Raw genomic sequence first — 72,089 nt, forward strand, 5'->3', positions numbered from 1 at the left:
CTTGAGAAAATAAGACTAAATCATTAAATAAAACAGAGTGAAAACAGCCAATGAAGTAGGAAAAAAAAAAAAACCCGAGGGAGTTTGGTGGAAGCCTAGTGAAGAAAGAATTCTAAGGAGGAGGGAGTGATGAACTGTGCCAAATGCTATTAATAAAGGCACTGAGGACTGAGATTGCTCATTGAGGACTGAATTTAAGAACAGAGAAATAATTGATGATCTTAACTAGGGCACTTTTGGTGGGGGATGATGGTGAGATTCTGATTGAATTAAATTTTAGAGAAAAAAGGAGAGAAGCTGGATATAGTGCTTGTAGACAGCTTTCCTGTAGAATTTAAATATTAAAAAGAGAACAAATAAATGGAACAATATTTATTGAAGGCAGTGGGATCTTGAGATTGTGGTTGTTGTTGGTTAATAGGAAGTCATAATTACTTCTTAATGTGCTTCTGGTAATGACCCAATAAAAAACGAAAAATTATGAGGCAGTAGAGCTACTAGTGGAGAGTTTGTATATGAGTCAAAGTCTTTTCAGCAAGCTGAAAAGGGTGGGTTGTAATGAAAAAATGAATGACTTCAGATGGCAGCATGAAAAGTGAATGTGTCATTTAGGTGGATACATACAACATATGAGTCAGATGCTGGTAGGTGGGTTGCTATAATAATGGGGGTCCGTCTCAAAGTTCTATTCTGATTGCTTCAATTTTTAGAGTAAAATAGGAAGCAAAATCATCAACCAAGAGTGAGAACAGGACAGAAGGTTTGGGGTGTATGGTGAGAAAAGGGAACTTATTTAATAGTCAATTAAGAATGGAAGAGTATATGAATTCTAGAAGGTATTAAGGGCTCACTTGAAGTTCATGATTCTAAAACATATATCACTGGACTACCCATTACAACTATGCTGAATACTAGAATACCTGGCTCAGAGTTTATCTGAAAGTATGTTCACTATTCTAAGCAAATTTAGTCTTCTGAGGGTACAATTTATCTCCATTTCCCCCAAGAGTTCTTGGAAGAACCTGTCTCTTCCAGTTTCAAACACTATAGATCTTTCTGGCACTCCACCTTTATTTCTGTCAGTATAACAACATTTAGTCCATCACATATTTGCAACACAGAAGTGACTGGCGCTGTGGATACTAAACAGCTGTTGAGCAAATACACGAATGGATGTTTCCGTCTACTGAATTATTAACCTTCTGAATGTGTAAAAATGAACTCATAGAATTCTTATTATATAATTTGGGAAATGAGAAATATAAAAAATCTATTTCTTTGTTACTATACTGGTTAACAAGTGGTGGAGCCAGCACTAGGACTGGAATATTTAACTCAGCCTACAACCCTGTATGATTTCTAGCTTCTTTACCAGCCATTTACCTTCTTTCTGCCCTTAAGCAACGCAGCAACTCCCCTATTTTAGCTATTCTTTACATCATGTTCTTGTTTGGCTCAATGCTTTTTCAAATATTGATTTCTTTAATTTCAATGCTCTTAAGTGTGCTTTGCACCCATTCATCTTCTGATCTCAAATTGCATGACACCTCTACAAGGTAGTCTCCCAGGATGAGTCACACAAGATCAGGTCATACTGTTACTATAATCTTATATATAATCCATGCTCTCCTATAATCCTACACTTGTCCTTTATAACATTCATGGTGGTTTTTAATTATTTGTTTATATGATTGCTTTACATCTGTTTTCTGCACTAGACTATGATCTCCAAGAACAGAGACTAGCTTCTATATTGTTTATACTGCTTCTATATCGCCAGAGCCTAGCATAGTTCCTAGTACATGGTAAGTGTTAAATATTTGTGAAAATAATGTATTATAGAACAATCTATTCTGCACCCAAGTATTTTAAAATTCTAATAGCTGAAAATGTTCAAGCATCTTCTAAAATGTTGGAAAGAGGATTTTCTCCCTGGATGTTAATTTATACAAGATGACTTCAAAAGCCCCTTGTAATCTCAGCATTTTAGTAGTATGATCTTGGCCTAATCAGTTATCCTTTCAGGATCGTGATTCCTGATCTAAAGGGAAGGATTTTATATTGATGTCTTTATCACTTCTAGCCCCATGAATCTTTGATACAATGTTTATAGTATAGGCCAAACCTAATGTAAAATATTGTTGAAAACCTACATCAGATTTTCTCCAGTAGTTTATGCTTTCTAATAGAACGGTGTCATGATCTGTGATGAAATTATTTTTATTGCTCTTTTTTAAAAAATTGACATTGATGTTTTCTACTTGCTTGCTTATCATGGAAATTAATTCTTAATTTTTAAAAGGAAACTCCTATTATTGATTAACCACATGCTGGCCCTAGAATGACTGATCACACAAAAATGAATCATTCAAGGGTCATTAAATATAATGGATTAGGATTATAAAAAATACTTCAGTCCTATAGAGAAATACAAGAAGCCAAATGAGATTTGTTTTTAGTAATTGTTGATTTACATGAGCTACATATATTGTATATATAAATTCAGATCGTATGTGTTAATATAAATTTGACAGATAATACCAAGTGGCTTTGGAAGGAAATTTTGTGTTCTTGATTCATAAACACTTTTTAAAAGTCAAGTGTTTTTCAGACAATAAAGTCATGCTTGAAATCTTTATGTTTTACCCTATTTTCTAACATGTGTCTTGAAAGCAGCCTACAGTGTCCTAAAATTTTGCCAAAGGCCTGTATTTTCCAAGTTCTAAGAAATAATCTGTAGGATCTAATGAGCCCCTGCTAGTCATGATCCAGATTATTATTTTTAAGAATTTCGATATATTTATTTCTTGGGAATTTTAATGTAATTATTTCAGTAAGTTAAACCACAAATTTTATTACCATTATGTGCATTTATTTTTGTATTGTATTTGGTACTTTTCTAATATAGGTTTATGCTACTGTAAAGTTACTAGTTTATTTATTATACTTCCAAGTGTGTTATCTTTCTTTCAATTTCAAAGTATTTTTCCACCATTGTATGAGTTAGAATACATAACAGGTTCCTATAACAAAGAGAATTAAAAATATTGTGAGCCAAACAAGGAGACACAGTTATTTAACACACACACAAAGATTGTATTTGCCTTGGTGTGATAGCTAGATGCTGTGAGGCACCCAGACTTATTCTGTAAGTTCTACAACCTTCAGCTTGTGACTTCCACAGGGTAATACACGGTGGCTTCTCCAGCTTCTACCATCACAGTATGCAGATGAGAGATATAAGACGCAGAAGGCACAGGCAATTCTGTTAAGGCCATAGCCTGGTGGTTGCACACAACAACTCTCTCACGTCTACTGTCCAGAACCTAAAAATATGAATACACCAGGCTGCACAAGAGGCTTGGATATTCAATCTTTATCTGAGCAGCCATGTGATAAACTGAAGCTTGTATTAGTGAAAAATAAGGAGAGAACAGATATTGAGAGATTGGGAGAAATATCCATCTCTGTCACAGCTACCCAACCCTCATCCATCATTAAAGACCTAACATATAGGTCTTTTATGACTCTCCCAAGCTACCACTTGCTCCTCTTTCTGTGCCCCTGCAGTACTCTTATGCTTTGTTTATAAAGATCTGTCTTCCTCTTTTAGAATGAATGTCTTGAAGTGTCCCCCCTGTGTCCTATACACCTTCTTATTCAGTGTCTCTGGTTTGTTGAGGGATAAAGAGATAAATGAATGGATATTTTAGAAGATCTATTAAGTCAATGAGATAAATAAAAGGGAACCACTGACCTGTTTGTAAATAATAGAAAATGATTTAATCAGTTGTATGGAAATGTTGAGGAAAATAAAATAAAATGTGTTTTTATCTAACGACTCAATCTAATTCAAATAGGTATTTCTCTGGGTTTTTAGAATGACTTATTTTGACACTTTCCTCACATTAGTAGAGCACATCTGAAAGGTGTACATTTGGATATAATCATGATTTTATTTTGTTTGTTTAAATGTGTTTGTTTGTGTAAATTTTATAATGTAGTAACACTTTAATTCATATGTAGCAGTGTGACTTACAAATATTCATAGTCTTTAAAATGTACATAGTTTATCTTGCTTCATCAACTAGTAATCATCTCTATAAATAAAATATATCAAGATGATAATAATACTGAGAAAGTTAAATTGAATATAGTTGGAAATATACTTCATGTTTCCAAAGCTTCTCTACAAAGGATTTTTATCATGTATGTCTGAACAACAATTTTCTCTTGACAGTGAAATATCTGATTAGAAAAAAACAGGACCGGGCATGGTGGTTCACGCTTATAATCCCAGCACTTTGGGAGGCCAAGGAGGGTGGATCATCAGGTCAGGAGTTCGACACCAGCCTGACCAACATAATGAAACCCCGTCTCCACTAAAAATACAATAATTAGCCGAGTGTGGTGGCGGGCACCTGTAATCCCAACTACATGGGAGGCTGAGGCAGAGAATGGCTTGAATCCAGAGGCAGAGTTTGCAGTGAGCCAAGATCACGCCACTGCACTCCAGGGTGGGCAACAGAGCAAGACTCCATCAAAAGAAAAAAAAGTATAAATTTTCCAAGTATTTATATACAAATTATAACATCAAAACCAAAAACCAAAGCTTATTCACTTAATCTAAGTAAGCAAGTTTGTATAGACCCCCACTAAGTATGAGCATAGTCTTTAATGCTACAATGTAAACAAATATACTTATGTCACATAAACTACTTTATTATTCTGGCAAGTTGGGAACCATTAATATAGGATTTGTGAGACTCAATAATAATAGACTTTTGAGGCACAACATTTCCTAAATTAAATTCTTTATTTTTTTGTTTACCTCCATAGAACTGCCAAACTAATTTGAATTCAATTTGCTTTTTCCTTAAAATGCTGAACTAATGACAACACCACTTACCTGGTTTCACAAGCTACAAGCCTAGAAAGAATTCTTAACTATCCCAGAACTTCACTGTCTATAACCAGTTAAGCACAAATAACTAATAAACCTACTTTCTCCACATCTTTCAAATCTATTTCTTAACATCTTCACTGGCAGTAAGTTTTTACAACTTTTGTTACCTCTCAGTTTCCTGTTTTGTCTCTTTTGCTCCAATCTACTTACCACATGTAAAACAAATAATTCTTCTAAAATATAAATGGCTTCACATTGTCTTTTTTAGCTTTGCCCATTAAACAGTTCTGGGGACAATGACAGCTCAGCACAACAAAAACTGCAAGGGCCCAAATCTACATTTTAAAATAATATTTTCAACCAATAGGCCAAGCCTCCTTGATTCCAACATAGCTGATTCTAGTGTTGTGATAGCTTTTGCAAGAAGCAGAAAGGTACTCAAAGTCTAATAGAGGCCTATCAAAAGGATAAAAGGATAAGTTTGAGGATATTTTTGCTGCCCCAAATTTGGGACAATATAACCAAAAATGTAATAATGACTAATTAATTGCTATGTATATGGAGAGAGCAATATAATTAATCAGTTTTCTGGAAATGTTGAGGAAAATAAAATAAAATGTGTTTTTATCTAGTGACTCAATCTAATTCAAGTAGATATTTCTCTGGGCTTTTGAACGACATATATATATAAGTATACATACACACATATACACACAAACACACACACACTTTATAAAGACAGGGTCTTGCTATGTTGCTCAAGCTGGTCTCAAACTCCTGGACTCAAGTGATCCTTCCACCTTGGCCTCCCAAAGTCCTGGGATTGCATGTGTTAGCCACTTTCCCCAGGCTGCAATATTGACTGAAAACTTTAAACAGTCAGTTTCACTTTACTGGAAGTGATTATTACACTAACCTCTTAATCTGAATATTGGCAAGTGAAGGAGTTAAGCTTTGGTTGTAACTTTGGATGGAAAAATGTAGTACATCCCAATTGAGAAAGAAAACTTTCTTATAAAAAAGAATTCCAGCCATTAAATACAGGAAGAAAAATAGACTCAAAATTCACCGTTTTGTAACCCTTAATAAAATATTTGACTCAGAAAAATGATCACTAATAGTTGCTAAAGCCATTCATTGAAAAATTCAGGGGGAAAGAATATACTCTCATGATGCTAGAGTATCATGTCACTGATTACTTGTAAAGAAGAAAATTATATATTTTTTAAAATAGCAGTTGCCCACCTGCTTACCCAAGTAATCACTAAAAATGGGACAATCTAATGATAAGCCTACTAATATGCTGCAATCAACCAGTACATCAACCAGGAAATATTCCCCCAAGTAACTATTTAAAATGTGTCCAAGAGAGACTTTAATTATATTTCAAAGATTACAAGAATTTTAGGAAATAAATCAACAAATTAAAAGTTACCAAAGGAAATAATTAGATAAAATCAACAAGGGAGACAACTGTTATGAAAAAGAGTTGAGATGAACATTCTAATTAAATTGAGATTAAAGACAGAACAACAAAGTGTGATATACGAAATGTGATTAGATTCTGATTTTTAAAATACCCATATAAAAGACATTTTGGGGTTATTTTGGGAAGTTTTAATATGGACTACATTTTAGAAGATGTTAGTAAAAAATTTTTGAATTGCTTGGAAGTAATCATGACATTGCGGATATATAAAAGGATGATCTTATTTTTTAGAAAATTTATATGTATGCATTTAAAGAGTTCCAAGTTGTCTATACCTTATTTTTAAAACATATAAACTAGAGAGATAAAACAAATACAGAAGAATGTTAATAATTGTTGAATGTTAGTTGTGTGTACAAAATGTTCTGAGTACATATCTTTAGTCCATATGTTAAAAATTTTCAAGATAAAATGTTTGAAGAGCAATGGTCATCAATGCCTTATTAAATTGCAAGTTCAGTATCTTTTGCTCTGCCTTAATTTTCCTTGAGCCTAGTATATTATGCACTTAAATTTTCTTTCTTTCTTTCAATCAGCAGACACTTCATAAGCAACATAATTTGGGAATGTTAATTCTCTGTGACTCAGTTTTCTTTCTCTTCCAATCTGAAATATCTGTGCATTCCCCAAACATCCATCCTTAGCTTTACCATCTCTTCATCATTGATTTTCAACGTCAAGAAACTTTTTAAACCTCACACTATCAACTACCATTCTATCATAACTATCAATCCCAAAACTTTATCTACAATATATCAGTCAATATTATTGTATGAGAAGACTATATTAGAACCAAATCAATTTCTCAAATGAACACATAGTTGTAATACATTTCTCATTTGAATAAAAATTGTTTTGAAAGTGACAATATGATTCTAAGAATCTTCTCAAATAATAAAGCAGCAAGTATAATGAGAATAATATGAAAAGGCTAATATTTAAAGATATTTGTCAAATGCACTATTGTAGTACCATAAAGGAAATATTGTGGTAATGGCACCAGAATAGATGAATTTATAAATTTAGCAGAGCAGAAAGCTCACATCAAACTCAACTAGCATATGATCATAGTGACATTCCAAATTAATGGGAAAATTCTGAATTATTTAATAAATAGTGCTGGAATCATTGGGAAATATTTGGGAAAAATATTAAAGTCACATTCATCCTCACAATGTATACAAAAGTAAATGCAGAGGTTATGCATGCTTTCATTCAACAAAGGACCTATGTGGCAAACACTATTAACTATTAAATAGATATGTAGATATGTAAATAAAAATATAAATAAAATTTCCAAAAAAGAATTATATGTATTAATATATTAAAATTTGCAAATAGCCTTCTATATAAAAATTTACAGATGACCATATATATATATATATATACATGCATGTATATATATATACACACATATATATAGCTATTCATAAATGTTTAGATGGAGAAGAGATAAGTATAGAAAAGGAAAAATGCAAAGAGGAAACATCAAATATATTGACTGTATGCATGCATGTATGTATTTACTTATTTTGTGTAGTGATGAAGTCTTGCTATGTTGCCTAGGCTGGTCTCAAACTCCTGGCTTCATACGGTCCTCCCACCTCATCCTCACAAAATGGTGACATTACAAGTGTAAGCCACTGTGTCTATCCTATATTGACTACAATCAAAGCAATCGTCCCCAAAATAAGCAAACAAATGGACAATGAACAAAAAAAATCATGAAATGGTGCAAGGCCTCGAAAATTAAAATGTGAAGGACAGATATTTCAAATATATAAGATAGTTAAAATGTTAATATAAAGAATTTTTACAGAACAATAACAAATATCTTTTTTTCCAGCTTTTATCCTTCTCCTAAAATTCAAGCCTATAGTGTTCAGTTCACCTATGCTAATCATTATTCTTAGAAATATTATTCTTAGAAAAAGAATAGCATTTTAAAATTTCATGAACTTTCTTTAGCCATTTATTGCTCATAATACATTTTATTATCCATCCAAGTATTTATTAAAATCTTCTCTTCTTCAAAAATTAGGATCTCTTTTATATATATTTTTTCTGACCAATCGAGAATAAAGTGGTTCTCTCTTTCTTTGAAAGCTTATCCTTCTAGAACAAGGCAGTTTACCATGACCATTGGTGGTGGGCAAAACTTGTCTTTCATACCTGATAACAAAATTTAAAAGTTTAATTTTTAGTTAATTTCTAATTCTCCATTAAAATGAATGAGTCGAAATAACCTTACCAAATCATGCTTCAGATGGGAATTAGTTTGTATGATGCATATCACATTGATTTAATGCTGCTATGTAGTGGAAATATTGTTGCACATGTTTTTCTCATTAATTCCAACCTTTCTAAATATACTAAAAATATTTGTAAAAAAAAATTATTCAACAGAAATTTCGAAGAATGAATAAATTGAATGAGTGAGTGAATGAAAAAGTGACTGACTGGTAGAATTTTGTTAAAAACTAATTGCCTAATTACGTTTCTATGGGAGAAAACTTAAATGATAGTGTACCTAGTCAATGTAATATTTGCAATCAGCAAAATGGATGAATTAAATCTGCATGTATTGAACATAAATATGGCCACATAACATGATATGTTATTTAATGAATATATGGGTATGTATGAAATGCAGACTATACAATATGTGCATATGTCCATGCATGCATGAGCATGTGGAACATGCACGTATGGTAATTAGTAGAAATTATCTTGGTGGCAAATGACAGAAATTGAAGTAAATGAGACAAGCAAATTCAAAATGATTTTCTCATATAACTTTGAAATCCACAATAGGATTTAATCAGGGCTCAGTAAATTTATCAGCGTCTTTATCTCTCTCAGCTTTACTTCTCTCTGTGTGTTGAACTCATTAACTCTTACAGCAAATAGCCTTCTTTAATACATTCAAAATAAAGAGTAGCATCAATTTCCAATATACATATTATCAGTTTATCAAAGCCAGAAAAAAGGGATAATTTTTCTCTTAGAATTTGTGGCCAGACAAGGTAGCTCATGCCTGTAATCCCAGAACTTTGGGAGGCTCAGGTGGTCAGATGACTTGAGGTCAGAAGTTAGAGACCAGCCTGGCCAACATGGTGAAACCCTGTCTCTATTAAAAATACAAAAATTAGCTGGGCGTGGTGGCACCCACCCGTAGTTCCAGCTCTACTTGTGAGGCTGAAGCACAAGAATAGCTTGAACCGGGGAGGCGGAGGTTGCAGCGAGTTGATATTGCACCACTGTACTTCCCGCCTTGGTGACAGAGCAAAACTCTGATTAAAAAAAAAAAAAAAAAAAAAAAAATTTACTCTAAAAATTAAGAATAGACAAACAGAAAATATACTACAAAACCCACATACACTGACAAACAAAATGTGAAACTAAGAAGAAATAGGTAAAGAAACATTGAAAATACTGACATTTTCCTATTTAAAAACAAAAAGAAATAGTTGCTTTTTTGTTCCTTTTAGTCAATTACTCCCATTATGGGTTCTAAATTAGCCTCTTTTTAAAAGTTACTGAAAAGAATCCATAACCGCCCCAGCTGTCATTATGAGAACTGAAATTTGCTTACATTAAAGGAAGTCTTTAGGGATGGTTTTGTTACTGTTAAAGCTTGTCTTTTACCTTGGATAGAAGAAAACCATCATCTATTTTATGACATTTCAAACAATTTTATTTACCATTGAATAATTTGGCAGCAGAATAATCTAGCTAGTCAATTTATCAAAACTTTACTCGATACATTATTCCAATAGTGCTTTTGAAATGTGCATTGACATTGACTCCGACACTGTCCATTATCAGTGAGTGAGTTATTTTAATTCAAAATGACATAATCAATTGGAGGAGAAACTCATACACACAGAGAATAAGTGACTCTTTTCCTAGTAGAAAGCACTTTTTGCATATCTTAAAAATTTAAGTGTGAACTGATAGTTTATATTCAGGTTTGATTAACCTTAATTGTTAAAATTCTATTGTACGTTGTGTTTTCTGAAAGCAGACAGACTCTGGTGGAGGTTATCATGTTAGACATTTATTAGGGGGTGATCTTGGTTGGAATTATCCCCCATAGAAGGGAAAGGAAGGATGCAGGAGTGGCTGAGGAACAAGTCCAGGTGTGATGGGGTCTGGCAACAGCTTTGACTGGACACACTTAACTGAGCTGGTGAAAGCTGGTGCTAAATTACCTGCAAGGGTCAACCAAAATAGCCAGGGCTTTATACTTCAACTCCATCAGACATTGGATATGGATGTCCTGGAAGGGCATGACTTTACAGGAGGCAGCTTACTGCAGTTGAAGTCATCTCAGAATGGACTGAGAGCTGATAGCTGTCATTCCTGGCAAATGGTCATCGAATACATTGAACCGCGAATTGAACAATATATTGCCATGTTCACCACAGATTTCAAATGTCATTCTTAGTTGGCAATGCATTTAAGTCATATTTAGAAAATTACATATTTTTCAAAATGTAAAAATTAGACATAATATAGAAAATTAATTACTATGTCATAATTTTTATGAAGAAAAATGTGTACATACATTATAGTTAATACATCCAGTTCCTCTCAGGATTCACATTCCCAGTTGGATGTGAAGCATTTGAAAAAGTCTTTTATAGTTGTTGTAATCTGATTTAACAAAATACGGGAGGAGTCAGGGTGTTTCATATAATCAAACTGAATAATAGAGAATTGTATCAAAATCATAGCATTAATTACCATTTCCTCAATCATTGCTGCTTATTGCTTTTTAGCCTAGGACAGTTTTAGCATACATTTGGAATGTAATCTTTTTTCTGTTCATCAATATACAGCATTTTATAGGTTTCAACACTCACTCTTATAGAAACAAAATATAGAAGGACACTTTAGGTTACTTCAGTATTATCTTTTCACTTTCTATAGGTGCCCAATACTCTTCTACCTTTACAAAAACAAAAACAGAAACAAAACTTCTGCTTGTGATGATTATAAAAGTGTATTTCTTTCCTCCAGTTATAATTTCTTGCATATGGTCAATTAATGTTTCTTTTTTTTTTTGAGATGGAGTCTCACTGTGTCGCCCAGGCTGCAGTGCAGTGGTACGATCTCAGTTTACTGCAAGCTCCTCCTCCTGGGTTCATGCCATTCTCCTGCCTCAGCTTCCCAAGCAGCTGGGACTACAGGTGCCTGCCACAATGCCTGGCTAATTTTTTTATTTTTAGTAGAGATGGGTTTTCACCGTGTTAGCCAGGATGGTCTCGATCTCCTGACTTTGTGATCCACCCACCTCGGCCTCCCAAGGTGCTGGGATTACAGGCGTGAGCCACTGTGCCCGGCCAATTAATGTTTCTTTTCAATGCATCTCACCCTTCCCACCCAAATTAATTACTGTTACTTTACTGCCCATTTTCCTTTTCCTTCTGTCCTTCCTCATTCACTGTTTGTAAAGAATGCACTTAACCCATGGGTCATATGCAACACTAAAAAGCAACTTATGTGATTTGAGACGTTTGAGCTTATTTTCCTGGGCCTTGAAAACAATGTTAATTCTCAAGGGAACAATATGAAAGTGAACATCCTTACCTTTGGAGACCTTAAAAGTCTCTGTTACCATTAAAACTTCTGAATTGTCTTATCTGAGAGATTTCATTGTCTATAAAACTCTTCATTGAACTACTAAAGTTTGAAAGGCTAAAGTCAAAAAACAAATTGTGAGCCTAAAGGACTCTCTGGAAGAGAAGAAACTGGCAAAATGCCAAGGGACTTTCTTCACAATTCTAGGGCATTTCACCCATGAGACCTAGTAATGAGAGTGAACTTCTTCCCATGATGTACTATTTGATTCAGTTTAGTTAGTAATAGAACCAGACGGTGATTTCAAAACTTTCCACTAACTTTAAATATATGTATATACCTTTAACTTCATTTTAATGAACATATATAGATATTTATTGGAAATCAATAGATGGACTCTGGGTCTAACGGAAAGCACAATTGTGCAGATACCACAGGATGTTACTTTTAAAACGTGACCACAAATTATTTGATGCTCTTTCTATTGGGAAGTGGGGCCCCCTTTCCTTGTGTCTGAGTGGGCTTATAACTACTTTGACCAAGAGAATAGGATAGATATGACCCTCAGATTTTCAAGGCTAAGTCAGAAAGTCATATGTCTTCTGCCTTTTTCCCTGGAATATTTGCGCTGGAGTCCTGGGACATGATGTAAGAAATTTGACTATCTTCAGGCCACCATAATTTGAGGAAGCCCAAGACACACAGAGAAGACTGAGGCAGGAGCGCGGGTCAAGAGTCCCATGCGAGAATAATTTTTGAGTCACTCCAGCCCAGGTACCAAAAAGGCAAGTGAAAAAGCCTCCAAATAGTTATAGTTCCCAGCCCTTTGAGTCACCACTAGGTAATTGAGATTTCCAAGCTGAGCCGGGGACCTGAGAAGCAGGGATAAGCCATTCCCGTTGTATAAGCCCAAACTCCCGACTCACAGGATATCTGAGCATAGTAAAATGGTTGTGGTTTTGTGGTATGTGAGGTGATTGTTACACAGCAGTAGGTACCTAGAATGCTCAGGTACTACAATGATGTGAACGAATCCTTATTGCAATAAGATGGAAAAACAAATGAATCTCACAATATGCTCTTAATTTCAAAAATAACATGGTTCTTCAATGACAAGAGATTCAGAGTCAGAACCATAGTAAATCCCAGTAATTTATGCATGCAATCAATGCCATTTGATATAAATTATGAACTATTTATTTACTTTAAAATCGATATCAAGCTTAACTAAAAACAAGAAACTTTATGTTCTTTTTAGTAATTTTTCTGTTAAATATGCACCAAACTATGTTCATATAATTACAATAAAAATTAGACAAGAAGAATAAATGCTTTTGTGAGCAGTAATTTAGCCAAGATGGCTTAATAACTATTCAAAACCACTGAGATGCATATTACCCAGAAGGATAGCAGACAGACTTCAGAATTTGACTTTGGCTGTGTTGCATTGTTGTTTCAATGGGCTTCCCATTTAATGAAAATAGATACTTTGTAAAACTTTTCAGAATAAGCTATTCAATAATTTTTACTATTCCTCTACATAAGAATATTTCACCCTGTGTTAAAAAAAAATTCCCCTTCAGGAAGCCGAGGCAGACGGATCACAAGGTCAAGAGACCGAGACCATCCTGGCTAACATGGTGAAACCCCGTCTCTACTAAAAATACAAAAAAAAAAAAAAAAAAAAATTAGCTGGGCATGGTGGCGCATGCCTGTAGTCCCAGCTACTCAGAAGGCTGAGGCAGGAGAATCACTTCAACCTGGGAGGCAGAGGTTGCAGTGAGCCGAGATCACACCACTGTGCTCCAGCCTGGTGACAGAGCAACAGTCCGTCTCAAAAAAAAAAAAAAAAAAAGGAAAAAAAATCCCTACTGACTTTGTTTTTTGTTTGTTTGTTTCTTAGGCATTTGCTCAGACTTAAAGTTTACTGGCTAATCAGCAAAATTCCCGTATGTACTTATCTAACAGGAGAAAGAGAATAAAAAGACTATAAGTTACTATGTACATCCAAGCCCTTACTAAGTTGGAACTTCTATTAAAAGTTTGCTGAGAGTTCCAAGTCTTTACAACCCTGAAGTAACATACTGATAGGATCCCTGTTCAATTCTCAAACAACATTAGTTTTGGCTCCTATCAATAGCACGTTTCATGAAATGCCACGGATTGTGTGAAACATTATGCACAGACCATGCACTATCAAAGCTGGAATAAATCTTGGAGGTTGAGTTTAAATCAGCAATTTAACACTGGAGTTGAACTGTATCACTGACTATGTTACTGCCTCAACTATCTTGCAAAAAAAGCTGCTTATATCCTTCCCACTGGATGACCTTCCAGCTAAGTCACAAGTAAACTTATCTGTGGAGTGCAGCTTGGAATCTTAATGTAGGATGTCTGTCTGGCAAATTTCCGAGAGTTAATTGCAGTACAACCAGAATATTGATACCTTATTTTCCCATGAGTTTTTAGATTGATAGCAGAACAGCTAACAAGATGCTAAAACATAAATAAATGTCTACACTATGTCAAATGACTCATTTAATAGAGTTATCATGCAGAGATTTACTATGAGTTTATGGTTATTTGTATTTCTTCATCAGTAGTTGACAATTTTTGCTCTATTCTGACATAATAAAATTTCCTTTTGTCAAATCTTATTACTGAGACATGAACATCGACCACAAGGCCAGCCTTTACTAGTCTATTTTATTTCCCATCTTAAATCTTTGGGTTAGTAAAACTTCTAAGGAGAAGTTTGGCATGAAAATTGCAAGTAGCACTGAATGTGAAGTGTTATATGGGATGATGAAGAGAGAATATAAAATGAATCTGGTGGGACATATCAGAAATCTGAGATATAAAGCAAGCATGCATTCTTCTTTTCAGATTTTATTGATATTCTGGACCTAAGAGCCTCATAAAGCTATATGGAAGTCCTTCATGGATTACAAGGTATTAGAGGTGAATTCTTTAGAGACAGGGGCATGAGTAGATTTCATTACAGCAGCTAAGAGTGCATTTTATCAGCCACAACTTAAATAGCTCAGTCAAAAAAAAAAACACTTCATAATATCACTTGTCATAAATAAACAAGTGAATAAATATTATTACACCAAATATAAGAAATGGAAATAACACAAAATGCAGATGTGTTGGATGACAGAAAATCATTAGGTACTAATTTATATTAGCCTGTTAGGCTGTGTTGCTTTCCTATTAAACACTCAAGGTTTTTAAGAAAATGTGTAGAGCTTGTTTCTTTTTTCTAATTATATGATGTATTTCAATGGCCAAATTTCCACTCTTCAAGTCTTGAGAATTAAAGCATTTATACCATATTTGAAGGAGTGCTTGGCTTAATGAGAATCAAACTCTGGCATTATTAACTTACAAGCAAAAGTTGAAAAATGCATCTAATGCTTTGGTATTAGCAAATTTAAGGACAAATCCCTGTTTTTTAAAGGCTATTGCAAATACTTTTTCAAATAAAAAGTGTATAACCCTCTCATCTGTAGCTTCTCAAAATATAGGTTTTTTCCTACAAGTAAAGGAATGTTCAATTGATACAACATTTTGAAGAGGAGAGACACACACACACACACACACACACACACACGCACATATGCATTATACATCACTGTACACATTTGCTTATATAGCATATATTATGATACACAAATCTATATTTAATGAATACAGGCTATTAATGGATTCTACAATTTTAAAGCTCAGGTCATATGTATGATAGAAACAATCTATACATGATGTTTAAATGAAACATCATTCTGTGTCTCGGAAATTCTGCAGAAAACAAGACAAGCAGGGTACTTCCCAACAGGGAGTTTACAATGTAGCAAACAGAGAAACACTTTCAATAATTAAAACTTTAAATAGATACATAGAAAATCAACAATTTCAAATTTTAAATTATATTAAAAATTGATATTTTGATCTTCTGTGAAGTGACAGGGTGAAGAGGAGCTAATTTGGCTAGGATATGTAGTGGGACCTCACAGAAGAGGTGGTATTTGAGATATGATCTAAAAGATGAGAGAGACCACTGATTCAAAAATCCTGCATGACTCAGGGTGGTGTGAGCAAATGCAAAGATACGGAGGTAGCTCAATGGGGCAAGTGTGAGTGAGAGAAGTAGTAGAAAAACAGGACCAACTGTGTTTGAAAACCTACTTAATCATCTTTTTGCGTGTCCTTTGAGAGGTAATATCTAGCAAAGAAGACAAAAGAATTTTGATGTTTCATAACTTAGTAATTACTGGGTAATATAATCTTTTTATCATCACAAATTATTTAGGTCTGTGACATCTCATTTTAGACATGTAGCAAAGAAGACAAAAGAAACTTGATGTTTCATAGCTCAGTAACTACAGGGTAATATAATCGTTTTATCATCACAGATTAGTTAGGTCTGTGACATCTGGTTTTAGAGTATGCAGGTAAATATTTATCTCAATTTGGGACAATGTGATGAGGAACACAGCACTGAGAGATGTGTGACAGTTTTCCTGAAAAGTTCTTGTCTTTGAAACAGCTCTGTGAACTACAGATTTAAACCAACAAGCAAGTCAATTTGACTCCATTCATTCATTCTGTTTATCTTCCCACAAATATTTATAACATATAGCATATAGCATATCTGCTTATATGCTTCAAATAGAGAGACAGGTAAAAAGCCCATTACTAGAAAAGCTGAGAGGTATCATACTTGAGAAGGAGGAGCTGATTCATATATTGCATATTTCTGTTTGCAGAGCCTTGCCCATAATATGATCACAGTCCACAGCTGATAAATGGCAGAAATGAGATATGACCCTTTGTCTACGTAATTTTTCTTTCCCTCTCCCATTCTTTCTTTAGTAGTGATTATATTCTTGCTTGCCTTTTTACTTTCTTTTTTCTTTTCCTTTTGTTTTTCCTTGATGAGTTTTCAGATTAGTTCACAAATTTTCTTATAACTCTGTCTTTCCTTATGTAAGTTGTCCTTTCATAATCTCTTTCTGTGAAACATAAAGGGTAAATAAAATTTCCTATTTACCTTAATTGATAAATTAGGGACTTAAATTGATAAATTAATCAAAGCACTGAAATGTTAAGATGGCAAAAGGAACATCCATATACAGGACAGAGGCATGGAGAAAAACAGCGGCAGATAAACTGAAATTTTCAACGAATCGTTATGGGACCAGCATGTAGGTTGATGAAGGAATTTTGCCAGGTGTCAAAGGATGTCAGGTTTTTGGAAAGAGAAATTAAGAAAAATTACTTGAAAATCACAATCTGCACAAAAAGACTATCTCTTCCGTTTCCTGGCCTTGCGTTATTTGAGAGGCATGCAAGCAGGAAGTTTTCTTAAGAAGCAGTCAGATTTAAGTTAGAGCTAGAAGTGATTAGAAACTCAACAGAAGAAAATGATCCGCTAGAAAACATATGCACTAGGATTCAGGCAAAGAAGTAGCAGAAAGGAATATTTGACCGCTCTTGACTTATTTAAAGGTTGGGAAATTCAAAAGCTGAGGCTGAGGGAAAACAAGTTGTGGAAGGATTACATAATGGCTGGAGCAGGCATTTTAGATTATTAACAACTGCAGCACTGTTGCAGATTTCTATGAATAATTCAAATGAAGTGACAGGGGAAAACTTTAGCAGCAGGCATTATTTAAGGGTTTAGGCAGCAATTGCCATCCAGATACAGGACTGAAAAAAAAAAAAAAGGACCTCGGTTTTAGAAATTCTGGAAGAAATCAGGATATATATATTCTGTGGCACACAGTATTTCCTTAAAGACCATAGAGAAAACTTCTGGCAGTCCATAAAACTCATTCTCCTCTTCTTCTATTGTAATGAACAGCCAGATTCAAGGCTATGATCTAGCCTGTGGTTTCTAGCTTCCTGACAGTTAGGCATGGTTAGTGATTAAATACAAAACTGTGTATGTTGGCACAATTAGTACATTTTTAATGTTTTAATATATTTCTAGTTTCTTTGTAGAAATACAAACAACTATGAATTAATATTTTTCTTTTTTTTCCAAATTTTGATACATATGTAACATACTATTACAACTCTCTGTTTTCCCCTTCATTTAACATATAACTTCTATATATTCCATTGAACATAAAAAGCAGAAAGCATGGTCATTTTTTACTTCTTTGGTAGTATATAGTATTATATTTTATGGATTTACCATATTTTACTTAAACACTCAACTTTATCAGATATCTAGGTTAATTCATTCACTCAACTTATCTGCATTAAATCCTACTATGACCAGGATTATTTCAGATTTTTATAAATGAACAAAACAGATAATGCTTGAAACCTTCTTGTAATTTATATTGTAGAGGGGAGAGGCAGACAATATGGGAACTATGTTCCAATAAAAGGAAAGGGTATTATTCCAGCACATACCTAATATATTTGAAGAACAGTGGGAAAGTCAACGTGCCTGGGGCACATGAGGTAAAGTGGGAAATGGCAGAAGATGAAGATGAGATCAAAGAGCAGCCACTGGAAGTGCTTGAATATTTTCTCTAAGAGAATTGCAGAATCATTGCAGGCTTTAGGCAGTGAGTTGATTTGACTTAGTTTTTTAATCACCAACAATACTGCAATGCATGAACTTTTACACTTGCCATTTATGTATTTCAAGTATTAGTGTAAGATAAGTCCTAGAGTTTAGGTTCATAGCAAAAGGATATATACTTAAAAAAATTTGATAGCTATTGCCAGAAATGCCTCCCAATAGAGGCTGCATTATTTTACACTCCCATTGGCAACGTATGACTATCTTTCTGTTGTGTTTTTATTTCTGTTCTCTTTTTCTGGTGTTCATGTACATGTATTGTCATTGTTGTTTTAATATGAAAGAAATTGCTTTAAAAAATAGAGACAGGGTCTCTGTATGTTGTCAAGGCTGGTCTTGAATTCCTGGGCTCAAGTTAATCTCCTGACTCAGCCTCCCAAAGTAATGGGATTACAAGAGTGAGTCACAGCACACAGCTGAGCTTACCCTTTCTTTTTTTTTTTTTTCTATTTGCTATGGGTGTTATTATATTAGATAGAAAGGATTTAAACAAGTTTATATGAAGATAGAAAGTTTTCTGTATAAAAGGTGCGATTTGGTATTCTAGAAGAATGTGAGATAATAAGTTGATGTGACATCTGAAGATTCAGGACAGCACACCACTTGTAAATACAGGAACAATTATGGACCTGACATTGGTGAAGAAATTTCCATTTTAAGGAAACAAGAGGTGTGCATAGATGTGGACAAGACTGTTGGTTTGTTGGAAGCTAGAATTTGGCTTTACAACTTTATGTACTCTATTTTCTTTATGAAGTGGTAGTCAGGGTTGGGGGGTGTCTATTGAGAAGAAAAGTGATTGTGAATAAGGGAAGCAAGTATAAAAGACGAACTATCTCTTATCTCTTGTAGAGAATGAGAAAGAAGATTGTCTAGTGAAATAATTCAACTGAAACCTGTTAGAACACTAATCACACTGGTGACTATGTCAGTTGGCTCAAGTGTGTGACTTTTTTTTCCAGTTTCTCAGAAGTGTATGTTCAAATAAACAGAACACAGGTAGTAGGATTTACCCAAGGCTAGATGCTTGCTGGGAAGATAGGATGAAAAGACATCAGCTCAAAGTTGTTTAGAAATTCTTCAGAGAGAGTTTGAAGCACTGGACTGTAAAATCCAAGCTAGGAAGAAAAAATGCATTCTAAAAACTGTTGAAAAATTTTTTATTCTCTCCTTCCCTTTAGGACTACATACCATAACCTGTATCATGGTATGTATAATCAGATCTTCATCTATCCTCTATCAGACACAATAAAATTTTTGAAATTAATTAACGCCTTTTAATTGACAAATTAAAAAATATATATGTATTTTGTGCAGCATGATGTTTTGAAGTATGTACATATATTATGGAATGGCTACATTGAGCTAACCAACATATGTGTTACTTCACACACTTATCTTTCTGTGGTGAGAACACTCAAAATCCACTCTGTTATCTTAAATAATACAATACATTGTTACTAAATATCGTCACCATAGTATACATCATTTCCCTTGAACATATTGTTCCTGTCTGTCTAAAATTGTGTATCCTTTGACTAGCATTTCCCAAACCCGACCCTCTCATTCTAATAACAATTCTAATCACCATTCTACTCTTTGCTTCTGTGAAGTCAACTTTTTAAAAATTCCACCTATAAGTGAGATCATGCTATATTTGTCTTTCTGGGCCTGGCTTATTTTACTTAACAGTGTTCTCTAGGTTCATCCATGTTGTCACAATATATAAAACAAATTTTGACTGCCATTGTTAATTAACAAAATTCATGGAATGTAATCAAACTGGACTTCATTTCTTTCCCCACACATCCTTTAAATATTCTCATGAAGAGTAGTCTGTCTCTTGCCAATCTTGCAGTCCCTTGACATTGGCGATCACTCTCATGAAAAAAAATAAATAAAACTTTTAAAAACTCTCATGTTGAGTTGCAAACAGTCTGAATTCAGCAAGGAATTAGCACTCTGAACATGACTTACACATTTGTCTCACAAGGATGAGGTTTGCCGTGTCTCACAAGGATGACTTACACTTTTGTCTCACAAGGATGAGGTTTGACGTGTGTGAAGCATTTTCTGACTTTCTGTTTCTGTGCATATTTCTACCTGCAGTACTAGATACCATTTTTTACACTCCTGGTAAAAGCAGGGGAAGAGTATGGTAGTTAAGAACAGTAGGAAGTTCTTTACTGACTTCTATTTTCACACATTATTTGTGATCTCTGGACCTGAACAAAACTGAAATCTTTCTGTCTCCACAAAGCATCTATTTGCATGGTCTTCAGAGACCCCAACAACGCTGTTGTTCATTCACTATTATTTCTGTTAAAGTGGGTGGGTGTGGTGTTTGACATTGTTTGTCTGTGGCTGCTCCCTGGAACCAGGTGGTGAACACCCAGACTCCAGCTTCTTCTTCTCTGTTAAGGCCTGAGCAACCTAAGTGATACCTATGCAGCTCTTTTCTTGCTCCTAGAAGTTGTCTTAGGGTCATGGGAAACTCTAATTCAAGCTTTACCCAACCTTCTAGTTCAGCTGCTTCCCAGCAAAGCCTTCTCTCTCTCTCTCTCCTCTCTTATTCTCCCTCTCTCTTTTTTGCTCTCTCACTGTCTCTTTCTCTCTCCTATCGCTCCCTCAGGCCAACAGAAACAGTTTCTGGATTTCAGATTCCTCAGCCATACATCAGACAAAAGTATGTCCATACAAATTTAGAGGGCATGTATTAGTTTCTTCTAATTGTTCTAGAGAAGCCCAACTTCTTTTCTGAATAGAAGGGGAATAATATTATAATATATTATATATTAATATAATATAATATTAATTTTAATTATACTAATTAAATATAAATTAAATGTAATTTTATTAATATAAATATAATATAATATAATATATATTATATAATATATATTATATTAACATACATAATATATTATATTAATATAATGTATAATATAACATATTATAATGTATAATATAACATATTATATATTATATATAACATAATATATATTATATGTAATATAATATGTAATATGTAATATAACATAATATAAGAAATATAATATATTATATTATATTACATATTATATAATATAAGAAATATAATATATTATATTATATTACATATTATATAATATATTATATATAATTATATATATAATTATGTATATTATATATTATACATATATTACATATATGTATAATATTACATATTATATAATATTACATATTATATATTATATAATATAATAAATATAATATTTTATATTATATTACATATTATATAATATAATAATATGTAATATATTACATATTATATAATATATTACATATTATATAATATAATAAATATATATAATATATATAATAAATATAACATATTATATTACATATTATATAATATAATAAATATAACATATTATATTATATTACATATTATATAATATAATAAATATAATATATTATGTTATATTACATATTGTATAATATTATAATAAATAGAATATATAACATATAATATAATATATTATATATAACATATAATATAATATATTATATATAACATATAATATAATATATTATAACATAATATATTATATATATAATATATATATAATATAACATAATATAATATAATATAACATATAATATAATATATTATATATAACATATAATATAATATAATATATTATATATAACATATAATATTACATAATATATTATATATAACATATAATATTATATAATATATTATATATAACATATATTATTATATAATATATTATATGTAACATATATTATATAATATATTATATATAACATATAATATTATATATATTATATTATATTATATATAACATATAATATTATATATATTATATTATATTATATATAACATATTATATAATATATATTATGTTATATTATATATAACAGAATATTATATATATTATAATATATAATACGTATTATATATTGCATATATTATAATATATGATGCACATTATATATTATATTATAATTTATAGCATAATTCATGAGGTTAGGTAATATATATGATTTATTGGTGAAGATTTAAAATAATAGACAGAGGAGTAATTATATTTTTATTGATTGTTCTTTCAAGACATCATGTAAAGATTAAATGTAATATCCAGACATGAGGTTTTTTTCTTCAGGTCCTCAAGTCCAAGCACCATCCTTCCATTTATTTATTTTCAAACACAACACTCCTGGCTTCTTTAACATCTCCCATTCAAAAAAAAAAAAGAAAAGAAAAGAAAGAGAGGGAGAAAAAGAGAGAGAGAAAGAGAGGACAGAAAGAAACATCTTTAACATCTCCCATTCAAGAAAACAAAAGAAAAAAGAAGAAAGAAAGAAAGAAAGAAAGAAAGAGTGAGGGAGGGAAGGGATGGAGGGAGGGAGGGAAGAGAGGGAGGGAGGGAAGTGAAAGAAGGAAGGAGAAATAAGGAAGGAAAAAAAAAAGAAGGAAAGAGAAAGAAAGAAAAAAAGAAAGAAAGAAAGGAGGGAAAGGAAAGGAAAGGAGGGAGGGAGGGAGGGAAGGATGGAGAAAGAAAGAAAGAAAAAAGAAAGAAAGAAGGAAAGGAAGAAAGAGAAAAAAAGAAAGAAAGAAAGAGAAAGAGAGAGAAGGGAGGGAGAGGGAGGGAGGGAGGAAGAAAGGGAGGAAGGAAGAAAGGAAGGAACAAAGAAAGGCAACAATGTTATTTGTATAATGCCCTGGCTCTGAAAAATGTTCATATTCAAACAATAGAGATCTTTGCATCATAACATTTCCTAATACCATGTATTTAACCATAGTTACATCATTATACAAGATGCTATGTCCTCTGTCTTGCTGCCCATTGAGGCTGGCTTCAAAGCATTACCAGATAGTTAGATACTATGTTTATTTGAGCACAACTGCAAGTCTTAGCCAGAGTAAGCTTTGAATATACTTTTCCAAGTATCTGTTCTCTTGAACTCTTTATACCATAGTCATTGCATTCCTAGTTTGTGATAGATATCATTGGATATGGAGTGCACTCCCATCTTCCAAAACCACAACCAGGTATAGAATAAGCAATGCGCCCATGGTAGGAGCAAAAAGAGTGGTTCCGTTAGCACAAGATAGTTCCTCTCGTATACAGTGCATTTTAAGACTGCTCTCAAAAACACAATGTCACCACATGAATTAACAATGAGAGAGGTCATAATTGGACACAGTTTTGGTGCTGCCAAGTGTGATCCTGAATGGCCTTGAAGGACATGTGTGTGGTCAGTCTCAAAGGACTGACTGGCCTGTGGAGCAGAGCGTGTGGAGGGTGCCAGGTAACTACCTTGGGTGACTGTTGTGGGAGGTACACAGAGTAAAAGAGTCCCATTATCCTTCCGTCAACATCAGTGCTATAGACTAGAGGCAGTACTATGGTTAGAAAATAGCTGAGTAAGAGCCAATACATGGGTCCATATATATGGCTAGAGCCAAGGGTCACCGAATGCTACAATTTGAATGTCTCCTTTGAAACTCATGTTGAAATTTAATTGCCATTGTTACAGTATTAAAATGTTGGGCTTTAAGAAGTTTTTAGGTCATGAGGGCTAAACTCTCATGAATGAATTGATGTATGGGAGTGGGCCCCTGAAAAAAAGTTGATGTTGGCCCTCATTTGCTCTCTCTGTCTCATGTAATGTGGCATTCAGTTACAGCAGCAAAAAGTGGACTAAGACACTGAGGAAGCTTTGATATCCCATAGCCTTGAATTTGTCCTCTGACAAAAAATTACCCCAAATCAGTCTATTAGCATCATTCTGGAAGCTCAGTCTTGGGGATCTCACACACACACAAATATTGTGCTTATCATGGGATAATATAGTTTGGATGTGTGTCCCCTGCAAATCTCATGTTAAAATGTGATCACCAGTGTTGGAGGTAGGGCCTGGTGGGAAGTGTTTGGATCATGAGGGTGACTCCCTCATGAATGGCTTGCTGCTGTCTTTTTGTTAACAGGTGAGTTCTCTGAGTTCATGCAGGAGCCTGGCACCTCCCCTTTCTCTACCTTGCTCCTTCTATTGCCATGTGACACCCAACACCCTGGCTCCCTTTCATCTTGATTTTGTGTTTCCTGAGGCCCTCATCAAAAGCAGACTTCAGTACTATGCTTCATGTACAGCCTGCAGAACCATGAGCCAAATAAACCCATTTTTTAAAAATTAGTCTCAGGCATTCCACTGTAGTAACACAAGTAGACTAACACAAGGGGACAATTCACTTGCGAGATCGTTCTCCTGGAACTGAATGATGAGTGTGAATCCTAGATCTTCTTAATTCATTTCCAACCTCGTGTGTAGAAGTAGAGGGCTTCAGAGAGCCTAAAAGGGGATAAAGAGCCAGGAGCTCACAGAAGTCTCTTTCCCAACAAGAAAACCATGCCTGGATTACACAGCTGGTCCCACATTGGCCTACGCACTAGAGAGGGAAACCTAGAAAATATTATGAAAATCATTTCAAGGACTCAAGTCTCTGTCTTAGCTTCCTGGGACTGCTTTAAAAAAAAAAAAAAAAAAAAAAAGATCCCACAAACTGTGGCTTAAAACAACAGAAATGTATTCTCTCACATACTTTACATACTTTGAAACTAGAAGTCTGGAATCAAGTTGTCAGTGGAGCTTTGCTTCTTCTGAAGGCTCTAGGGAAGAATCTTTTCTTGCCTCTTCTAGCTTCTAGTATTTGCCAGATATCCTTGATGTTCCTTGGCTTATAGATGTATTGCACCAATTTCTGCCTGTGCCTTTACACGGCCTTCTCTTCTCTGTGTCTCTGCTCCAAATTTCTCTTTTCTTATAAAGGCATCAATCATATTGGATTTAGAGCCCACCCTAATCTGATATGACTTCATCTTAACTTGGTTACATCTGCATAGACACTATTTACACATAAGATTTTGTTCTGAGGTTCTGGGTGGACACGAACTTTGAGGGGAAATTATTCAACCGTAGGCAATCCCTGAAGCACAGAGCCCTAGACCTAAAGACACTATATGTGTATAAAACAACAAGTTCCACTAAAGAATTTGGACTATTTCCTTCATAAAATCAGCTTAATATGATCTGATTCATATTCACTTTGAAATTTGACATCTATTTTATCTTACTGCTACATTCAAAACTTCAGATTATATATACTGTTATAGGCACATATGTCTAGCCACTAATAAACTTACCATCATGTCTAGAAAACAGTAAGTCTATATAAAATAAATAGGAAGCAAGCATATAAATTATGATCAGTAATATAGTTAAGTAATGCACAAAAATGTTGCAAGAACAACATACATATGAAAATATATGGGTCACAGCTAGGGATAGTGGATAATGGTTGTACAACCTGTGAATATAATAAAAGTCATTGAATTGTATGCTTTAAAAGTGTGAATTTTATAATATGTGATTTTTATCTCAATAAAGCTGTTTTAAAAATGGTGAAAGAATTGTCAGCCTGAGATGAGGTTAATTGAAGCCCATCCTTTGGAGTAAATCTACTTTAAGATGTTTTCAAGAAATTGAAAAGTGTGAATTTAAAATTGTGAATTATGTTTTAAAATATTTATATCCTAAGATTGTATGTGTGTATCTGATTGCTGTTCATATTGAAATTACGTTCATATTTAAAATGCTGACTAATTGAGAAACTTAACTATTATTTGATTTTATGCAAATACTGATGTACATCTACATCAATCAGTAAGTGAACAATTTTATTCTTAACTTATGTATATCACAGGCTGAAGGGAGAATTTCTGAATCTTCAAATTATCAAATAAAAGTAATCTAATTCTTCACAGGATGTAGACTGGAACTTCATTTTGCTTCCATCAAAAAAAACGTATTGCTACCTAGTGGGGGAGAGGTACAGACAGGGTAGGGAGGGCACTGTTAGTAGGTTGTAATCTTATTTAACGTCTCTATTAATCATCTAGTAGAGAAAGACACGCAAGCTAATGAAACTTAAATCACAATGAATTGTCAAGTGTTTTAACACCAATTAGGACAGAAGTGATAAAAAGAGACCTTCAGTGATTAAAGGGCAACCGCAAAATGAGATTCAACTTGGAAAATATAATATGGTTGGCAAGTAGTCCTTGGGATGAAAAACAAAAATGTGTAACTGTTTTTAAGGTAATCATTCTAAAGATAAGTGAAGGATATGTAATGAAACTCACCAACTTTCTACTTTTTTCAATGTTGATTTGCATATATATTTTCCTATTTTAGCTCAATTTCGTTTTAAATTACTAAATAGACATCTTTTCTCACTAGCTAGCTGATGGTATTCATAGACAAATGATTACTATTAGCAGCTTTTTACCTTTGAATTAATATTTCTCCTGTCATAGAATAAAAATTTGGGAATGGTGGGGAAGGGGAAATGAAGAGGTTAAGGGAAAAAAATAAAAAGAAATGTAAAAGGATAACCAGTATGAAAATTTCATTAACCATCATGTAGAAATTAAAATAAAATATTATAAATATTTGATGGAATCTTTAGAGTCGGTTTGTCCTAGGGATGGATTAAGGTAAGTTTTTAAACTAGAGTTACCATCTCAGAAAACCAGCTTTCATTAGTTCATTTAACAATTTCTAATGGCTTTGTAAACTATTCAGAGTTTATCTAGATTTTATACTTTTTAATAATAGCTCCAGCTACTAAAAATGGTGATAATTATTCTTTAACATAGGGAAAGAGAGAATAATAAATGTAAGTCCAAACAAAGAAAATTTGAGCAAACAGAATCTCACAAATTATGCCTATAATACAGAAAGAAAGAATATCTGTCTTTTCATGCAGTTATTTTAATGTGATCATAATCATTAACTTTAGGAACGACTCCAAATCTTAAACTTTACAGAAGTTTATCACATATTTTGTCATAATTGTATAAAGAAAAAGAACTAATTTTAAAACAGAAGTTGAATTTTCATGCCAAAATTTTATATCCACAATTAACAATTTCATTTCCAATATGTTTCAAATATACAAACTTCTATATTTCCTATACGTATCAAATATGACAAGCTTCAAAAATATCTTGTAAAACATACAATGATAAAAATCAAAACATATAGGAAACGTACCATGTAGATAGTTTATATTTGGTAGGTATGGAAAGGTAAGCACTTTTGTAAAAGTCACAAAGTAATTATTTCTGCTTCAGAATATAGATACATTTTAGAAACCTTAAAATAATAACATGCTTTTAAAGAAAAAGATTCCCAAAATAAAGAATAAATTTCCTTATAGCAATGAATGACAACAACAAAACATTACTTACTTTAAAAAAATGAGAATTATTTCATGAGAACGGAAGCTGTCTGTTCCAGCAAAATACTCAAACGGTTGAAAAAAGGCAAACTTATTTTGAACTATCTTATAAAAATCAGTTAAATTGCTGACTTTGACAATTTGTTTGGAAACATTTTAAATGTAGTGATTGTTCATTACAAAGATGAATATCAGCTGTATTTGGGAATCAAGCCACACTGGGCCTTATTTACATCTACTTCTGTATCTGTTGCACATCTTTACTGTGGATGGTCCTCACTTTGATGTCGATGCCAGCATGACAGCAAAGGAAAAATAAAATCAGGATAAACAGCAGCGAATTTTTCCAAGAAAACAGCAGATGGGTAATCTGTATTTATAGACATTTTACCCAAAATGTGCCTAGCTATACAATTAATTTTATAAATTGAAAGTATTTTTGAATAATAATTTAACTTTGGATAATTTCTGTTGTGCACTTCTGGAGGTTTAAAACTTAATCTTCACTTTTTCCCTAACAATGGACCTTAAGCAGAACTATATCTTGACACTAAATTCTCATTTTGTCCCATTATTCTATTTTGACATAGATACATTCTACTTTATCCATAATGAAATAAAAATATGATCTGGTTTAACCTTTTACTATTTTTTGAAACACAGATGTATTTCAACCATTAATAAAATATGCCTCCTTTTTGGTGCCGTGTGCAGTGAGACAATTATATATTAGTCACCATGCATAGAACAGTCTTTTCTACAAAGCCCACTGTGGCATGAATCCAGGGATTTCTCACCTTTATATCTAAAATCAGGGATCTATTTCAAGCTCCAAAAAATATAGAGGATAGTGCTCTCACAATGAAGGTGAAGTACTATTACCATGGAGAATAGAAATATTTTAGCCTAAAGACTATTGAATCTTTCTGGAAGAAACTGAAAGCTCTCTTATGGGTCCTGAAAATTTTAGAAAGGCTTGCCAGTAGAAAAAAACTCTCTACAGTAGCCCAAAACTGTACTTTTGTCAATTTGTGCCCATTCTAATTCAAACAACACTGGAACTCTCAAACAACCCCTAGTAGAGGGGTTACAATTGACAACATTCTTCTCCATGTCTGCAAACAGATCATCTTAGTGTACATATGAGAAGGGCATATGAGTGGTTACAAGCATCCTAATTCTTTCTGAGGGTTATGTTAGGGGATCATTTTCAGGCAATTTCAAAGAGTAAGTAACCTAAGTAAAAATTAAGTTGCAAATACATTGTGAGGAAAATTATTTTAATATTAGTACATAAATATAAGTCATAACAGAGTAAATATTTCAAGTTCAAGAATTAGTAATTCTCTTATAACAATAACAGTAATGAATTTTTTTATTTATATATGCAAGGCACTGTCCTTAATGCTTTGATTCAGTACTGTGAGTAATCCTTACTCCTAATCCTTACTACTACTCTATGAGGTACTACTACTAATCTTTACTACTACTCTATGAGGTATTACTACTAATCCTTAATACTACTCTATGAGGTATTCATTGTTATTTTCAATAAATAAGATAAGTGAGTTTACTAATCATATTAGACTAAATTATGCTACAGTATTACATAAGCAAAAAAAATGACCCAAGTCTTAGAGGACTAAGACAATGAATCCTAATTTCATGCACACAGAAACTGTGCTGTGGGTTTTAAGTGTCTCTTTATGTGTCCACTCACTGGTCCGTTCAACCAAACTGGCACTGAGAAACAGTCTTGCATGAGTTTATGAACAAATAGAAGATTGGAATACTCATGAACATCCTAAGCCTAACTTAGAAGGTTATAGTAGAGCCTGCTTCACTCGTCTCCTAATGAAATTCCTTCTCTTTCTGAGCACACAGCTTTTTGAACTATCCCAGCTTCTTTTGTGCCCCTGTAACTGAGTTCCAACAACGAAATACGAGTAGTAGTGATCGATTTCATTCCCAGACCAGTCTTATACAAAATTCCCATGCGTAACGCCCAGGCGCTTTTCCCAGCTGCCTTCTTGATGAAGATAGGCACAGGGCCCCTGGAAGCCGTATGCTAAAGATGGACCAGACCCCAAATGGAAAGAGTCTGGGTCACTGAATCACTTCTTAGAAAGAGGCTGCCACAATGAAGAACATCTACTACATAGGTTGGTGACTGAGGGATGAATTATTATCTTGTTCCAGTCACTATAAAGATAGCTTGCTAATTTCATTAATTCTAAAACACACATCTTTCTGTTTCAAAATATAACACTTCTGAAGTCAGGATGCATCATACAATCAACGTCGTCTTAATAGTATTTGCTAGTACTTATTTCTTCATTATAAAATAATGTGCTACCACAGTCAATAGTGGTGTATTAGATTTGATGAAATACAGCGATTCGCTGTGGGTCATCTACACTTATCTAATCACTGAATACGTTGGACTGCATTGTGTAAGATAGCTGCGTGGTTCACGGTATTATGCTTTCTTACCAAATTTCATTTCAAAGTGTTCTTTTTTTTTTTCCTTCCCATTCAAAATTCACCTGGAAAAACATGCATATTTTGGTAGTCATCTTTTTTTTTTGAAACGGAGTCTCGCTCTGTAGCCGAGACTGGAGCGCTGTGGCGCGATCTCCGCTCACTGCAAGCTCCGCCTCCCGGGTTCACGCGATTCTCCTGCCTCAGCCTCCCGAGTGGTAGTCACCTTTTCTAATTCCATTCCAGATCTATTGGTAAAAATTGATTTTAAGTGGGTTTTCTGCTATTTACAAAATCCAGAGTCTGTGATATAAAATGCTAATATTCCACACATTTTTTTTTTTTTTTTCAGAAAGGAAGCTGCTGTTGGCTACACAGGTAATAAGGCCGGTATTAATTAAAATTATATCTGTCACAAATTACAGTTCAAGTACACATAAGAGGTAAAGCTCCCAGAAAGGTAAAGTACAACATAGGGATAAGGATCAACTGGCTATTTGTTAAAGTTGGCTAAGTCTACATTGAGTGGCAGCAGCATGGTTAGAATGGTGAGAATATGGACTTCGACTCCTATCTCTGAATGTACTAGCTTTGTGAACCTGAGGGTGATATTTAAGCCCACTGAGTGTAGTTTGCTCATCTATAAAACTGCAATAATATTTATTTTATAAAATTATTGAAAGGATGAATATAATATATAAATAATTGGCATCTTGTAAATGTTAGATCTTTCTCCCCATCCTCTTTGACTTAGAGAATTTTCAGTTGAACTTTTACATTTGTCTGATTTATGACAAATAAATGAAAGTGTAAAAAAATTAACTGCGATCTCACATTCCCTATTTTAATGAAAAAGTAAAAGCAAAACTAAACCATTTCCTGTGTGCCTCATTAACACAGTAAAATCTAATTTTCTCTCATTTCTTTCACTTCCTATGGGAAAGACCAAGTGATTTTTGGAACTCATAGTCACATATCACAATCTCTTTATACCTCTACGATTTGTTCTTTGTAAGATAGAACCTAAATTTGAGTCCACTTTCAGACCGCATAGGTGACAGAAAGATGATGGTATATTTTTAGGGGAAATGGCAGAAACACTTACTTGTGAAATTCCCCCAGTTGTTCAAATCTCACAAAGGAACTGGACATATTCCCACCTCCTAACTCCCAAATGTGACGGTATTAGGAGGTGGGACCTTTGGGTATAATTAGGTCATGAAGGCAGGGTCCTCGTGAATGGGATTAGTCCTTTTATAAAAGAAACTCTGTAGAGTTCCTTCACTTCTTCCACCATGTGAGAACATACCCAGAAGATTACTGTCTGTGAACCAGAAAGTGGGCTCTCACCGTACACCAAATCTGCTGCCAACTTGATCTTGGCTTTCGCAGCTTTCAGAGCTTGGGTAAATGAATTTTTGTTGTTTAAAAGCCATGCAGTCTATGGTAGTCTGTTACAGCAACCAGAACTGACTAAGATACACACAAAACTAGAAAATCCACTTTTACAAATAGTTATAACGCTGTTTCCTTATAGCACTAGCAGTTTGCAACCATCTCAGATCCTATAATATATGGGTGCTGGGAAATTCTAAACAGTGAATATTCTTTTTCACAATATTAGTGGAGGAACAAACAGTCACAGCAAAGTTTTCTACTTCACATCTGAATCTGGAGAATGTGTAGCTGTGTATTGTGTATAATTTAAGAGCAGAAATGATTGTAATGAGTTTCTTCTTTTAGAAGGAGTACTGATTTAGAGAACTGTATAAGCAACCTTGTGAATTCTGAATGATATTTGAGGCAAGAAATATTAGAAAAAGACGGAAATAAATTTATTAGATAAAATCTTGGGAGCATTATAATTTGGTCATTAAAAGAAGTGAGATAAACAACAAAAAAAAAAAGTTGGTCATCTCATGTTTAAGTAGAGGTTTTATTAAAGCACAACATATGTGTACACAAAGATAGTAACTGTTCAGCTCAAAGAATTTAAACAACTCGACATACCCATGTAATCAACAGACAGATTCGGAAATAGAACATTATCATATATCCTCTATTATTCCCCTCTGAGTCACTGTGTCTCCCCAAAACATCATCCTAACTTCTATCATCACTTAGCTTTGCTAATTTCCAACTTTATATAATGGAATTACAGTGTGCACTCGTTTGTTATAGGCTTGTTTTTTTTAAATATTGTATGATGAGATAAACCCATGCTGTTATGCAGTAGTTTCTTCACTTTCATTGCCATGTAATATTTCATTAAATGGATACATAATATCATTATCCATTCTACTATTGATAAGCATTAGGGTTGTTTCTAATTTGGTGTCATTCCAAATAGTATTGCTATGCATATTTTTATGTATAACTTGTGGTGAATGAGTCTGAACAATTCTGGGGTGTATACACAGAAATAGATTGCTTAGTCATAATATATGTGCATGCTTAGAGGTGTAACCAACTTTCCAAACTTTCCAAAGTGATTATATCAATCTATATTACCACCAGAAGCATATGAGAGTTTTTAATAACAATAGGTGGTATCACTTTTAAAATGTTTACTGAATTTGGTAAAAATGTGGCAATATGTTTCATTAGATTTTACTTTGTATTTTTTTCACTATTAATGGTATTGAGTACCTTTACTTACGTTTATTGACTTTTTGAGTAAACTCTTTTGTAAAGCAACTGCTCAAATCTTTCACCATTTTTTAAATTTAATTGCCTTTTATACTTACTGGTTTGTAGTTCTTCTATGTCCTGAATATAAAATTAAATTTGGGACTATATTGAGTTTACTGATCAATGTAAAAAAATTGATATCTTCACAATAATAAATATTTCAAATTATAATTGTGGTAAAGATTCTCTTTATTTAGGGGTTTCACATTTTCTCTAATAAAGTTTAGTAGATTCTTATGTAGAGATTTTGTACATCTTTCATCAGATATATTACTGAATATTTCTTGTTTTAAAAATATTATTGCAAATAGTAATTTTGTATTTTCTTTTTGTTGTGTTGTTCTGTATTGCTATGGTATCCAAATACTCTGCTAAATCCACTGATAGATTCTTGTAGTTTGTTGCTCTAGTCCTTTATTTTCTATGAACAAAATCGTATTATATGTGAATGACAATTTTATTGTTTCCTTTCAATTCTTTTGCCTAACATTTTTCTCTGGTTTTACTGGCGTTAATAGAACCTCCTTCGAAACGCTGAGTAACTACGATGAGAGTAGGCCTCTTTGGGTTGTTTGTTGAGTCTTAAAAAAGAAACTTCACAAAATTTCACCAGAAATTTATTTTTATGGAATTAGTAGTCAGGTTAAGAAAGTTTCGTAAAATTCTAGTATCCTAAGTTTATTTTTAAAAACATAAATGGTATCACATTTATCAAATATTTTCTTATATCTACTGAGATGATCATACAATTTTCCCTGCAGTTAATTATGTTGGTTGATTTTTGACTACTAAGCCAAAATTTTTGATACAATAAATTTAAACAATTATGATAAATAATTGTATTTTATGTATTGCTATATTCTATTTACTTGTTTTTTATTTAGGGCTTTTGCATTTATGTTCAGGTGAGAGATGGGCCTCTAATTTTATTTCTTTCAATGTCCTCAGAATATTTTTGTTTCAAGGTTATGCTGGCCTCATCAAATAAGACAGAAAATATTCTGTTTTTTTAAATTCACTGATGAACTTTCTTAAAATGTTGGTGATATTGTGTCTTAAATGTTTACCTAGTGACCACTAAAATTGTATGTGGCTGGTGATGTTTTCTAAGAAGGTTTTAAAATACTAAATTTAATTTTTAAAATAGATACAAGATAAGTATGCTTTTCTATTTACTTCCATTTCCATTTTGGCAAATTTATCATTTTTTGCTGTTCATTCTATGTTGTATTTCTTCACTCTTGGTTGAGATCATATACTGTCTCTGTTTCTTTGCTGGTATTTTGTCTGCTTTTTTTTTTTAACTGAGAAAGACATGTGAAAAGTCCCCCAATATGTTTGTGATAGTATTAATTTCCTTTTTATATCTCTCAATTTATACTTTCCATGGGATAAACGTGTTATTATATACCTATGTATATATGTTTAGAATTGATAATCTCCCTGACATAAGGACCTATTATCATGTTAAAATAACTTTCTTTGGCTCTGGTACTTTTTCTTGCCTAAAGCCTTGCATAGTTACACTACCTTTCTTCTTGTTATTGTTTCTTTTTTATTGTATGTTTTCCCATTCTTTTATAATATTCATCTGTTTGTTGTTGGTGGTGGTCCTTTTAATTTAGGTGGTTTTTTTGGTTGTTGTTGTTGTTTGTTTTGTTTTGTTTTGTTTTGTTTTGAGATGGGGGTCTTCAACGTTGCCTAGGTTGGTCTTGAATTCCTGGGCTCAAGTGATTTTCCCACCTCAAGTGTGTCTTTAAAAAAAAAATTTAGATTCCTTTTTAAACTCCAGAATGACATTCTTTTGTTTGATTATGTATTATCTTTGGAATTATTGACATTGCTTAAGTATTTGGATTTATGTACATCTATTGCATCACATATTTTCTTCTCTCTTATCTGATGTTCTGCTGTTGGATTAATCAGCTACTTTTAATTATTTATTTCTTCATGAGATTCTTAGTTTTACACCCTTTTACTCTTCTATTACTCAAGAAATTACAACATGAATCTTTTTGACTCAATAAGATTTGATATGAATGAGTATTTTCACTACTAAATTCCAATACTAAAGTTTAAAAATAACGTGGCATCATATATGCCCTCCTACCTTTTGTGCAATTGTTGCCAAGAATTTTATTTATACATATAATTTAAATTACACACATTATTATTGTTTTATATATTAATCCTTTTTATTGTTCTCTGTTTTTCTCTGCCTTTTTATAATTCTGTTCAAAAGCTAGGAATTCAACATAAGCGATAAATCAAAAAAAATTGAAAAGGAAAGGAAGGAGTATTAAAATCCATTGATTTACTACTACATGTCAGGTAGCTTGCATTGTGTTAATAATAATGAAATTAATCATTCATTTCCCATATGCCATGAGCCACACACTATCCTAAATCCTTCATATGCAATATGCCTTTAAAGCTTCAGAAAAACCTTCTAAAATTTTGGTTAACTTCTTGTGTATATATGAAAATAAGTAAAGCTCACCTTCCAGTCAACAAATATATGGTCTATCCTTTTATAGGCTAGACACTGTTTGAAGTACTGGAGATATAGTAAAGAACCAGACAAACAAAATACTAGTAATTGTGGTGGCTACTTTCTAATGTAAATGAGCAGCAATAAAAAGTGAACAAGTTAATTAATATATGAATGTCTATAAGATATGAAAGATGATGATAAGTGCTACGGGAAAAATTAAGTATGCATTTGGTTTGCTATTTCATATAAGATGGAGAGAAATGTCTTCAGTGTAAACTTTATTTGAGGAAATACCTGAGGAAAATACTAGGCTCTAAAAATCAGGTATGACTCAGAAAAGTTTAAAAATCACATAAAATTTTGAAATTTATAAAATGTTAAGTCAGTGTCCCCATTAATAGGCTTGTCCCACATATCCACAGAGGTAATAAATACTAGATGTAGGGAATACATAGAAAAAAATTAGGCCATAAGGAAGCTTTAGGCTTTTTTGGAATAATATTTTGCCCACCCATCACTTTTTGTATTTTATTTTATCTGTTCCGCTTTCTTGCCTAATGGCAAGGGAAATTCTTATTTCTCTCTCTTTCTCTCTCTCTGTATCTATATATACACACAAGATATCCTTCAAATCTTATTGCAGTCCTAAGCTCTTGATAAATAGATGGATAGATGGATATGTAGATACACAGGTGGATAGACAGAGCTCCTCAGCTACTAATTTAAATATATGTTTGAGGAAACAAGTATACAAACCTTTTAAGTTTACTCAAAGTTACACTCAAGAATCTCTCTGTTTTCTTGTAATCAGGGTCAACTAATGTCAATTAAAAATGCCTACTTTGTGATAAAAAGCAATGAGCTCTACTTTATATAAGGAGAAAAGATAAATTCTGTTTTAAAACATTTCTATTATCCATATATTTCTCTTCTCTCTCTCCCAAAACGTTACAAAAAAAACTATTTTTACAATAAGTACACATTTGTTATTGCAGCAGGAAGGGTGGGGAGGGAGGAACTAATGGAAAGAGGAAAAATTTTATAAAAGACTAAGTATCCAATAAGTAGTGTTATTAGGTAAAATACAGAACATCTAGTTAAATGTGAGTGTCAAATAAACAACAAATGAGGGTTTTGCGGCATATATTTGTCTCAAATATTGCATGGAACAGACAAACTTTTATATGAAATTCAAATGTAATCATTTATTTTCTGTATTTCTATTTGCTAAATATGACAGCCCTAGCAGGAGAAATAGGTCCTAAGATAATCCAGAAACTAAACCAATGCAGTAGAAAGAGAACTTAAAATCATAAGAAAAATAAAAGACTCCCATGAAGTAGGCTGTCACGACTTTCTGTGACTTCAGGGGTTTTAGATGTTGAGAGAGAGTAGATAGGATTGGAGACGTGGGGTAGGGAGCAGATGATAGAGACAATCTAATTTAGCTATGGGAGTTGATTACAGGAAATCCCACATGAAAACTGAATTATTTTTACATAAGAAAAGTGTAATATTTCTTCTCCTGAAAGCAGTATGTTGATCAGTCTTCCTAGTTTGATTAAATGATTGAGAGTTATTATTTTCCTTTTCTTACTCTGTTTTCGTAAATATTTTGGAAGATACTTCTGGCTCTTTCTATTTTTCAAAGGTAAATCCACAGGTATCTGCTACTCTCAGATGCTGGGGCATCTTTGAATGTCACTTAACTACCCAATCTCCAAAAGATTCTAAGAACTGTTTTAATAATTATTTATTATTATGTTGATTCTTTTACAAATGTAATTTTCACTTGCAGAGTATATTTTGGAAAACATCTTGCATATGCTAATCACTGGTATATTCACATGTAAGTAAATATATATGCATAAAAACATGTTTAAGTTATACATATAAAGTAAAAACGACTTTACTGTATTTGTAGGCAGTCTGAAGTTCTTGAAACCACATTGTACAATGTGTTATGTAGATAGAGACGCCAAGTTAAAAAGTGCTTATTAACATTTGCAAAGATGTTAGAACAAAACAAGACAACAATAAAACACAAAAATAATTTTATAAAACAAGTTTATACTATTGCCATGCTGAAATGATTAAATCTTGGACACAAATTACTATGACATGCAGAATTATATTATTTGCCAGCTAAATATTACTTGAGTATATTCATTGATTGTGTTTCTTTAACATTGAGTCAGCTTTATATGGAATAAACTGAGTAGGTTTATCCAAATTAGTAATTAATGTTAGATTTTAATCTTAATTTTAGTTTTATTATTTTATTTTTATTTTGCAGTGTCTTAACACATTTCTTATTCATGTAAAATTTTATTAAGTGTTTAATTCTTTACGACTATAATAAAAATATAAAAAGTGATGAAAACCAAATCAATTGAAAATCATTGTAATTATTAGCAACTGTTAAATAGAAATTACTTAGCAAATTTGTTCTTTACATAGCAATCTCTAAGTGCACTATTCTTGTCAAAAACATTTGAAGACAGTCTGCTTTTACATTCCAGTATCCTGCTTCTAAAGGTCATTTTTCTAAAGCATGCACATAAAGATAAAAAGCAAAGAAGCTACATTTATTTTCATATTAACCTCTCATCAAAACTAGGACTGAATTGCCACAGGGAAATATGGTACTGTGGCATTTTGTTAGATAATGACATCTATTTTACTTGACACTTTTAATATTTTAAACTTAAGAGACAGAAGAAAAAATAATGTCTAACATTTAATATTCTTCCCAGTCTTTGCTTGTGTCATTCAATTTCTACACTTGAAACAGGTTGTACACTTAAATAGCATGTATTCGAAATATATCTGAGGAAATATTAATAGAAGGACTATTTATAACATGTGGACAATTAAGAAAAATCAGAAAGTTTCAGGAAGCACCTCAGGGTTGGTAAGAGTTAGGAGCTGTTAATACACCTAGGTCTAGAGACGTGAGAAGAGAGAACAGTTACTGGAACTGGGAAATATAAGTAGTAGCTGTAAGAGAGGGCTCCCAGTTAGGCACTGTGGCCTTTAGTAAACTGGAAGAAGTCAGAGATATATACACCAAACCTTAATCTCCTCCCTCCATCAGCTCCTTTGCAAGTACTTTCCATTGGTCAAATACAAAGCCAGGAAAAGGAGCTCACTGATGCAGCTGACATGGTCAACTTCCCAAGGAACAGAACAGGATGGGAAAGGAAGAAAGGGGGATTTGGAGAAGCGATAAAAAAAATATCCAGCACAGTTCACTCATTATCTCTTCTTGTGTCTATCATCTCATTATCTAGTCTTCTTTTTCTTGATAAGAAAATGTATGTCTTCATACAAAATATCACAAGCTTCCATTTTATCATGGGATGATAGCACTGTAAATATCCTCCATCCTAAAATCTAAAACTTTAGTCACCACTATTTCTTTTAATATAATGGGAGAGAAAGAAACAATTTTTAAAAACCTAGATTTAATAGTCCTATTTCTGTAACTTCTCTTTTGCAAGACCAATTTAATATTCCTCTTAGTATCTGCCGTCATCTAAGCTGAATAGAATTCTTTACCAAGTGGAGTGATCCCAACCTTTATTCCTGGGATCTGAATTCTCTGTGGCTCTATATCTTTATCACGTTGCTGCAGTGTTCCAATGACTATCCCCTTACCACTGTGTAAGGGTATACTAAAAGGCACACCAGTGAATCCTCTGGTTCTAGATATTGTCTTCCTTGCTCTTTTGTATAGCAGCTATCCACTTTCTCCTTGATGACCAAGAATAATCATCTTGCCATAAAAGTTCCCCTCTTCTATGCATGGCATGAGAATCACAGAGAGCAATATCAGTTTCTTATTTTTAAAAAATGCAACCATGATCTTTATTAATTATAACATTTCTACTTTGGACACTAGAACTTTGAAAGTCATTAAAACCCAGGCCAGAGAAATGGTAAGCAGAAATTTCTTCAGTGATTTATTTTGTGTAATCACTAGGAGAGAAGTTTTCCACCCCCAGCTTTTTAGTTCCTGAATGTATTCTAGCTATAGGAAAAATGGTAACATAATTGGCTTCTGGTTTAGGGTAGAATAAATCAATTATGGTTTATGAATGGAGAATGCCATGACCCTAAAGAGATTTGTTTCCTGGTAAGTACAGTACTATACTTTTAGCAGGCTATTCCACCACTGTATAAAGCTAGCTGCTGTTGAGTCATAAGCATGTTAAGTTAGTGAATTCTATGGATGCTAGCCCATTGCTTTACTTCTTTGCCATAAAGAGGGATAATATACACTTTGAGTGGTGATAATATTATATGGAATATCACAGAAATGAATGTCTAGAAGTCTCTGAATAGTGTTGCTCTCGGATGTTACTATGGTTTTAATGTCTGTCTCATCCAAAATTAATGTTGAAACTTAATCTCCAATGAAACAGTACAAAAATAGGGGCCTTTAAGAGGTGATTGCATCATGAGGGCCCACCCTTCATAAATGGATTAACCCTTTTGAGGATTAATGGATTAATGGGTTAATAGATTAATGGATTATTGTGTGAGTGGGTTGGTTATCACAAGAGTGGATCTGTTATAAAAGGACAGTTTGACTTTCTTTCATGAGCCCCCATCACCATGTGATGCTCTGGGCCATAACAGAACTCTGCAGAGAAACCCTACCAGCAAGAAAGCCCTCACAAGACACAGACCCTAGACCTTGGATTTCCCAGCCTCCAGAGCAATAAAATAAAAATGTATTTTCTTTATAAATTACCCAGTCTCAGGTATTTAGTTATATCACCAGAAAACAAACAAACAGAGATGTTACCGGGAAAAAGGTATATTTGCAACTCAGATATATATCTTTCTCTGCATGAATAAATTACTGGTCATCCATGATAAAAGGGGTGCAATGTAGTGAGCCTGCTACCAGATGGATGGCTCTTCTTTTGAAAAACAACGTTTATATTAGGTGGTCAGCATCGGCCTCTGGGGTTGACAACTAAGATGTTTAGTAATGTCAATAGCCAGATCAGCTATACTGACGGTAATTGTAAGCTGCAGAAATCATGCATGGACTTTAGGCTCACCTTTATGGACTGTTTGTAGGTGGACCCATTAAGCGAGCAGAAAAAAGTCTGGGAAAAAGTCAATGACATCCACCTGAATGATCAAAGTCTCCATCTTTTTATTTAAAGCTTCCTCTTAAATGAAACTTCTATGATGATCATTTACAGTGAACACAATTATCTTCATCATTGGCTTCTATGCCCAGAGTTCACTCAATTACCTCTTACTCAGAATGGTCAGCCACCTTGAAATTTTCTTTTCAAGGGCTTGACCCATCAACCAACCCATTAGATAGTATAGATATTTTCCTTGGACAGTCCCTCCTTACACATAAAATAACAAACAGATGGACGGCCCCAAGTTCTATTCACTAGGAGGATTTCCCTTTACTATAATTTTTTAATGTATTTTTATTTTTTTGAGATGGAGTCTCACTCTGTCACCCAGGCTGGAGTACAGTGACACGATCTTAACTCACTGCAACCTCCGCCTCCCGGGTTCAAACGGTTCTCCTGCCTCAGCCCTCTGAGTACCTGGGTCTATAGGCATGCGCCGCCATACTCAGCTAATTTTTCTATTTTTAGTAGAGACGGGGTTTCACCATGTTGGCCAGGATGGACTCGAACTCCTGACCTCAAGAGATCAGTCCACCTTGGCCTCCCAAAATGCTGGGATTACAGGCATGAGCCACTGCGCCTAGTCCCTTTACTGTAATCTTTAGGTCTTGCCTGAATGGGGCTATGAGACAGAAGTTCTCCACTTCCATGTACTGTTGACACATGGTGTAGTGGATGTTTTCTCCTTCACCATCAAGTGGTCATGGAAAACTCCCCATGTAGGCAGAGCATGGTGTGAAGGAGGGGAAGGAAAGCAGTGGGAACAATTCCTCTGGATGTCTAAGCTTTCTGTTTGTGTGCTAGTTTCTTTCAGTCTTTCTTTGTCTTCATACACTTTCTCTCCAGGTTTCAGTGAAATGCTGATGCACAAGCCCAATTTTATAATTTGCTAACTTAGGTAACACCCAAATTATCATAGACAGTTTAGGTTGCACTTTCACTTCATGCCCTACTTTAAGGAGTTTGGATCTTGGAAACAAGTTAGGAGCAACTTGAATGGTCTTTGAGGTTAGCAGTTGGGGCACTTAATAGTGCCAATATCCAGATCAGTCTGGGTGAGATAATTTCTTTGATATTGAACCCACAAACAGCTTTTATTCCCAGAAATAAAGAGCCTGACCTCACTATAAAACCCTGAGTCTGGGCCATAATTTCTCCTAAAGGCCTACCAGAGGCTCTACACTGCATCCCCTTCTCTCACCATTCTGATTTCTGTTTCGTTTACTTCAGGGAGTGGGAAACCTTTTCTATAAAGGGACAGATAGTAAACATTTTAGGCTGTGTAGGCAATACGATCTCCGTTATGATCTCGTCATTGTTGCACAAAAGCATCCACGGCCAGTAAGTAAAGGGATCAGTGTGTTTTTTCCTAATAAAAGTTGCTTTATGGACATAAACATTTGGATTTCATATAATTTCCGTATGTCATAAAATATTATTTTTTCAACCATTCAATGATGTAAAAACTATTATTAGCTCATCAGCCATACAAAAACAGGTGATGGGCCAGATTTTGCCACAGACTGTTAGTTGCCGCCCCTGAGTCATGTGGACTGTGTAGTAGGGCCGCTTGAAATACAAGCTGGACCTGTTGCATAAGTTGTTTTTGCTTCAGGTCCCTTCAAATTAAGTTTTGTAAATTATACAGTAAAAATATATGAATAGCAGCCAAACTGTAGTACAAATGTTCTTCAGAATCCAAAGACACCATCGAGCATAGTGACTCCCCTTGGTTGTGAATGATGGAACAATATATCCTTTACAAAGGATATTCTCATAGGATGAGGAACCATAAAACTTCTAGCAACTTGTGTCAGGCCCCTCAACATTACAGGGTGTTTTGTCCATACCCCATCATACATGAATCCTACACAGACTATATCCACCTGAAATTGTGTCTTCAGTCTAATTGAGTAACATAATGTTCTGTGATATACTTAGACCAAGATCCCTTCAGACTGTATTTTACTAGATGTCTAGACAACTGACATAGCCCTGTGACAACAAAGTAATACATATTGTTGTCCCTAACACATAAAGCCAAATGGATTCTTACTATATTTGCTTATAGAAGTGAATTAAAACAAAACAAAATATTTGCTATGACATTAGCTAAGCATCTAATGATTTACTTTTGAAAAGATATTCTATCTGAAAGGGTACCCATGATGGGCATTATCATCTATCTAAGTCTTTGATAATTTCCATTCATTCTTTTTCTTTTTAACTTATTTTCTTTATTATTATTATTATTATTATTATTATTATTATTATTATTATTATACTTTAGGTTTTATGGTACATGTGCACAATGTGCAGGTAAGTTACATATGTATACATGTGCCATGCTGGTGTGCTGCACCCACTAACTCGTCATCTAGCATTAGGTATATCTCCCAATGCTATCCCTCCCCCCTCCCCCCACCCCACAACAGTCCCCGAAGTGTGATGTTCCCCTTCCTGTGTCCATGTGTTCTCATTGTTCAATTCCCACCTATGAGTGAGAATATGCGGTGTTTGGTTTTTTGTTCTTGCGATAGTTTACTGAGAATGATGATCTCCAATTTCATCCATGTCCCTACAAAGGACATGAATTCATCATTTTTTATGGCTGCATAGTATTCCATGGTGTATATGTGCCACATTGTCTTAATCCACTCTGTCATTGTTGGACATTTGGGTTGGTTCCAAGTCTTTGCTATTGTGAATAATGCTGCAATAAACATACGTGTGCATGTGTCTTTATAGCAGCATGATTTATAGTCCTTTGGGTATATACCCAGTAATGGGATGGCTGGGTCAAATGGAATTTCTAGTTCTAGATCCCTGAGGAATCACCACCTGACTTCCACAATGGTTGAACTAGTTTGCAGTCCCACCAACAGTGTAAAAGTGTTCCTATTTCTCCACATCCTCTCCAGCACTTGTTGTTTCCTGACTTTTTAATGATTGCCATTCTAACTGGTGTGAGATGGTATCTCGTTGTGGTTTTGATTTGCATTTCTCTGATGGCCAGTGATGGTGAGCATTTTTTCATGTGTATTTTGGCTGCATAAATGTCTTCTTTTGAGAAGTGTCTGTTCATGTCCTTCACCCACTTTTTGATGGGGTTGTTTGTTTTCCATCAGAGAATATTACAAACACCTCTACGCAAATAAACTAGAAAATCTAGAAGAAATGGATAAATTCCTCAACACATACACCCTCCCAAGACTAAACCAGGAAGAAGTTGAATCTCTGAATAGACCAATAACAGGAGCTGAAATTGTGGCAATAATCAATAGCTTACCAACCAAAAAAAGTCCAGGACCAGATGGGTTCACAGCCGAATTCTACCAGAGGTACAAGGAGGAGCTGGTACCATTCCTTCTGAAACTATTCCAATCAATAGAAAAAGAGGGAATTCTCCCTACCTCATGTTATGAGGCCAGCATCATCCTGATACCAAAGCCTGGCAGAGACACAACAAAAAAAGAGAATTTTAGACCAATATCCTTGATGAACATTGATGCAAAAATCCCCAATAAAATACTGGCAAACCAAATCCAGCGGCACATCAAAAAGCTTATCCACCATGATCAAGTGGGCTTCATCCCTGGGATGCAAGGCTGGTTCAATATATGCAAATCAATAAATGTAATCCAGCATATAAACAGAACCAAAGACAAAAACCACATGATTATCTCAATAGATGCAGAAAAGGCCTTTGACAAAATTCAACAACCCTTCATGCTAAAAACTCTCAATAAATTAGGTATTGATGGGACATATCTCAAAATAATAAGAACTATCTATGACAAACCCACAGCCAATATCATACTGAATGGGCAAAAACTGAAAGCATTCCCTTTGAAAACTGGCACAAGACAGGGATGCCCTCTCTCACCACTTCTATTCAACATAGTGCTGGAAGTTCTGGCCAGGGCAATGAGGCAGGAGAAGGAAATAAAGGGTATTCAATTAGGAAAAGAGGAAGTCAAATTGTCCCTGTTTGCAGATGACATGATTGTATATCTAGAAAACCCCGTTGTCTCAGCCCAAAATCTCCTTAAGCTGATAAGCAACTTCAGCAAAGTCTCAGGATACAAAATCAATGTACAAAAATCACAAGCATTCTTATACATCAATAACAGACAAACAGAGAGCCAAATCATGAGTGAACTCCCATTCACAATTGCTTCAAAGAGAATAAAATACCTAGGAATCCAACTTACAAGGGATGTGAATGACCTCTTCAAGGAGAACTACAAACCACTGCTCAAGGAAATAAAAGAGGATACAAACAAATGGAAGAACATTCCATGCTCATAGGTAGGAAGAATCAATATCGTGAAAATGGCCATCCTTCCCAAGGTAATTTACAGATTCAATGCCATCCCCATCAAGCTACCAATGACTTTCTTCACAGAATTGGAAAAAACTACTTTAAAGTTCATATGGAACGAAAAAAGAGCCCACATCGCCAAGTCAATCCTAAGCCAAAAGAACAAAGCTGGAGGCATCACACTACCTGACTTCAAACTATACTACAAGGCTACAGTAACCAAAACAGCATGGTACTGGTGCCAAAACAGAGATATAGATCAATGGAACAGAACAGAGCCCTCAGAAATAATGCCACATATCTACAACTATCTGATCTTTGACAAACCTGAGAAAAACAAGAAATGGGGAAAGGATTCCCTATTTAATAAATGGTGCTGGGAAAACTGGCTAGCCATATGTAGAAAGCTGAAACTGGATCCCTTCCTTACACCTTATACAAAAATCAGTTCAAGATGGATTAAAGACTTGAATGTTAGACCTAAAACCATAAAAACCCTAGAAGAAAACCTAGGCATTACCATTCAGGACATAGGCATGGGCAAGGACTTCATGTCTAAAACACCAAAAGCAATGGCAACAAAAGCCAAAATTGACAAATGGGATCTAATTAAACTAAAGAGCTTCTGCACAGCAAAGAAAACTACCATCAGAGTGAACAGGCAACCTAAAAAATGGGAGAAAATTTTCGCAACCTACTCATCTGACAAAGGGCTAATATCCAGAATCTACAATGAACTCCATTCATTCTTTAAGAATTATCTACCTTTAAAAAAACCAAAGAGGTAATATGAATTAAAATGTGGTAAGGATCAATATGCTTGCATCTTTCATTTTGTTTGTTACGGTATTAAAGTCTGTTATTTCCCCAGATACAATGTGCAGTGTTATTTATGGCTTACTATCATAGCATGAGAGAAGGGCTGTTCCAGGGCTTTTTTGCAGCTCTTTCTGTCTTAATAGTATTGATATGGTTTGGCTGTAGCCCCACCCAAATCTCGCCTTGAATTGTAATAATTCCCACATGTCAAGACTGGAGCCAGGGGAAGATAATTGAATCATGGGGGTGGTTCCCCTATATTGTTCACGTGGTGGTGAAAAAGTTTCATGAGATCTGATGGTTTTGTAAATGGGAGGTCCCCTGCATAAGTTCTTTCTTGCCTGCCACCATGTAAGATGTGACTTGCTCCTTCTTGCCTTTCACCATGATTATGAGGCCTCCCCAGCCATGTGGAACTGTGAGTTGATTAAACCTCTTTTTTTTGTAAATTTCCCAGTCTCATGTATGTCTTTATTAGCAGCACAAGAACAGAATAATACAAGTATTTACTCTGTGGGCCAGGGAATAAATATGGGAATTCTTCTAGTTAAAAAGTACATTCATTCTTACTATTGATTAGGGGACTATAGAAATACCAAAAAATTGGTCTGAGATCCCACTGGATCCACTTGGGCCAAGACTTCATCTATCCCATGACCTCCAGAATTATCTGGCAAACCACAGTTGTTTTCAAGTTCCCAAATATCAGCATGAATTCAGACCATCATCAAATAACTACTGAAAAATCTGGGTATCTTTTCTTTCATATACCCAATCCTAGTGTTGCAGGATCCTTGGGGTGTTGCTTTTCTAGCCAGAAACCTCTGTGACTGGTAGTGTCTTTGCCTGAGTTTTGCTCATGCACGCTTGGCTTGTTCTGCCCTGCCCACTCGGCCTTGCCAGCTGTGCTTGGCTCACACTACCAGCCTGGATCCCATGCCTCCAAGGGCAAGCCAGGTGTGCAGCAGTAAGTGGTGTGTGAGCGAGTGAGCATGGGGTCCAGCCACTGTGCACAGTCAGGCATGCAGGCCACTACAGTGGGGTGGACAGCTCACAGGCGTCGACTCTCTGCAAGACTGTGGCTGGACCAGCTGCACTGCAAGCAGCTTCCCTGGCTGGCACTGGGAAATGCAGTGGCACCCAGAAGCTCAGAGACACTAGAATCTGCAGGGCCTCAAAGAGGGAGTCACAGCCCTGGCTTGGGGCCCCTAGGCCTGGGATCTCCCCAGGGGCACAGCTCTTCTCTCCCTCTCTTCGCCTGCAATGTGTGAGCAAAGGGCATGTTTCAGCCATTTGTGTTATAGCTCTTCTAGCCTTAGCTTCTGGTAGGCCCCAAGTTATTGTCCTGCAACCAGGAAGAATTAGCACAAAGACAAGTGGAGTGTGAGCAAGACAAAGAGGAGCTTTATTGAGCAATAGAACAGCTCAGAGAACTGCTGTGGGTAGCTCCTTTCTGCACCAGTGTGTCCCTATGAATGTTCAGCCCTCAACGGAGAGGAGGCAGCCCTGGGATGGGTGGCTCCTCTCTGTTGGCAGGTCATCCCGTTGTCTCTGAAGCTCTTAGCAGAGAGGAGGACCTGCAGTGGGTGCTCCTCTCTGTAGCAGGTCATCCCTGGAGTGGGAAGCTCCTCTCTACTACTGGTTGTCCTGATGTTTTCCAGCTATCGGCAGAGAAGCTATCTCCTCTCTGCAGCTGGTTATCCATCATTTGCTCAGCTCTGGCTGAGCCCAGGGCTTTTATAGGCCTCAGAGGGGAAGAAGTGCATGCTGATTCATCCATGGGCAGCCATGGACAGTCCTGGAAAAGGCACCACAAGTTCCAAATACAGTCCATGGGACAGGCAGCCCAGCTCCCAGCCTTCAGGTCCTCCCTGGCCTGAAGTTGAAGCCTCACTGGGGACCCATCCCCTTCTGTCCAGGAACCTGTCTGCCTCCTGCTGCAGTTCATGGAGTCTGGGCTCTCCCCAGCTTTGCTCCAAGATTGTAGTGGGCCTGGCAGCAGGGAGAAGCCAGGCAGTGGGAATAGACACTTCCAAGCCTACGAGGACAGGGAGGGCCTTCCTGAGCTGCAAGAGTGCAGGGATGCCTGAGTCCGCAATGACAGTTGGGCAGCTGCAGCTGCACATGGGATAACAGGGCTCCTGCCTGTTCCGTGGAGCAGCAGCCTGGGTCTATAGCCACGATTTGGGTGGGTGCAGCTGCACCCAGGAGGGTGGGGCTACCACCTGCTCCATGGAGTGTGAAGCCAGGTCAGCACCTCCATGCTGCAGCCAGCATGATGACAGTGGCAGGCCACCTAGAGCGGCTGCTGCCATCACTGATACAAATGGCACTGGTACCTCTGGAGAAGGATCTAAGGGGATTTTGAATGCACACCTGTGGCTGTGTATGCAGAGCATTTCCTCATAGGGAATGAGCCTCTTTCTCAATCAATAAACTAGTTCTGTGAGATTGCTTAGTGCTGTGAACTAAGAAAGACATTGAGAATCCATATGGTGGATATTTCTGTCTACCAGACCTAGGATATTTCAGCCTATTTAAGCCTTGTAGGTATTATGCATTATCTTAATACAAAGCCTATTTACTTCCTTCTTGGGCACCTGTGATCAATCAGCCATCACCACAGCTCCATGTATGTGAACACATTTTGATTAGCACTCCTTTCCTCTAGCTCATATTTGGCTGTATATTAGAAACACCTAGGGAGTTTGGAAAAGCACTGTTGCCTGGGCCTCACCCCAGACCAATTCAGTCAAAATCCCTGAAAGCAGGAGACAGGAATCTGTACTTTTAAAACATACAGAAGGTGAGTAAAATGTGCAACCAAGTTTGGGAAACGCTGCTCTGTTGTACTGTGATCATTTCACTCACCTTGTCTCTGAAGGTGAATTGTTACCACCTGATTGCTATAGCTCTATGATTTCTTTATTCACACTGAGACCTGATAATTCAATATTAAAGCAGGATCTCTGGTCCACGAAAACATAGTTACCATAGAGCATTTCAAAGATTAATATCCACCTTGCTAAGCCATCCCCTGTACTCAGTGAAGAACACGTCCTCTCATGAGTTGTGGTGAAAGAGTAGTTAGTCAGATCCCAGAGAGTATGATAACCTTGAACATCCTCATCTCCCTGTATCTTCAGTTCCTTTCTCTATAATATGTTAAAGCAGGTCTTGTTTCAAAATCATATTGACTAAAAACATAGCAGACTATAAATGCTATTACACAAATGCTCAAGTCCTCTAGCCAACTCACTGCATCCTGAATCCTAGAAGAATAAATCTATATCAGTGAGCTCAAATAAAATATCACTGTGCTATTATTGATCTAACAATCTTAGGGCAGCTTCTACACAGGCACTCCTAACTTCTGCTTATAAAAAAATACATGACCATGTTATTTATTTATGAATGTATGCATTGGTTTGTTTGTTTACTGATTTTATTCTAGCTCCTCTTAGACTTACTTTTCTAGCATATGCTGGAATCTAAGTCTTATTACAGACCTAGAAGTAATAAGGAGAAGAGGAGGAAAAGGAAGAGAATCAGAAATGGCAACAGATGCTGTTATTATTGAAAGTTCGTTCAGAGAAGACTGGTTTCTTCAGATAGGAGTAGGGATATAGGAGGTATGACAGTAGCTGATTCTGACAGCAAGGAAATTTCAAGGGAGCTTGTGGTTCAAAGTTGCAAGCTTCATTTATGTCTGTCTAAATGTTCTCAATCCCTATCTTAAGGTCCCACTCCCCATCAGTTTCTTATCTTAATATAAGAGAGCTGAAAGTATTTAGTATTTAATTGGAACTGAAAACTCTGCAACCCTTACAATCAGGATGTGAGCTTACCTGACTCTTACCTTTCATTTTACCGCAGAAGAGTGCTTCCTTCAAAGCTGCCATAGAGGCTTCCTCACTTTCCACACATGTTCTGAACTTTCTCAACAATCCGATTCCTCAAGGATCCAGAACTAGAAATACCATTTGACCCAGCCATCCCATTACTGGGTATATACCCAAAGGATTATAAATCATGCTGCTATAAAGACACATCCACACGTATGTTCATTGTGGCACTATTCACAATAGCAAAGACTTGGAACCAACCCAAATGTCCATCAATGATAGACTGGATTAAGAAAATGTGGCACATATACACCATGGAATACTATGCAGCCATAAAAAGGATGAGTTCAAGTCCTTTGTAGGGACATGGATGAAGCTGGAAACCATCATTCTCAGCAAACTATCACAAGGACAAAAAATCAAACACCGCATGTTCTCACTCACGGGTGGGACTTGAACAATGAGAACACTTGGACACAGGAAGGGGAACATCACACACCGACGCCTGTTGTGCAGTGGGGGGAGGGGGAGGGATAGCATTAGGAGATATACCTAATGTAAATGACGAGTTAATGGGTGCAGCACACCAACATGGCACATGTATACATATGTAACAAACCTGCACGCTGTGCACATGTACCCTAGAACTTAAAGTATAATAATAAAAAAAAAATCTGTCAATTTGTCATTTTCAATGTGTACTTTTTGGGGGACTAGATAAAGCAAACAGCTGACCCCATAATCACTATAATTACTGTAATTATTTCCCTTTAAACTACATACCTTTATTGTCCTTTATTCCTGCCTCTAGTAGGTTATTCGAATAAGTATGATGGCATGCATCCCATGGATTGCCAGGGACACCTTTTCATGGGCAAAGATGAGAACCACTCATTCATTGAACATTTGAGTAGCCTACCCAAGAATCCAATAAAAAGAGTTTGTTTTCCAGGTCCACTTTTCTACCACTTATTTAATTTGTCAAAGTCCTAGCAGAAGACATCGCACATGCATTTTACATGGCAAATTAAGGGGAGTTTAATAAAGAGAATATTTATGTTTTAGAGAGAATTGAGGGAAACCAAGGCTTGGCCAAACTTCCAAAGGATGGAGAAGCTGTAATTGCAGGAAGAGGCTTCCTGTAGAAGCTGTGCTCTTTGGCAGAGGGAAATAATCAACCTATGACAAACTGGCAGAGAAGCAGTCATGATAATAAATGTTTAACCTCAAACTCCTCTCTTCCTTTAATTTTTTACCAGTGCTTTCTATTTGATAAACCCACTCAGAATCTAGAGGGCAAGATGCCCCACTGATGTTAGTTCTTATGGGGAGTTTCCTGTACCCTAAGGTGGAGAAATGTGGAGGACGGATTTCGATTGGTAAATGCAAAATGTCCTGTTTGAGATGCTTTATTTATACTCCTTCTAATAACAGCTACCTTGAGATTGATTAAGCTCCAATTACCAGTTAGGATATTGATTTAACTGTTATAATAAAAAGGAAAGTAATAATTAGGTACAATAGAATTTATTTTTGTGTGTGTGATAGGTAATGTAAGCAATCCAGGGATGACACAGTGTTGTAAATAGGGTTGGGAACCCAGATCTTCCAATTTTGTTAATGAACTCTTCTTGGGTCTTGCTCTTGTCTGCATAATTCACCACTAAACCTGTATCCCAACCAGAAGGAAGGAGTAAAAAGAAAGTGAAGTTCATGTTTATTCTCTTTGAAAGAACAACCTGGGAAATGTTATTGTTTCTATTAATATTAACATCATATTGTCCAAAACATAGTTACAAGGGCAAAATTAGCAACAGTAAGGTAAGCTGACTAACTAAGCATCTTTGGCTGGTTCCCAGTATGCTCCAGACTCAAAAAGTCTGTTAATAAAAGATGGGTGAATAAGTGATGGGCTAATTTATCTTTATATAAAAATATTTTTAAGAATTCTAAGTTCCTGCCCAAATCAACAGAGTTCATTTATAGATATGACAAAAAGTAACATAAAAAATTAAATGTCTCACTATATAATAGAATATTAGAACCAAGGAAAATATAAAATGATTTAATCCCAAATGTGTATACACCTGAGAATAAGGTGTGTCCTAAAAAATAAAAAAAAAAAAGAAAGTTATCTAAGGTCATGAAGCTACTTACTGACAGAACCAGGATACAACGTTACTCTTACTTTATGGCTTGTCTCCTTTCTACTGGTCTGTGCTGCTCATCATGTTATATCGAGGTGTTGTGTAGGAATGAAAGGTAGGTGAGATGTCGTTTAGCAGTGAGACTCTAGCCCACAATCTTATAAGAAACCCACAATCTGATAAGAAAACATGCATGCAAATAGTTAAGACTAAAGCAAAGCATAATAAAATAAATGTTTTCATTGACTATAAAGACAAAGAAAATGTGATACACCCTGATGTATGAAAGATAGCATATTCAATGCATGCAGTATCTTTTGAATTAGGAATATTTTATAACAATATAATAACATCTTAAAAATAATAAACTAAAAATTATATCTGTTCTCTTAAATATCTTTAAATACTTTAGATTTGGCTACATTGGACAAGAAATGTAAGCACTAAACTTTGATAAGACAACATTTAATTTATAGCAATGTGTTGAATACTTTATTAGCATACATTTATATTTCTCCAAAAATGCAAGTAGAATTTATTTTTATAATCAGCATTTACTATGGACAAGTTTTTTTGGCCAAACCCTGGGTTTCAAATGGTGAACTCTACAGAACTTTGTCTCCAAGGAACTGAATAAAATGTATTTCATTGACTCCAAGTAAATCAATACACATGAAGTGCTTAAAATTGTGCAGAGTATATTGTAAATGATACATAGGTGTTTGATATTGTATTGTTTTTACTCATAATGAATAAGCACTTCTTTAATTTTGTTAACATTTTATAAACACTTACTAATCAAGACATCCACAAGTGTTCCACTGGAGTCATGGTTGCCATCTCTACATGTCAACTTTCTGATATGAATAAATGTACTCATTCATTGGCAATTTTTGAGTAACATTTTGCTGATGGTCACTGTGCTATATTATGCATTCTATTTTATGCAGATACAGAAAAGAATAAGATAGAGTTACTGTCCTCAAGGGGTGATGAGGGATGGAGAATAAATTATAAAATCTCATAAATACGGTGTGTGCCAGCTCTATAGACAGAGTTATGGCTAATTTTCCTTTGGGAGGAAGATAATTCAAGACATATCTTTCTGGATTGTGGTGCATGAACTGAAACTAAAAAGATAAAGATCTTCTTGCCAGACACAAGGGTCAGGAAGGGGAGGAGATTAGTAGGACTTGAGTGGAGCTCGTGCACTTCAAATATATACAGGAGCAGGAAACAATGCTGAAAAAGTATAATGACTTTGGAGAGCTTGAAATAGGTCTGTTACAGGATGCAGTTCTGAACAGGATGAGGAGTAAAGAGTGAAAGGAATGCAAAAGCCAGTTCTTGAAAGACCTTGTATGTTAAGGTGAAGGGTTTGACTTTCTCCTCTAGTCAAATGAAAGCCATTTAATTGGGAGTAAAATAACGAGATTTGACCTTTACAAAGACACTTCTGTAAAGGTATAAAGTAAAGATCTGAGAATAGCAAAATTGGGAGAAATTGTTACATGATATTACTGAAATCTAGAAGATGAAAAGTATATGAACCAAGATAGCAGGTAATGGAAATAGAGACTTTTTAAAAGAAACCTGTGGCTGCCGAGTCTCAAATTAAAATTAAGGTGCATTTCCATTCATTTAGGAAACAAGAGATCATATGTAGAATATCCTATATATAAACCTTGATTGGTGTTAATTAGGATAAAAATAAACAAATACATACTATATAAATACATATATGTGTGTATATATGAATTACCACACCTTAAGAAGTAGTAGTATTTTCTTTTCAGCTTTTGTGGAAAAGTTTATTTCAAAAAATGTAATATTTTCTTTCCAATTTTTGAGGGAATAAAATGTGTTTCCATTTTAGCAAAGAAATTTTTAGGCTAGTCAGCTGGCAGTATTTGATCTGAAGCACATCAGTTCAATTTTTTCCCTAGATTATTATAATCCAAAGTAAATAGATTTAGGGTGTACTGTTACCACCACTGATGTTTCACTGTAATGTAACTTGTTGTTAGTGAATTTACTCTGAACACCAGACTTGGGATTTGCCCATAGAATTGATAAAACATGACAGAGCAAGTCACCCTCACTATTGTTCTCACTGATCTTTAATGCTAATCTGAGGGGTCTCTCTCTCTCTTTGAATTTTATTCCTAAGTCTAGTAACAACTAGAAAAAAAAGTAGACTACTAAAAGTAGTCTCTCCCTCTGGAGAGAAGAGAGATGTTCAGTCTGGATGCTCACCTGACACTGGCCTCTGTGCAGACACCAATAACTACTTTGTCAATTATAGTCAACAGAAACTGCTGACCTTCATAAATAATAGAACATTTAATTTAAAAGAAATATAGTTTCTATTATCCTTTGCCTGCTCCTAGTTACTTTTTGATTCAACTATATAAATATATCAATTTCTTGATGAAGATTCATGTTTTCTGATATCTAACATGGAAGTTTGGGACCAAGGGGCCAAATTTGTGTGGAAAAATTTATTCAAATATTATTGAGAGTGGATAATAGAATAAAAGGATATCAGTTTTATCTGAAATATTCAGAGAAGACCATTGGCTAAGCTGAAATTTGAAATGGGTTTTGGAGGAAGGAAAGAAGTTTTCTCAGAGATAGAAAGTCATCTCATGTATAAATTCTGCTATAGCCCAAATCAATATGTAATAAATACAAGATGAACTTAACAGACAATATTTAATATATCACAATCTGGATTAGAGAGTTCAGAAGAGACATTTTAGATAAACTTGAGAGGGCAGCGGAGATTAGATTGCAGAAGCTTTTGAACTGCAGACATAAGAATTTGAGAATTATTGTTTAGTGTGAGTAATTTTATAAGCAAGAAGACAACATCTTTAAAGAGGCTTTTTAATAATATTATACTGGTGACATTTATGCAGGATGAATTGATAGGAAGGGAGAACAAGAATGGCACAGCTCTTCAGAACTTTTCAAATTTTCAAGTATGAAGAAATAAGTTCTAAAGGTAGCATTTACAAGAAACAACTGTAAACAATAATTCAAAGATACTAGTTAAATTTTATCATGACTTTACTGGGAATAAAATAAATAATAGAATTTAATATAATTTTAAGGTATTAAACTTGGAAGACTATGGACTTAGTATTTTACTTAATGATTGTAAGAAATGAGAAGATTGTTTAAACATATTAGGGTTGAATTAGTCACAAGAAATAAAACTTAAAATTTCCTAAAGAAATATATCATTAGAATTTAAACAAGTGGTACTAATGATAACAAGATGAGAAAGTATGACATATTTCTTAGGGATGAAAAAGGGATGAATATGCTGCAGACAAAGAAATAAGAGAGAAAAGTTACCACAACACTGATCAATTTTTTTCCTCCAGGATACTAAAATACTTTGTGCATTCATAGTCAACCTAGGGTTTTTGTTCTTGTTTTTTTCACGGTCTTGCATACGAACTCATATATACTTATAATTCCTCACAGATTATGACCTCCAGAAGAATGAAGAAAATACAAGGACATTCTTAGCAATGAATGAGGTAATATGAGGTGAGTAAATAATCTGAAGAATTGAGAACATTAATTCAAAGTAAAGAAATGACTATGTCAAGTAGCATGTGTTATAAATTACTTACACAGGAAAACATAGTAAGGCCAAGGAAGAAATATCCCATGACACAAGATGTTCTCATTGTCATGTGTTATTTGCCTGATTTATTTTAGAAAACGATATCTAAATGTGTTCTCTTAATAGCAATTAATAAAAAAAAAAAAGTCACTTTCTAGTCCTTCCCACATACCCCCTACATATTCAAGCCACCAGTGGTGCGATGAGGCATTCTCTCCTTCAAATCTCTTGAACTTCTCTTCCAACACCAGCTGGAGAAAGAGGCTCTCATTTTGAAAGGCCCCTGTGATTAGATTGCAACCATTTGAATAGTCTCTTTTGATTAACTCAAAACTGACTAGCAGCCGTTACTACATCTGAATAACAAATTCTTTTTATTCACCTTTAGGAGAAATGCAAAACTGGTTTCCAGAAATCTCATAAGGAGTGGATGATATGGCACCAATAGCAAACATGTTAACAGATAATTAATCTCCCCAACAAAACCCCAACTGACAAATGAAAGTGTTTCAGTTTTCTATTCCTGTATAACAAATTACCACAAACTTTGCAGCTTAAAACAATATCTGTTTTTTAGTCTCAGAGTTTTCTAGGTCAGAAATCCATTCTGGCTTGACTAGTTTCTCTGCATAGGATCTCTCATAAGCCTGAAATCAAGGTGTCAGCCAGAGTAAGAATCTGCTGTAAAGTTCACTCTGATTGTTGGCAGGATCCAGTCGCTTGTGGCTATAGGCCCCAAGAACCTATTGCCTTATTGGCTGTCAGCTGGGGGCCTGTCTCAGTCTCCAGAGTCACTTTCTAGTCCTTCCCACATACCCGCTACATATTCAAGCCACCAGTGGTGCAATGAGGCATTCTCATCCTTCAAATCTCTTGAACTTCTCTTCCAACACCAGCTGGAGAAAGAGGCTCTCATTTTGAAGGGCCCCTGTGATTAGATTGCAACCATTTGAATAGTCTTTTTTGATTAACTCAAAACTGACTAGTAGCCGTAACTACATCTGAAAAACACCTTTTTGCCCTACAACATAACACAATTACAGTCCCAGAGATTATAAAGAGAAACATTAGAGGGGCCATTTCGGAATTCTGCCTACCACATGGAATGTTTGTTTTACTTTTATAATATAATTTAAAATTTTTCAAGATCTCACAAATGTAATTTTTTTTCATATTTCTTAGAATTTTCTATTTATAGTCAGCCCATTGGCTTTACTAACTCCATTTTTTCTCAGATATTAATTTTGTTAAGTTCAGTGTCTCACTTTCATAGTGATTTGCTATAACTCAAAAATGTGCTGCTGTGAGGGCCTAGAAGGGATGGAGGCAGTGCTTGTTTTCTGGCTGTTGGTGGGCTTTCCCTCAAGGTAGTTAGCAATTTCTTGGAGCATTCCGCTATGATTCAGTCTCAAAGACAAAATTAAACAGCCAGTAAATCTTTGAGACCCTATCACAGAGCATGCATTTTTGTAAGAGATGTATTGAGATAGAAAAAGATGTAAAGATGTGTAAGACATGATTATTTGCTTTTAAGGGGCTTATAATTTTGACATGGAAGTGACAGTAAATAGTGAGTTTACTCAATAAATATATATCCAATTTATTTTAATTGTCAGCTAATGTGGTACTTAGATAAAAACAATCAATATGAACACAATCTCTGCTCTAACAAAGGTTAAAAAACTGGTAGATGATTCATAAAAATAAAGAAGCATTTATAATTAGGCATGAGAAGTACCACAATGGGTAGAGAGTAGCTGGCTGTAGGAGGCATTGTAGGTCAAAACACTCTGGAAGGGGTAGGGATGTAGGTGGCCATGAAACAAGTGCCTTCCTAGTCTGAGATCTGAAAAACCAAACAACAAAAGACTTATTCTGATAAATTACTCCCTGGTGTTTTAAGGAGAGATGTTTCTCTGTGATTTGAAGTCTCACCTCTGTATCTATATCGGTTTCTTTGGTTCTGGCCTTGGTCATATTCTGAGAATCACAGTATTCAGGCAGATTAGTTAACTCTCATATGAGAATATAGTTTCTATCACAATTTGTTATGTGGCAAGGCCATGCTGATATACACAATAATTGCTTTTTAATAATAGTGTTTCCTATATGACAAGTGAATCTCTGAAGGCTTTTAATAAATAATTAAGTACATGGGAGGAACTATATGCTAAGTTTTGTGTAACTATATAAATGTGTTTCCTTTTATTTAACCATATAAATATTTGGCACATTTGAAAATTTTAAAAGATAAAAGCATAAGGGAAAATTTACCTTTGAAACTTAAGTCAGCCAAGAAATTATAATTCATTGATTAGTGCATTTGCTTCATCTTCAATTTCTAAGGAAAACAAAAATTTTGGACTTAGTTTAGAAGTCCCCAAGAGTATGTCAATACTTCCCAAAAGAATCAGATTACAACCTAACTACATGGCTGAAAAATAAAATCACAATTCCTTAGTAATCTAAGGGAGGAAATACTTATACAGACGAATTCCATTAAGTAAAGGTTTTATTTCCTTATTGAATCTGAGCTGTATTTAACCAAGGCCTGAACCAACAATTTTCTATTGTAGGTTTTTTAAAAAAAAAAAAAAAATGCTCCCCCAAATGGCTTTCTGTTTCTCAGTACATTCAAAATCATTGAAGTTTCGAATCTCAACTAAGACAGTATTTTCACACGCTAATTCAAGTGGAAGGCTGAAAGAATACACCATATAACTGAAACAAAAACAACTCTAAGTTAACATAAATAATCAGCTTGAGTTCTCTGTATATTAAGAAAAGAAGAAAAAGGAAGAGGAGTAGATGAATCTTTTTGTCTTTAATCTTTGTTTGTAGAGATAAAAGACACTTTTAGGTAATCCAATACCCTGATCAGAGTGTGATGAACAGTCAGAGTATCTCTTGATTATCTTTTAATGCCAAGTAAAACTTTGCTTTCTGTCATCTACCCTAAAGGTATACTGGAAAGAATTACAAGAATGCTCCTGAATGAACATATGGTCAAATTAAGTCTACAACAGAAATGGATTAGATACTGAGCTTTACACAATAAATTGCAGGTTTAACTGTCTGAAGCAATATAGTACCTATGGCCTTATTTTAAGACACTTATATTTATAGAATCAATTCAAATAGGACATTATCTAAGATATCTTTTTTGTTTGTTTGTTTGTTTCTTTTTTGAGACAGAGTCTCACTCTGTACCCCAGGTGCAGTGGCACAATCTCGGTTCACTGCAAGCTCTGCCTCCCGGGTTCGCGCCATTCTCCTGCCGCAGCCTCCTGAGTAGCTGGGACTACAGGCGCCCGCCACCACGCCCGGCTAATTTTTTGTATTTTTAGTAGAGATGGGGTTTCATCGTGTTAGCCAGGATGGTCTTGATCTGCTGACCTCGTGATCTGCCCACCTCAGCCTCCCAAAGTGCTGGGATTACAGGCGTGAGCCACTGCACCCGGCCAATATCTTTTAAAATGAAGTAATTGCAAAAATAAACTGCACATGTTTTCAAGATTTTATTTAACTGGGAAAAAAGGTATTGAATGTTCTTAGCGGTTTCTTTTTTTCACATATGAGGAATATTTGTGGTTAAGTAGGTATCAAATTCAGAAACAAAAGACCATGGCTCTTCACAAGATGATTATCTCTCAAAAGGACCAAATAATTTTTATTCACAAATAAAAATACAAGATACCATTACAAAAATATAAATTTTAAATTACATAGTACCTTGGTTGGGTTTATTTCACTGTATTTCATCTATCTTAAGCCATTAATTGTGAGAAGCACCATTATTCTACCATACATGGCATTATTAAAGAAAAAAAATGCTACTAATTAAACGACTCAGTGTTTTAACAATAGTCACACTTGATGCATGAACCAGTCACACTTCTAACCTATTCTGAGATTTTGGCAACTGCTCCTGCTCTGAGATCCACTATGGTGGGCAATATTCCACTATCAATCTCAACAACAAAAATTATACAGCTTCTTGAGGGCATTCTTCCTTTGGAGAGCTTATAAATACTCCATTGTTGCTTTGCAGGAAAATAAAAAAAAATTACAGTCATTTCTCTAATGATGAATATTAGTTTCACAAATATCAAATTTACCTCCCATTGATCTCTTTCCATACCATCCTGCATATACAATTTTCATGTAATGTCAAACCATGGCGTAATCCTTTAAAGATATTTTAAATGGCAATCATACACTCACCTTCATTAAGCCATTCCCGCAATACTGACCACTCCTTCTCCAGTCATTTTCTAACATCATTCAATGGCCAAGAAAGGTCTCAAAAAGTTGCAGCAGTGTGTTATCTACTCCAAGGGCACAATATATGCAAGGTTTAAATTTCACTTCTGTATCGGTTTTCTATTTCTGCTATAACAAATGTCAAAGACTTAATGGCTTAAACAACAAACATTTATTATTACATACTTCTGGAAGTGAGAAGTCTCAACGGACTAGAATTTAAGCATCTATAGGTTCTAGATGATTCATTTTCTTGCTTTTCCTATCCTCTAGAGGCTGTCTATATTCCTTGGCTAATGGCCCATTCTTGACATCATTCTGACATCTGCATCCACCTTCAGAGTCTGCTGCTTTGACTATACTTCTGTTGTCATCTTCACATCACCTTCTCTGACTCCACCCTTGCTCTTATGAGGATCCCTATGATTACACTGGACCCACCAAGATAACCCAATATAATCTCCACACCCAACATTTTAAATTTAATCATATCTGCAAAATCTCTTCCACTGTGTAAGGTAACACATTCATGGATTCTAGGGATTAGGACGTAGACATCTTTAGGTGGCCATTATTCTATTTATCACAATTTCCTATTCAATTTCCTATCAAATGTTTGAAGTAATATTAAAAACAACACAAAAATATGCCAATATAAAAATACAAAATATAAATTCTAGAAATTTGAGTATAATTCCCACCATATCAACAAATCATCAATGTGAAAAAAGTACAAATATCTAATACCTTTGCATTAAAACTAAAGATGTTTTCATGTCCCAAAGAATTAAAGTCCAAAAATCGAATTACCTTTCCTTTGTGAATTCAAGTTAAATTAAATGAAAATTAAAAATTATCTTATTCAACTTCTTAATTTTCTCAGCTTCAGCTAGAGAGTCATGATGCTCATGCAGAATCAATTCTTCCTCAGCTGTAGCACCTCAGCTGGGGCTGGCTGTCACCTCAATCAACAGTTTCCACAGGAATTCAGAAAGTATATTGCTTCAACAATACTCTTCTATGTAATCCCATACCTTGATTTTTTTGTTGGGAGAAGGGGCGGTGAAAGGGCCAAATTTTAAGGATGTATAGTTTGTATGTAGTAAAATTTACCTATTTTAGGCACTCAGTTCTTAAATTTTAATACAAGTATATGATCAAGTAATCTGGACAAAACCCAATTCTGCCATGTATTTTGACTTTCTATTATAAACTCACACACATTAAGGGGATGTTATGTCTTCCTGGAGAATTGACCCCATTATCATTATATAACGCTCTTTTTTATCACTTGTTCTGAAGCCTCTTTTCTCTGAAAATAATGCACAGCTTTTTGTTGGATTAGTGTCTGTATGCTCTATCTTTCTTCACCAAGGTCAAATTGAAATAGCTTTTACTCTAAGGCTGCCACATGGCTGATAGAGCCACAAACTGACATTTGTTCTTCTTAGAACTTACAACTGGTTAAGACTACAAAAGGCTTCTGTGCCTTTGCTTAAGTCTGAATGGCACAAGCTCCTGGCTGTGAAAAATTAGGAGACAAGAATACTTGCTCCTTGCAGACAGCTTCTCCCTAGAGAAAATCCCTTTCCTTTCCCTAATTGCCTACAATCAAAGTGGCCAAGGTACAGTCATGTAAATCGCAGCCCAAAGAAACTCTCCTCCGCAGTTGAATCTTTTTTTAAAAAAATTTATTTTTAATTGATAGATATTCAGTTTGTATGTTTATGGGGCACAATGTAATATTATAATACATGTATTATTGTAGAATTATTAAATCAGCTGAATTAACTTATCTGTGACTTCTCATATTTATCATTTTCTACAGTGAGAACATTTAAATCCACTCTTTCAGCAATTTTGAAATATATTACACATTATTATTAACTGTAGTCGATCATGCTGCCCAATAGATCACTAGAACTTATTTCTTCTGTCTGACTGAAATTTTACACCCTTTGACTAACTATTTTGAACAGAGTTCCACAAGTAGAAAGCTTCCCTAAAGGGACAGCTACCTGGATTTCGCTACTTGATCTATTTTTAGCATTTTCCAAATCCAGGTTGTTAAACTATTGCTTTGGTTCAGTAATTACTCTGCAAAGTTTAATTAGTTTGTTTAATTAGTCTATGTTTAAATACTTTAGTAATAGAAACCAATTACTTCATCCAATGTTTATCTTTTTATATTAAAAATACTCTTACTTTTCTTGAGCTGAAACTAGAGCCCTATAGCTTCCTCCATTAGCCTTATCTCTATCTTTTTACAGGTATAAAAAGAGATTGAAATCTTCATCCACATTGCCATTCATTCAAATGATTGAACTCATTATCTTTTCCATATTAGATCCATATTCATCCCTAGGATACTTCCTTATATGACATGATTCATATCTTTACCATCCTTTTGTAATAATCACTAACTAATCTTACTACTCTAAAAGTGAAGTGTACAGAATTGAATATCACACTTTATGTGTGGCTAGTTAAGTACAGATAAAAATGAGACTATTAAGTACTCCATCCCTCAAGTCTCTCCTTCAGTGACCTTGTCCCCTGTGAATAGAAGTTAAGTCATGTTAGATTTTGGTTTTGAATAAAAGCACATTATTTCAAAGGCACTGTTGATAAAATAACATCATCTCTTCATTTGCAAAGGAATTTTTTACGTTGAAGTTTAATCAAAAAATAACAAAAGACATGGACAGGAGCAAAGTTGTAATGAAGTAAGAAAAGGTAATCATATAGTAAATTGAATCCACAGAAACAAATGAGAAGAGGTAGAAAAGGTAATTAAGAAGTTTAATATAATAAGCTCTATAAATAGTATTTGTTCTTTCTTCCCTCATCACACTTAAAATACATTAAATTATATAAAGCAATAATTATAACAATGTATTGTTGACCTTGTCATGTATATGAATATATTATGTATAGCAATAGTAGCACTGAAATGAAGGAAAGAGAATAGAGGTATACGGAAGTAACATTTCTACATTTCACTTGAATTAAGTTAGTACAAATATGAGGTAGATTCTGATAAGTTAAGATGTATATGGTAAGGCCTAGATCAACCACTGAGATATCTTAAAAATACAGTAAAATATCATTACAGAAATTAAAATGTTACACTGGACAGTATTCACTAAACGCAAAATAAACGTGTAAAAGAGAAACAAAATATAAGACTATATGAGACAAATAGAAAATGAAAATTAAAATGGCAGGGCAATAAGTCAAGAAAAAGAAATAAAAAGCCTCCAGATTTGAATGGAAGAACCAAACTTATCTCTATTTGTAGATGACATAATCTTGAGTGTAAAAAAGTCCTATAAAATCCACTTAAAAATTATTATAAATAATAATTCAGTTTAGTAAAGTTACAGGTAAAAGATAAATACACAAAATTGTATTTTACTTTCTAACTCTAGGAAGAAAAAATAAATAAAAGTTTGAAAAGTAAAAAATTGTATTTTATACACTAGCAATGAACAATTTAAGAACAAAATTAAGAAAATCATTCAATTTAGAATGTCATCTAAAAGAATAAGTTGCTTAGGATTAAATTTAACAAAAGATCTGCAAAACTTATACTCTGAAGCCACCTCTACAGTAATGATCACTGATGTGTTTCCTTTTGGATGTCTACTGTTTGGAGTTTGTTGAGGCTCTTTTCATCTCGAGATTTTTTTTTCAGTAAGTTTGTAAAATTTCAATCATTATTTCTTCAAATATTTTTTCTTTTTCTTTCTGTTTCGATGGGATTCCTATTATGTGTATTTCGCTATCCTTGATGTTGCTGTATTCATTTCTTCACATTTTTTTCTTGTTCCTTCAGATTAGATAATATCTATCGATCAAACTTTAAAATCATGGATGTTTCCCCTCTGCTGTCTTGAATCTGCTTTTTAGCCACTCTAGTAGATTTTTTATTTTGGCTACTGCATTTTTAAAATCTATAACTTCTATTTAGTATTTTATTGTTTTTATTTACTATTAAATAACTCAAAAATACTTAAAATCAGCAGAGAAACTAAAATGTTTCTTAAAATTATTTGTTCAGCACATATACACACACAATACACAGTACAGGAGCAATTGATAGAGGAGCAAAAAAGAAAATAAAACAAAATCAATTTTCCTAGTGAGGCCAGATGCAGTTTCTCATATCTGTATCCTGGCAATTTCGGAAGCTGAGGCAGGAGGACTGCTTGAGGCCAGGAGTTTGAAAACAGCCTAGGAAGCGTAGCAAGAACCCGTCTCTACAAAAAAATTAAAAATTAGCCAGGTGCGGTGGCACATGCCTGTAGCGCTAGCCTCTTGAAAGGCTGAGGCAGGAAGATTGCTTGTACCTGGAAGTTCAAGGCTGCAGTGAGCCATGATTGCACCACTGCACTCCAGTCAGAGTGACAAAGCCAGACCATGTCTAAAAAAAAGAATGCAAACAAATATGTCTACTATCATCTGTAGAAGAACCACTAAGGAAATAACTCAAAAATATAGTTAAAATCAACAGAAGAATTAATATGATAAATTCAAAAATATCAGCAAAGAATGCAAAAGTATCAGCAAAGAATTCAAACAGAAAAATCTAGAAGAAATATGTTTTAAAAAAACCTACCAAAATGGCAGATGTAAACCCAGCCATAACTATAATTATATTAAATGTGAATGGACACTTCAATCAAAAGGCAGAGATTGCTAGACTGACTAAAAAACATGACTTTTCTAAATGTTGTCTATAAAATCATACTCTATATTCAAAGATACAAGCAGGTTGGAAGGATAAAAAATATATTTCATTCAAATAAATATGTACAAAAGAACTAGAGTGGTTTCATTACTATCACAGAAAATAGACTTGAATACAAGAAATATTTCCAGAAACAAAGAGGGACATTTTATGAAGAAAACAGGGTTGATATATGAAGAAGATATGATAATTATAAATGTATATGCACCTAACACTTATAGTATTAAAAGTAAAAATGTATTACACCTAAATACTCTTTTCCTGGATAAGGAATGAGATGAATTCTACAATCTCCCTGTTCATATGGCTTTTGTGTCATGAGCTCTTCTCAGCAAAGAAAAATATTTTCCTTTGTTAATGTCTGACAAGTGTAATTTTGCAAGCAATTTCTAAGAAAAAAGAAGACACAAATACATAAGTGTTGAAAGTGTGTCCTGAAGTTATAAGTGTAAAGAAAGAAATCATTTACTTTTAGATGATTTGAGATCACATACTTTATATGGGCTTTGAGCCAATGACTAAAGCACATAAAATATTGTGTTCGTGTATGATCTTAACTCTTTCATTTTCAGGTATTAGATGGATTCACTGTTTAGGCTGAGTGTAGATTTTTCCAAGAATATTATACATGTTGGGATTTCACAATGTATACCATTGATTTTTAGGGAGCTTATTTTGTGAATTTGCCATCTTGTAATGATTCAGCTTTAGAGAGTTGTAAGCTATGTCATTTTGTGCTCTGCTTTCCTTGATGAAAACATGTTTAGCTGGTCTTAAACATTAAATATTTTCATGAACGCCAGTGTTCTTAATGTAGTCTTCTAGTTATTTATTATTATTAGTTTTGGAATTCTGCAGAGTACAACACATTGCCAGAAGTCTGGTGTGACATCCTGAAAAGTAATCTTGTGTTGTTTGTTCGGTTCTCTTGCCATAGAGCTAATTTTCTCAATAATAGCTACAATGGAAATAACAAATATAAAAGCTTCATTTTCTCATCCTTTAAAAAGCCTTTTAGCTCACTTTGAAATCCCCAAAGAATATATAGAAAAACACCTATCAACTGAAACGTGTCAAAGCTAATGCTCTGTCTCAAAATTAAAGCACAGAGAAAAAGCCTCCAATATAGCTGCTAACTTCTTTGGTGTCTCTGAAGCATTCCTGCCAGTGTTAACTCACAAGGGTTCATACTGCTGCTGAGGGCACTAACACAGACTTCTCCCACTTCTGCACCCTTTCTTGTAAATGATGAAGTAATGAAGTGAATTAAGCAACTTTGGAACTTGCAATGATATTTCGGACCAAGCACCACTGCTCGCTCACGCATTGAAAGAATGATATGTCGAATAGAATTTTTAAATTCTGAAGCATAGTGCAAAGTAAGTGGCCCTAAATACCAGGAGCATTGGTTTTAAAATGCCATATTCCAAAGCTAAATGAAATAGTGGTCATCTGGATTCTCTAAGCCTAAAATCTTACTTTATTTCGATTTCTAAAGCATTTCACCCAGGAGTGCCAGAGTGCCCTAATTTCCCCATTGATTTTCCCTGTCATGAAGACCATACATTTAAGCTTTAAGAATAGTCGTGAGGGAGGAACAAAATGAAAGTATCTAAGAATTCTGTATTCCCACAGCAGGCTCTAAATTGTCATAATATTGCAACTTCTGCCCACTTTTGTTGACGTTTCGGATAGTGTTGGTGCTTTACCCGGAGAGCCTCGAATATCTTTTTTCCTTTGTTTCTATATTGGCTGGGAAGGGGAGAGAGGGAAACCACATTTTGTGATTTTATCCCAACACTCAGTATGTGCAATTCTTTTACAAAAGACTGACCGCAGGCTACCAGAGCCCCCTTGCCTCCCTTGTATAAAGATGAGCTAGCATCTAGGACTTAAATCTCCAACACCCCAGTTCAGAACAATTCTGAGGTGTAACTGACATTCCACAAAACCCTTGCAATATCAAGTTGAAGCCACCCTTTGTAGGACTTTGACTAAGACTATACCTCATTTTACTTTTCCATTTCAAACCTCTTCCCTTCTCAGCTTTCCCTACTCCCGTGTTAGTTTCCCATGGAGCCCTTTCTTTATAAATATCTTGCCTGTGAATCCAAATCTTAATGTTGGCTTCTGGGGTTCTCAATCCATGACACAGCCTGGTACCTTGGAATTAGGCCACTGTGACATAAAGAAGAAAGCCATTTTAATAAGGGTTATGGGGGAGGAGAAGGGCTAGTGCTAGGTAGAGAAAAAATAGAGTGCTAGATATGCTTTACTATCAGGTATGTTATCTTTACCACCCTTTCCTTGATACTTTTTTGCCCCTTTCAAGGCCACTGTGCCTTTGAACTTTACCTAGAGTTCCCTTATATGAATGCCATTGTTCATTTTACTCATTGTTGTCCTTCTGTCTGAACACACCTGTTCATTCTCCTAGTTCCCAGGGCTTTGGATGCTATCCTCTAATCTGATTAAGCAATACTAGAAAGAATTACTTAGTAACAATTATGAATAACTATTACTAGCCATTAGAGGGAGAGAGATACACCAAGACATCTATGGCATATATATTTAAATTAAAGCATTAAAATAGAAACATGAAAATGACTTAGTTCCTGTCCTAAATAAATGTAATTTTAAAAAAGTATTATAACACAGCATGCACTCAAAATAGAATCTTTGAAACATCATAAGGGATATATGAATAAAGTACTATAAGTGCTCAAAAAAAGAGGAAAGAAACCATGTGGCAAACATTTTTGCATATGATTTCATTGAAAATGTTAAGTTAGTCTATTGGCAAACTCAAGGCCTGGATAATAACCAGCTTATGCAAAGATTAACAAACAAAAGTAAATCAATGGAGAGTAGGCACACAAAAAGAAACTGTTAAGTTAAATAATATAAAGAACTTGCTCCCACCTTCTACAGATAAGTAAATAAGTTCAAATAAATTAAGCACTTGTCTGAGGCACATACTAGGTAAATGCCAAAGATAAAATTGGAAGTCCAACTTCTGCATGCTTTTTACAGTATTTCAGCCAAAGAAAGAAAAACGTCATTGGAATTGTTACATTAAAATTAGGGAGGCCGTTGTTTTAGACTGAGCTCCTGCACTGGGCCCTAACAGACCAAACCAAACCAAAATGGTGTCACTCTTGCTAAATACCACATAAACTGAAACATCAAGGAAACAGACAGATACTAAACAAGACCTTTTTTTTTTCCTGAAAATAGGAGTTTCCAGTTGAATTCGTAGTAATTTTGTCTTTTGACAGAAATTAGATGTTACTTAGGAAGTTCAGTAATATAAGTTAGTAATTGAACCACCTACCTTTTCTGTATTATTCATTCTTGTACTAACTATAGATAGATATTGTGCCATCTACTTAAACATTTTTAAAAATTAGATGAGATAAAACTCATTGATGGTCTCAAAGTAAATAAGTGACAGAGAGGGGTTTGATCCCAGATCTTTTACTTCAAAGCCTCATATTTTACCTAGTTTCCTTCTGGCTACATGGAGACTCAGAGTCGAGGTTACCAGACAAAAGAGAGGGTAATGGCAAAAAGACAGAACAGGGAAGTTTTTTAATGTGTGTGGGGAGAGGGACATTGCAGTTTGGTTGGGGTGTATGGTCAATGAACATCAGGGGAGTGACATAAACTGACAAAATGCTCTGATTGGGTCTAAGAAGTTTAGACTCAATGGACAGACAATGGGGTTCCATTGAAAGGTTTTAACCAAGGACAAACTATGGACAGAGTTGAGTTTTAATATGCTTACTTATCAGATTTTTATGGTAACAGAGCTTCTCTATGTTAACCACAGAAGTAATCTTTACTGTTTTAGACAAAGTGTTTTTAATGGGATGGATTTGACGATCAGGTTAATTTCCTATGACATCCTTTAAATCATACCACATGGGATATTGCTGCTTTTATATGTACTTAAAATGGACTCTTTTTAACACTCAGACGCAATTATTACTAATGCCATCACAATAGATTAATAGCATAATGCCAGCTGTGCATTCAACACAGAGCATCTAAGCCTCTCTATAGGGGTTATTATTCATCAATCAAATACAAACAAGCATGGGGAAAATGTAAATTTAATCCTTTAATATATTGATGAACAAAAGCTTCAGGTTGAGTGTTTGAGGTAATTGTAACATTTTGCATCCGGTGAAAGGCCAGACCATTAACAGAGGCATTTATTTACTATAAGGCAAAATTGGGAAGATTTGGGAGATCAAAAATTTCAGGGACCAGGCAGATGTCTCAGATGTCCCAGGACACTGCCTGGGATTATGCCTGATTTCTTGACTCTCCCTATCCTGGACGTGCATATTGACCAGCTGGAAGGGATGAAGGGAAGCTGGCAGAGGCATTAAGGAGCATTCAGCAGCAAGAAACGGACTGTAAGAATTAGGGAAGAAGACTGGCTCTGAAGCTTAGAAAAAGGGCAACACAGCTACTCTGCAATGCTCTGATCAGACCAAGGATGCTGTTCCTATGGCACTTGTGCCGTAGACAAGACATTTCCAGATCCAAGGATCAGACAGAAGGATATTGACCCTAGCAGCATGAAGGACTGGAATAGAAAGTGACAATAATTTTTGAAGCGATAGTGAGACAGAACAAGAATACAAATCCATTAATTCATTTAAAAATCCATTCATTCTATAGAAATGATTTGGATACCTAATTTATTCCAGGCACTGTTCTGAGTGCTGGGGATACAACAGTGCAAAAACAAACAAAGAAACAAAGAAGAAAAGTTCTCTCCCTCTAGAAGCTCTCATTCCAGTGGAGAACATGGGCATCCAGCCACTATGGTGAACAACTACATCTATGATGTGTCAGGTACTGGTAAGTGCTTTGAAACAGGGTAACTACATAATGGTTGGAGCAACTTTTAACCCAAAAGGCCTTTAAAGAAGTTTCCTTCCATTCAGCCTTGGTGCCAGCCATTTGGGGATGTGTACTCTTTTGTCCTCCTTCCTTCTTCACGTGTGCATTTTGGCATGTGTTATAACCTGGCACTAAAATGCACATGTGAAGAAGGAAGGAGGACAGAAAAAAGAGTACCCATCCCCAAATGGCTGGTACCAAAGCTGAATGGAAGGAAAGGTCTTTAAAGGTTACAGAACAATCTACAATGTCACCAAAGTCACTTTCAGAGCAGGAAGGGAGTAGGTTATTTGCAAAGCAGCATGCCAGCTTCTCTGCAATTTCTGAAGCAATAAAGGTACTGAAGCAAGGATGTGAGAATGAATCCATTTCCCTTTCCTTAGGAACAGCACAGCACAGTTGACTTGCTTCTTTAAGCAGGAGTTTTGCTTTATTTTTAGAATGAAACTAAAGTTTATGGTATTACACATCTATATGGTTAAAGTTTTCTAAATTATCAATTATGGAGCCCAGGATTCTGAACTTAATGGACTGTACAGTAGGTTCATTAGAGTAAGACTAATTTTTCCTATGTTATAATCTGTCTCTAATTTCAAAATAATGGAAACTCCTAGAAATTGCTATCAAACTTTTAAAGCATTATCAGCTGTTGAAATATGTAGTCCTAAAGCAGATCTCTGCAGCTGTGGACTAAGCCTCACAGTATTACCATCAACCCTCACACATTGATTAAATACTAATGTGACCCCAAGGCAATTTCTGATTTTTTTCTTTCTATAGACCTCATACTTCTAAAGCTATTAAGCTACTTTATTCTTCTGCTAATTATCTGAAATGTTATTAATTTGAAGCCTAAAATTCATAGAACTTCTTCAAAGCAACTTTACAATGTCAATGGAGTTGAAGTGAAAAATACAATGAAAAGATGAAGAAAGTTTCAAATGGTCAATTTCCAAACTTCTAAACTTTAAGGTACATGCCATTCTCATCTCTCTGCTGAATCAGTTAGTAAGCACAATAGTCTTGACCTAAAGAAGGAAAAAATATACTTATTAGCAACTGTTTCAAACCAGATTGATTATTCTCTCTCAAACATATTTTTGTAACAGTGTAATTGGTCAGTTTACTGTAGTCTAAAACAAATAGAATCTTATTTTCAATTTGTTAGTTAAACCTTGGCTTCCCCGATTTTGCTTTTAAAATGTTCTTTTACTCTCAGGTAGGTATCGTTGCCACACATTGACATGGTATTCATTAAGCAACCATACCTTTATTCAAAGCTTCATTCAGCAAGCATTAATTGATCAGTCATGACTAAGAATAAGGTGTTTGGATCCCATTCAAGAGTCTGTTCTTGTTAGAAGAGTGACATGGAACAATGGATTTAACCTTTATAAACCTATTTTTCTCATTCAAAATATGAAGAAAGTAAGACTACTACTTCATCATGTTGCTATCTGTACTAAGGAAAATAATGCCAACTCTTGACACTCCCCCTGTACCCTCTATTCCAAATATATTTATTATTTTTATTGCTCTGAATGAGCCATTCTTTTTACTCCTGGTTTGTTTTGCTTTTCTGTTCACACTAAAATGTGCTTCTTCCCTATTGTGAACTCTTATTTAACAATGAAATTCTAAGTTACCTGTTGTCTCTGTTATAAAATCTTTATTGACTCTGATTCCGCTCCTCATTCTCCTAAAAGTTAGAACTGACCCTCTCTCTTTCATGCCCCCTTATTGTTTTGCTAAGGTTTGTGTTATAGTAACTACAAATTTGTTTCCCTTTTTGTTTACATCTATGTTTCCTTCATTAAATATCAATTTTTAAGCCTTAGAAATACTTCTAAGCTTACAGGGCGCAGTGGCTCACGCCTGTAATCCCAACCCTTTGGGAGGCCAAGGCGGGAGGATCACGAGGTCAGGAGATCAAGACCATCCTGGCTAACAAGGTGAAACCCCATTTCTACTAAAAATACAAAAAATTAGCCATGCATGGTGGCACGCGCCTGTAATCCCAGCTACTTGGCAGGCTGAGGCAAGAGAATCACTTGAACCTGGGAGGCAGAGGTTGCAGTGAGCCAAGATTGCGCCAGTGCACTCCAGCATGGGCTACAGAGACTACTTCTCAAAAAAAAGAAAAAAAAGAAATACTTCTTATTCACACTTTAGCCTAAGAAGAGTGCCTGAAATATAATTAATGTGCAATAAGTGTTGAATGGATGACAGCATGAATAAATTCATAGTTTATGCATAAATTCCATTATGGTTATCTGCTGTGTGCAAGAGCCAATGAGTGCCCAGAGATCTTACTATGTGCAGTTATGAGCAAAGCACTTCAAAAAAGGTATATTATACAACTTACTGAAATTTGTTTTTATAGGCAAGAAACAAATATTTTAAAATTAGAAATAATTTCTCTAAAATCATTGCACAATCAGTATTGGTAATGAAGGCTGCAATGATTAAAATTTGAGAGAGAAAAAAATCAATATAAACATACATAGTCATGAAAACATTTTTTATTTTTATGTAATGTAATGTAATATATCTATATGTAATATATATTATAATTATGCAACAATATAATATATTTAATGTATATATTTTTATTTTATAAACAGAATTGTATTCTCTCAAAATGTTTAT

The 72,089-nt window shown here is 34.6% G+C and overlaps 1 long non-coding RNA gene across 1 annotated transcript; it reads left to right on the top strand.

Annotated features, from left to right (window-relative positions):
- Positions 1–23,832: 23,832 nt before the first annotated feature.
- LOC129051531 (uncharacterized) lies at positions 23,833–59,038 on the top strand. The gene is made up of 4 exons (XR_008515887.1): positions 23,833–23,904; positions 30,729–30,754; positions 55,363–55,428; positions 58,703–59,038. It is a non-coding gene; the product is annotated as an uncharacterized LOC129051531 (long non-coding RNA).
- The last annotated feature ends 13,051 nt before the right edge of the window (positions 59,039–72,089 follow it).

This window comes from Pongo abelii, chromosome 17, assembly GCF_028885655.2.
Source record: "Pongo abelii isolate AG06213 chromosome 17, NHGRI_mPonAbe1-v2.0_pri, whole genome shotgun sequence".
Lineage (NCBI taxonomy): Eukaryota > Metazoa > Chordata > Mammalia > Primates > Hominidae > Pongo > Pongo abelii.